The sequence below is a fragment of the Erinaceus europaeus genome, chromosome 7, assembly GCF_950295315.1.
Source record: "Erinaceus europaeus chromosome 7, mEriEur2.1, whole genome shotgun sequence".
NCBI classification, from domain to species: Eukaryota; Metazoa; Chordata; class Mammalia; order Eulipotyphla; family Erinaceidae; genus Erinaceus; species Erinaceus europaeus.
The window spans coordinates 8,883,296-8,955,384 of NC_080168.1; the positions used below are offsets into that span (position 1 = coordinate 8,883,296).

General features: G+C 40.4%; 1 long non-coding RNA gene across 1 annotated transcript; it reads right to left on the reverse strand.

Annotated features, from left to right (window-relative positions):
* Positions 1-40,734: 40,734 nt before the first annotated feature.
* On the reverse strand, positions 40,735-50,270 carry LOC132539248 (uncharacterized). Its single transcript, XR_009550514.1, has 3 exons — positions 50,026-50,270; positions 43,254-43,291; positions 40,735-40,999 (listed from the first exon to the last, which is right to left on the reverse strand). It is a non-coding gene; the product is annotated as an uncharacterized LOC132539248 (long non-coding RNA).
* Between the last annotated feature and the right edge of the window lie 21,819 nt (positions 50,271-72,089).

The following is a 72,089-nucleotide window of genomic DNA, read 5'->3' on the forward strand; positions in this document are numbered from 1 at the left end:
ATTAAATCAGAAACTGTTAATTTCATAAACTAAAACTCATAATGAATTTTACTGAGGACAGTAAGCTTTGAATGAAATGTCAGGTGGCATGGTGAGTTCAAACCAGGAATCTTTCAAACATAAAATGAAGTCACCAAATCCCTGAAACTGAAATTAACCTGTTTCACATCTCATATGTTTTAAGATTACATGTCATTTTGCTCTCTTCATAAGTAATCAAAATCAATTTGAAAGGAAATATTACTTACATCAGGCTCAACCTGACGCTGTTGACTGGCTACGGAAGAAGGGCAAACACTAGAAGAAGAACTTAATAAAGATGGTTATGATGATAAACATTATAATAGTACTGTTTTTCATATGACTGTACTAAGTCCTGTTGTGATATTTTGCAAAAGATGTCATTATTCATTGAGACGAGTAGTTTTATATCTGGAGATTTACTTTTTGACTGCTAATTCAGAGCAAATCAGACAACTATGCAAATTTATAGATCTTTAACCTCCGGTGGGTAAAAGTCATGACTAATAAATATTTATGGAAACCTGTAGCAAAATTTTCGCTTATTAGAAAAATCTCCAAGAATGGCATGACCTTAGAATTTCCTAGAATCATGTTCCTCTTGTGATCTATAGAGTGCAAAGGTCCTTGCCTCATTTTAATGTAAAACCCTGAGGAGGACCTTGAAAAATCAAGTTTTTTTTTTTAATTTGCTGTTTACTTCTTTTTTCTATTTTTATTTTTTCTATTTTTTTAAATTACAGAATTACATGTCGACAGCGATTTGAATCCACACTATTCCCACCACCAGAGTTCTGAATCTTCACTCTCCCCACTGAAATCCACCCCAGTTCCCCTAAAGTTGTAGACATGAGCTAACCATCTTCTCTATAACTACCTGTGCATAGTTATACAAAGTTACCCCTTCTTTTCCTGACTCAATAATCTCTTTCCCTGTAAACCAGTCATGACGTCAAAGCTACCTCCATATGTCCCTCTCCGTTCCTTCTCTCTCTCTGGGTGCTGATGGAGCTGGAGTGCAGAGTCCTCTTATCTTCATCCTATCACTTCTCCCCCGCTGGGAGTCTGGATCAAGGTTGTTTATGGAGAGCAGAAGGTAGGAGTTCTGGCTTCTGATTGGCTTGGCAGAAGCTAAAACTTTAAGTGTCAGATAATACACTGGGGAACATGAATATGAAGCAAGAATGATGATTCCAGTAGCATCAGAAGTGTTACTTATCTATGAAACTATTTTAATCATTTATTTTCCCCCTCAGCTCTTCCCAAGCTCCCTTCCTCTTCTCTCCACATCCATGCATAGCTTAACTCTTCCCACCTAGCTTTGTTTATGTTATTATTGATTTGACCTTGGTTTAGGAGATGAAAAAGTTGAGTGGGGAAGGATAGACCTACCACTTAGTTTTGAAGGTGAAAGAATTAGCTACCACACATTTAAAGCTAATTCAAAACCTAGCAATCAATGAACCTCAAGCTTTTCCTGTCTTTTCTAATAACTTGGTCCAGAGTTCAACTCTGTGTGTGTGTGTGTGTGCGTGTGTGTGTGTATGCATGTGTGTGCGTGTTTGCATGTGTGTGTGTGTAGCCAGAGCATTCTACATACATAATTTCACCACTCCCTGGGACCTGTCAATATATAGAAAACTGAGTAATTCAGACAATAGTCATCTCTAAAAGTGCTCTTATATTTACATTTGTTGTCTTGGCCAACTTTAACTCCATCCTTTTATTTTATTAAGCCCAAATCAGGAAAGAAAATCTCTGAGTCTTTCCTCCAATCATCAAGTTCAGCTGATCCTATCTGAATTTTGAATTTTAAATTCCTTGAATCTGAAGCAATGTTTTTCATTTCCATTATTGACATAGGAACTTGATGTCATCCAGTGAGCTAAACTGAATATTTCCAGCCAGTCTCCATTTATTGCCTTCATTCCCCACAACTACCCCCAAGATTCATTATAAAAGGTGAGTAAGGTAGATCACTTTATGTTAACAGTATTTAAATGGTTCCCACACAGGTCTAGATACCTTATTCTTTAAGCATTGTGCGCGCGCGCGTGCGTGTGCGTGTGCGTGTGCGTGTGCGTGTGCGTGTGTGTGTGTGTGTGTGTGTGCATCTGTATGCATTCATGTGCACGGCGGGTTTACGGACCTGTCAGTCTTTCTGACCCCGCTCCATCCTCTTCAGCCTTTTTGCTACTGCTCTTTCACTGCTTCCAGTTTGCTCCAGCAATACTGTCAGATGGTTTCCAGTTCCCCAAACTGTTTCAATGCTCTGGAATGTCAACATGCTGGAATGTATCTATCTGATGGGTCTTTCATTATCCTCACAATTCAATCTACATGTTCCACATCTCAAGGATCTTTCCCGATTCTCTTTCGCCATAGTTAATGGTTTCCTCCTATATTTCATTCTACTTCTTAGTATTTGTTTACCTTGCTGCCTTATTGACTCCACACTCTATTCAGTATTTCACCATCCTTAGGGCATATCACCAATAACTTTATAAAAATAGATTAATTTATTAGAGCAGGCTTAGGTTCCCAGCAAAACTGAGCAGAAAGTTCCCATAATCCCAGTATGCCCACATAAACATATCTCACTCCACTAGAACACCCCACACCATAAATGGTAGATTGTTACAAATGATGATGATGCTAAACTGGCCCACTAGGATCACCCAAAGTCCATAGTTTACATAAGGCATCATTCTGGGCATGGTATCATCTATAGTTTTTGACAAATGTATAATGACATGTATGTACTATTATTATAGTATCAAACAAAGCCTCCCCACTGCCCTAAATATCCCCTGTGCTCTGACTGTCTGTTCTCCCCAGGAGTCCCCAGTAGTTTCTCTTACAGTCCCCATTGTCTTTTGCAATGTCATGTAGTTGGTGTCTAGAGTGCAGCATTATCAGACTAGCTTCTTTCATGATCCGGTATGCACTTAGATTGCTCATGTGGAATCAGTGAGTTTTTCTCTTTGATCTCCTTATAGAGAAGGCGGTTCTGGTTACAGAACAGATGCTAAATGAGTTTTAGTTGTATTTGGCCTATAATTTTCAATCTGTACTTGCTATTCTGCAAAAATAAGTTAGTCTGTAACTCCTTGATATGTATTATTTATTTTTAAAAAGTTCTAAGGGCTAGCAAAATAGCTCAATTGAACCGTGCACCTTCTTTGCCAACTCAGAGTTGAGCACCACCACCCCCCAACCTGGAATGCATTAAGGAAGTGCACTGGTATGTATATCTAGCTAGCTATCATCTATCTATCTATCTATCTATCTATCTATCTATCTATCTACCTACCTACCTATCTATATCTATTTATTTACCTATCATCTATCATAATGTATTATCTATTTATCAAGCACATATCTTCCTGTAGGTCTGTCTGTCATTTGGACTAGTGTGCCCAGTGATAAGAAAGAAAACAAAAACATTCCAAAAAAGAACTGGAAAAAAATTTCTCTTTTAGGCTTTTATGCATAATTTTAAAAGGCCATGAGTTCTTATTTCCACATAGGACCCCGCGATTCACAAATACACATTTATATTTCCCTTTGAATTAGAAAGACTATGACACCCATTAACAAGTGAGTTTTGGTGTTCTTAAAACTGCAATCCATTACATTTGCTTCTTGCCATTTCGACTGTTTTCTATTTAGGACCAAAGGTGCCCTTAATGCTGACTTGACATTCTCTATTCAAACAGGACTTTGATCTACAGCATTCATCTTGTCATCCCTGATTGAAATTCCTGAATTCGTTTCACTGGTAACCAATTGAGGGACTATCCAGTCTACTTCTGGCAGAATTAAGAGCATTCTGACCTTCTCTAAACAGAAATGCTCAGCTTCTGCTGCCTGATTATCAACATGATGATTTGCCTGGCACACATGAGTTCATTGTCAATATACTCGCTAGCCCATTATTTCTTCACTGTTGCTGTCCCTCTGAATGCTAAGCATCCCAGGTGATTCTAATGCAGATGGTGTGGGTATCTGCATTCAGAAAGGAAAAACATGGCACTTCATATAAAAATGCTTGCAAGCAGGTGGTTACCAGCTACAAGAAGCCTCTCAGTGAAAGTAATGAGATCGATCATCTGTTAAATTTAATGCTCTATTCTAAATGAAAGTTACAAGAGGAAACCTAATTGATTTCAATGTGTTAATTAACAGGAGGAAAATAACCAAAATGCCTCTAGTGCTACAATCTGCATGGTGGTCTGTGCTCAAAGAGAAAATGGCTGTTTTCTGAGTATAGTGTGGAAAAAACTGTAAGAGTCTAAACTTTGGAATTGCTTCCAAAAAAAGTACACTGGAAATCTTGGTCATCTGTTCAGATCTACAGACTTCTAATGTATCATTATCCTCCTCAAAACAGTTACATTTAGATCTTTTTGTGAGTACCTGAAAATTTCACATACCTGGAACTGATTAACTATAAGTCAAATAGCAAAGTTTTTTTTGTCCATTTCCAATCCTATTTCAGTTCCCATCACAAACTCTCATCACCACCCCTTCCACCAACTTGTCATCTTTCTTCACTGTAAGAAACGGGGAGCCTGCTAATTGTGGGTGATTTCCTTCCAATAAGGTAACATCATCATCATCAAGCACTAATAAGTGTTACAGGGTAACATGGAGAATAGAAAAAAAAGTAGAAATAAAAATAATTGTTACACTCAGAGGTTCAGGTCCCAATCACACGCAAAGACGTCCAGAGTCACATGCAAGTACAAGAGCCTTTATTCGCAAACTTAAGCTTGGGTCCCAAGAGCCTCCATGCAGGGGAAGTCTTGCGACCACAGACATTTTCCATCTCAGCTTTTTTAGAGTTAGCATAGGGTGTGTACAGGTGGGGGTGTTTACACGGAACAAGCAACAGTTGGTTTTGGGTCAGCGGCTATTCTTATTTACCTCCTCATTCCCACCTTGTCTTTTGCAACTTCTAGGGCCCAATCATGGGCCAATCTCTGTTTCTGCCAGGGGCTGGTCATCAGGAGAGAAAGAGTCTGCAGACTCATGAGTGGAGCAACTGGAGCTTGAGCAGGTGTTTGGAGACAGACTTGAGTCGCCATCTGGTCTTGAACTCTCCCGCCTACTCCCATGTACGGACACGAGAGTAGGTATCTTAAGTACAGTCTCTTTCTGTAGGCTCCTTATCGGGAGCTGCCAACAGTCCCTTAGTGAGGTTGCAAGTCTGTCGCTCGCTAGCTGCTGTCATTGTCCGTACTGCAGGGGTTTCTCGATTGTTAAAGACTTTCTCTACTACTGCCAGCAGTTCCTGTAAAGACTTATCTGCTAATCTATCTATTTTCGGGAGTTTTTTCCAGATATCAGGGGCAGCCTGGTTTACAAAGGCCATAATTACTGCTGACTTATTCTCTGGAGCTTCTGGATCTAAGGGAGTGAACATTCAATACGCCTCCATGATTCTTTCTAAGAAGGCAGCTGGGGTTTCTGTCTTTTCTTGTTGCACACTACTTACTAATCTTGGCCAAATTGATTGGTCGGCATGCCACCTCCCAGAGACCTCCCATTAGAGTCTGGCAATAGACCCGGAGCCTCTCCTTACCTTCAGGTGAGTTAAAATCCCAGGTGGTCTTATCAGAGGGAAACTGGCATCTATCAGGGCTGAGTTTAAGGTGGGGTTCCCATCAGCCCCGGGCATGAGTTTTTGGGCTTCCGAGAGGATCCTTTCTCTTTCTTCCATGGTAAATAGAATCTGTAAAAGCTGCTGGCAGTCATCCCAGGTTAGCTGATGAGTAAAAATGACAGAATCTAACAGGTCAATGAGTGCTGCTGGTTTTTCTGAAAACTTAAGGTTCTGCATTTTCCAATTATAATGATCACTAGTAGAAAATGGCCAATATTGCATCAATTGTTCACCATTCTTGTTCTTGTTAATTATTATTATTTATAAAATAAATAATAATAATTAAATATACCCTGAGGGGTAGGGCCACCGAATCAGGGGTCCTCTGGGCTGTATGGGGTCTCATATGGGGAGGGCTCCGTAAGTCCTGGCCTGCTGCCGGGGGATCCTGTGGGACTGGGGGAGGTTGAGGTTGGTAAGGAGGTGGGTACCCTAGGAGGTCTTCATCGGGACCACCTTGGAGAATAGTGTAGGAGGGGGAAGTGAGAAGGGACACGGAGGAGGCAGTAGGTTGATGATGAGAATCCTTTAAAGCAAGAACAGTGGGTCGCAAACCCTGTGGATGAAGAAAAGGTATTAGCCAAGAGTGGGGGTTCTGTACCAGATCCTGCCAAGTGAGGATATAAGAGATCTGGTCCTGGTGTCCTGGGTGTCCGAAGATGACATCTTTGGTTCCTTCTGGGGGCCAACCAATAGAGAAGGTTGTCCACTCATTTTGACAATAAGTGATCATCCAGTCCTGTTTTACCCCTAGACTCAAATTATGAGCCCTATATTTGAATTCTTTGAAATGATCCAGGACCATAGTCAGAGGAGTCGAAGTAGCCTGACCCATGATTTTGGACTCAAGAAAGACAAGACTGATAATGAATACAGAGAGAACACACACAAAGGAAACCCCAGCAGTCTGGCCAATGACACTCTGAAAGAAAACCAACAGGTGGGAGGACAGCCTTTCGCCATTTCGTGGGCGCGACCCACTCCCCCCTTCAAAATTTGCAAGGGGGAGCCAATTCCCTACATCATGGCCTGGGACATCTCCCAGGACCCTGGACCCAGATACTCCCAGCGCGTCCACCTTCGACTCCAAGGGGTCTCTCACAACAGATAAGGATATGATACCTGAAGTTTGACCAGTCCTGAAGGCTCAGTGAGGCTGGCGTTCCTTCAGTGAGACGGGGATCCTGGACGAGCCCCCAAATGTTGTGCTCAGAGGTTTGGGTCCTGATCACATGCAAGGAAGTCCAGAGTCACATGCAAGTATAAGAGCCTTTATTAGCAAGCTTAAGCTTGGGTCCCAAGAGCCTCCACTCAGGGAAGTCTTTCAACCAAGAACATTTTCCATCTCAGCTTTTTTATAGTTAGCATAGGGTGGGGATGTTTACACAGAACAAGGAACAGTTGGTTTCGGGTCAACGGTTGTTCTTATTTACCTCCTCCTCATAATAATTATTATTTATTTTATAATAATAATAATAATAAAATAAAGGGAAAAAAGAAAAAGAGGTAAGTGTATGCTACCAAGGAATTAGAGTGAACATCTCTCTCCAACACCAGGTTTGGGGTTTTGAATATAAGGAAAGATGTGGAAATGAGAAAGGATAAGGCAATTTCTGAGCATTTCCAAAGTGCTTAGTATTGAACTAGGAAAAGAGTCTGAAGGGGAAGGAGCGTCATTTTATATAACACAGAATGAGACTATCTTTGAAAATGTTAACATGGCAAATCTTGTTTGAGAGCTATGAAATTGACTGCAGGGACACTGAACAAAATACCATCTTGGCAAATAAAGGAAGATATTAACCCAAGTAATGGCAGTAACAGAGGAAAGTATAGGAATATTTTTTCAACCTGCTTCAACCATATCATTTTGATCCAATAGTTATTTCACACTGATAGATTCTCCATAGAGATACTCTAAGTAGGAGAATAATCAGAATATATGGACCAGAGGATTTTTGAAAGGAAATAATTCTCCCAAGCATAACTTCTTAAGATATCGTAATTCCTTTAACAATTTTATAAAAAAAGAATAAACCATTCCTAATTTTTCTGCTTTTATTCTTATTTCATTGTCACTAGCTTAACTAAGGTAAATTATTTTTCACAGAGATAATCCTAAACAAATAACTTATTTGTCAATCTTTTCCATGTTGTGAGTTCATTTTGTTCAGTTTTAGATTAATTTTTTTTTCACTTTCAAACTCCATTCCATGGGCTGTAGACAGTCATTTTATCAAATCCAAACTATCAGATCATATTTTGTATTGGCAGTTGAATTCTTATCAACTTGGAGGAGTATCAAAGTTTACCACTGTCTTTTTAGCATGACTTAGCTTAGTTTTGTTAATTAATGGAGATAGTCTAGTGGGAATATTATTATGATTTCCAGAGACTAGAAACTCTATTGGAAATACTAATTGTGATTTCTAGGAATAAACTGCTTTATTTCTCAAAAAAAGAAATTTCTCAGATGGGCTAGGTGGTGGTGCACCTCGTTGAGTGCACATATTACAATACACACAAGGACCCAGGTTCAAGCCCCTGGTCCCAGCCTGCAGGAGGGAAACTTAGCTAGTGGTAAAGCAGTGCTGCAGGTGACTCTTTTTCTCCCTATTTCCCCTTATCCTGTCCATTTCTCTCTGCCAAATAAGATAAATACATATTTTAAAAATAAAAAAGGGAGTGTGTGTGTGTGTGTGTGTGTGTGTGTGTGTGTGTGTGTTCCTTAAAGGTGATCTGGGAAAAGAGCTTCAAGAATATGCTTTGTGGAGGGGGTTGGGGGACTTAAGTGAGGTCTGAGGGTGGCAGAGAAAGCTCGTTCCTAAGCAGTGTCAAAGATCAATCTGTTCAAAAGTCTATGACAACTAGCAATTAACAGCTGTGCTTTAGCTTCTATGATAAAAAGACCAGAAATATACCTCCTCTCCATCAAATGCCCATTCCTTTATCATGCTAAACCAAAATGAATCACAAATACATTTCTTTTTTTTTTAAACACCTACAGTTCAAGAACAATTAAAAGATAGTATAAAAGAAGGTCTACATTAGGAAGTTACCTAGAGGCACTTTTCCTTAGAAATTAGCCTTTATTCTAAACATGCTTGCCTGGCTGCCTGCATTCTGAATGCCAAATTCTGTGTCTTTGATCCACTTAAAAAGGAAAGCATTCTACTTTGAATTAAAACAAGTTACCAGCAGAGCAAAGCATCATAGAGTCAGTCCCCCAGAAGAAGGCTGAAGATTCAAAGCATTCTCATAGTTCTGAAACTGATGATGTCAAGAGTCAATTTTTTGCTTTATTACTCAGCAAGTTGCAATTATACAGATAAGCCAATTATTGCATCCTTATTTGGCCCAACCACAATGTCTGTCGTGTTTTGCTTCGGCTTTCTGTTCTACAAGGGCACTAAGCACTCATAAACCAAATACAGGGCTTTCACATTGTTAGATAATGTCATTTACCTGTTCAAAGAGCTCTTTTTTAAAGACTCCTAAAATGCCACACTTATCAAAGATATTCAAGTTGAGTCATATCTAATGCCTTACTGCTTCTGAAGAGCTGCATCTACTCGAGGAAATAAGGTAACACATTTAAAAGATTAAAGGAGAAAGATCACCATGACAGCTTACACTTGTCCCTGCGCTCTCCTTTCCTCCCTTAAATCCGATCATCTGCCTTTGTAAAAAGAACCATAAAATAGCATCCATGTCTAAGTATCAGTGAGAAGATTTAGCCATTCCTTGGGCATAATCCACTCTCCTCCAATTGAGTTAGCATCTGGCAAACTGGCTGAGGGATTTGGTAGGAGTACAAAGCCCCAAGGGAAGTTTCTTGATTTTCAAGCACTTTGACCTCCAAATGCCTCCGGGTCACCACCACGACCACGCCCACACACACCCTCCCCCAAGCAAAGCCTTGCTCTTCTGCACAGAGCTTCATTTCCAAAGGGGAGCACATATTTATTCTTTATAATTCTTGCATTTCATTTATTCCCACCAAATGAATAACATAATTCATAAAGACTCTTTGTTCTGTGCAGAATTAGAACAACCTTTTCCAAATTACACAGAGAATTTTCCCCCATGCTCTCTAAGAAATAGAACATTTCAGAGGAAAGTTGAATGTTTGTGCATTTGTATTTCTGTCTGGTTTGATCTCCATTGAGTTAACTGGTACAACATGTTAGAACTTCTGTTAGAGTGAGCTCTAATCTACACAGAGATATTTAAACAAACAGCTTCCTGGCATATGGACAGAGGGGCAAGAGCAGGTCTGTCATAGTACAGAAAGTGGAAAAGCTTCCACCACCACCACCATCACCAGATCGCCACCATCATCCAGACCTCTGGGTCCAAATCCATCAGCATTTCTCTCCCACCTTTTGTTGCCAGTGAATAAAGACTTGAATTAGTTCTGTTCCCCCAGTGTCCAATCACCTGTCTAGAATTTTCAAAGCAAAACCATCTGTGATGTAAACATTTCTTAGACAAGCCACGGCTGCTTTTTTTTTTTTTTAAGTTAGAAGAAGACATAGAAAGGCTTCTTGTTGTGCTTAATGTTTTATAACGTGTGCCATATAGTGCAGGACTTGTTTCTTTATAGACAATGAGATGTAGACGAGATACACAGCTTCTGATCACAAGCCAACCACAGCTGAAATGTTTAGCCTTTCCTTTTCCATGACAACACATCAAACTGAAACAAAAGGTAAAAATTCCAGCAATTATTCCTTGGGGAAAGCTCTGAGGTGCCTACACCCCAGGAACTCTATAACCTTTTTCAAGATTTTTATGTAATAAAAATTCATATAATTGTGTTTCCATCCCCTGGTTAACATATTACTAACACTGGTCAGAACATAACTTCCTGGAACCTCCTGATATTGGATGATTCTAGGAAATATTTTTTGTTCTGATTTTTATCACTGTTCTTGGAAACTGCAAAGAGAAAACAGCCTTGTAACACTTGAGAGAAGCTCCCCTAGGTCTCTTAGGTATAGAATTAGCCCACTGCAACAAAGCAAAAATACGCAGGTGTTCATTTGGTAGCCACACCAGGCAGAAGTGGAGAGAATGGACTTTGAGAATAATAGAACCTAGGATCCTTGCCATTTCCATACTACTTAACCTTTCTAAACCATAGTCAGCCATCTGTAAGATGCTGGTTTAGATAATACTTAGTTCATGTTGTTTGGTTGTTTGTTTTCTTGCTAGTTTTTTTTTTAAGAATAAGAAAGAGGAAGACACAGAAGAGAGCTATCACAGCACTGCACCACTATGCACTGAGCTCCCTAGTCCATGCACAGGTGCCAGAGTTTGAACCCAAACTCTTAAACACAAAAGCACAAGCTCTACTGGGCCTGCTAGATCATTACTTGGAGGGATTTGTGAAGTCAGTCCACACAAAGAAAGCATTTTTCCCAGTGCTTGTGACAGAGTGAGCTTTCTGTATTATTTTTCTTTCTTTCTTTCTTTATTGAGGTGTAAGCCTCATGGGTTGTTTTCATAGTTATTGTGCATCTACAATATTCCCATTTTAATTTAAAATATTGATCTTAAAAGGCTGCTAGTGGCAATGAACTTCTAATCCTATACTAATTTAGAACCCTAAAGTTAAGAGCTTGGAGAAGTTCACATTAATAACAATGACAAAAAGAAAATTTTAGAAAAATTGAAAACAACTGGAAAACTGATTTCTAAGTAATCAGTAAACGGATGGTGACTTTGGACAAAAAAAAATATAATATTCAGAAGAGATGAGCTAATGTTAAAAAATGTTTGGTAAGAAACACATCTTAAATATGCTCAGGGAGATACTTAAAGCCATGGTTACATGTCTGGTTTTCTCCAAAAGTAAAATGTTCAATTATTGACATGGAACCGTGGTTTCCAGCTTGGCCACTGAAACCATAGAGGTTTTGTTTGAATGAAATGTGGTATTGTAGAACAGAATGGTGATGTAAAAGAACTGAATCACATTGTACCTTGTACAAGATGGCACCGAAGAGCAAAGGGTGGGGTTAAGGGTGAAAACTACAAGTCAAGAAATTGAAATCGCGTTATTCCCTAGAGAAAGGCAGAAATTAATGGTTAGATACCACATTCAAGTTCTGGTATGTGCACCAGAAGCATAGAACATGACTTGGATAGGAAAGGGGCTTGAACACATGGGTCCCTCAACTGCAGCAGCCGGGGACAGATGAGTGGAGAAGTTTGTTCTAGTCTTCCTTGTTCTTCTTTCTTCCTATTCATTTTTTTTTTTTTTTTGCTAGGACAAAACACTTTTTTAAATAAAACCCAAGACATCCGGCAGAACTTACATGTTGCCTTGCAATAGGCCCAGATTTGAGTCCACAGAACCACATGGGAGTATCTATCATGATCCATTAAACAGTGGAGTGAAGCTGAGATGTCTTTCCTCTCTGTGTGTCTCTTTCTAGCTGAAATTAAAAGGAACAAAAATAAAAGACCACTGGGAGGGGGTGAGGCAGTGGGGTATACATTTAAGCCACATGGTGTCAAACACAAGGACCCAGGTTCCAGACCCCACTCCCCACCTACAGCGGGGACACTTCATAGCAGTGAAGTAAATCTGCAAGTGTCTTTCTTTCAACTATCTATCTATCTATCTATCTATCTATCTATCTATCTATCTCCTCACCCCTCTCAATTTCTCTCTGTCTTATCAAATAAAATGGAAAAAAAAAAAGGAAACAATGTCTGCTAAGAGCAGTGGATTTATGGTACCATTATGGAGCCCCTGAGATAACCATGGAGGCAAGAGTAAATCCAACAGGAGCAGTGAGATTGACCTGGCAAGAGATTCCAATGGGCAAAAAAGGGAAGACAAAGTACCGCAAGGCTTGGGAGATAGTTCAGTGTTAGGGCACATGATTTACATGTATGAGCAACTAGTTCCAACCCCCACCTCCACGTGTGCGAAAGCTGAGCAGTGCTCAGGTCTATCTTGCATGGTAAGTTTAAAAAATAAATGAAAATTGCCAATGTAACCAGGAGTCCAGTCAAAGAAACAACTATACCCACCAACTCCTAATCGGAAATCAACATCACCATCCTGGGAACTAACAAAAAAGTTAAGTGCAGGTAAATGAAAAGTGGTAGTGGGGAGGCAAGTAGTCATACTCCTGGTAGAATATAAATGTAAACAGTAACAATTACAAGGACTCTGGTTCAAGCCTCTGGCCCCCACTTGCAGGGGGTGAGCTTTGTGGGTGGTGAAGCAGTCCTATAGGTATGTCTCTCTCCTCTATCGCCCCTTCCCTCTCAACTTCTGTCTCTACCCAATAAAGAAAATACAAAAGAAATAAATATGATAGGATCTCAACAAATTCAACCAGGTAATCCCCATTATCACTATAATCAATACGGACTTTATCATAAATATTAATTTTACATGTAAATGACTACTTTTCTTTACACTTTTACTAATAAGTAATACAAACAGTCCTAGTCATATATTCTACAGAAAGGACCAGACTGTGTCTTCAGTAGAGAGCAAGGACCCAGGTTCCTGCCACTTTTGTTGTTGTTAATAGTATGTTACAAGATTGTAAGTTTACAATGTATAATTCCACACTCACCACTAGACTTTGTATCCCTGGATTCCTTTTTATTCTTACAGCTTTATTAACATGACCAAATTAAACAGACTTTCAAGGATGATAGTTTGTCTCAAAACTTGGGAAGTGAAATTGGCTTCTTGTCCAACTTTTGTCCCAGAGGGTAATGCAGCAGTCAAGTTGCAGCTTGGCTAAGCTGTTCTTGGATTTTCTCTATTAAAATCTGTTTCTTTGGGTTAATTTTTTTTCATAGCAATTATATGACTGGTTATTTTTAGTCTATCTATAAATGTCTTGCTTTCACCTTAAGAGATTATTTTTTAAAACTTGGGCAAACATAAAATGGTGACATAAAAGATTTTTTTTTCTTGAGAGTTCTGTATCCTTGGAATTTTGTGTCCAGGACACAGGTCAGTGGAAGGCCAGTTGAGCTTTGCACTTTTGTTTTTCACCTTTTTTTTTTTTGCATGAATGCTTATAGTCTCTTTTTTCTATCCTGTAATTCCAATGTTACAAAGTTCTCTTTTTGTTTAATTTACTTTAAACACAGTGAGCCCTTTTGATCTGCTCATTCCTCCTTTTTAAGCTCAGGAATCTTTTATTTAATTGTATCTTTGAAGAGTTGCCTCTGTTGTACTTGAGTTTCCTCCTGGAACACTTATAATTCTCAGGTGGGGTTTTTCCTGTATACCTCCACACATAACATTCTCTCTCTCTGTTTTCAGTGTTTTGTTCTATTCTAGGGGATCTTTTTGAGTTCTTCCTTTTAATTATGCATACCATCTATCTGATTCTTTAGAATGCCACTTCTGTTCTTCATTATTTTAATTCTGTTAGTTCAACCATTATTTTCTAAAACATAATTCTAATTTGTTCAAAAAAATTTATCTAATATGTATTCCTGTTCTATTTTAGAGTAACTCTGCTTTTTGTTGTTGTTGTTAATTCCATAGATGACGCCCTTTTTCTCCTTCCTACAATAAATCTTTTTCAGATGTCTGTTCTTCCTCTGTCTCCTGAATCATGAGCCACTTCTCTTGTTCTGATAGATGCATGTGTGGTTTTGTTTCCATATAAATAAGAAGTCCTTTCAAACCTAGCATCTGAAAGACAGGATGTATGCATTAACTTTGTCTCTCTTCTTTGTCCAGTTGGGTCCTGGTCAAATTTCTCCTTCAGATCACCATGTGGACAACAGATGAAGCGTAGAACTCCTAGGCTAGTCTTCACAAATACACATCTCTCTTGTAAGAACTGGAGCTTTTTCAACCACTGTTTAGCTCCCTGACTCTGAAAGAAGGAAAAAAATCGCATAACAAAATGCAATACAAGGATAAAATGGTATCTCACTGGGTAGGGAACCTAACTTGCATTACACATAGGCAGCTCTGGCACTACATGAGAGGTGCCATGGCACCATACTACCTTCCTCCTTCCCATTCCACCACTCTACCTGAATGAAAAAGTAGTCTGGAGTGGTGGCATGGTGCATTCCCGAGGCCCTGATTCTGCATATGTTTGTATGTATCTATGTTCACATAAGCACAATCATACTACATATACATACACATAGTATATACATATATGTATATAATGTGTTCTAATGTGTATATATTATACACATTATATATATTTCCCTTTATTTACCTCTATTTCATCAAGCATCATACTTTCTTCCCTTCTATTCCATGTTATTTTTTAGAAGTTTCTACTTAACAGCAGAAAGATGAATAGTGACTGATTGATAAAGGCTTCAGATCCATGTTGGAGTCAGGTAATAGAAAATGGTTAAAAGAGTATGGAGCTAGACATCAGAACCACAGAAGGTATCACTCAGGCTCATGCCACCAGTCAACAAGCCTTAGTTGACCTTGTCATAGTTCTTGGCAATAAGGACATGGTTTCTATTCAGGCCTAATAACAACCTACATCTTTACTTTTTCCTATAGATGAGGTGTGTATTTTGTGGGGGGGGCAGTGTTGGGGGGGCAGGGGCCCACAAAGTAGATGCTGTTTTTATACTGGAAGTTGTGGAGAATGAATATGGAAGTGTCCTTGACCCTCACTGCATTGGTACTGAGGTCAAAGTGTGCATGGCAGTGCATTAGTCTTGGCAATACAATCACCACATTCTGACAGTGTTGAAGAGAATGATAATGTCTCAGACATCCCAACCAGTCTAGAAGCATGTGGAGCTGACAGGGACTGTTCTGTGACTTTCACAACATCATGAAGCAGCTCAGACTCACTGTGAGGAGTGTTGTAGGGAGGGGTTCTCTGAACTGGGCCAGGAGATCCCAACTCCTTTTTATCTGAAAACTCAGGAGAAAACTATTTTTTGTCCATCTCCAAGGTTATTTTGAAAACACGGGAATTCAGATGAAATTCTCAACCCAAAATTATAAAAATGAAATATGAATTGAAGAGGCAAGACCAAGGATTTAGGAATATGATTAAAAGATAGGCATCAACAGACATTGAGCATTCAGTTACAGGACTATGATAGTTTCCCTTACCCTAAAGGGAGAAAAAGAAGAGAGATTACAATGCATCAATTATATATGTGTGTGTGTGTGTGTGTGTGTGTGTGTGTGTGTGTGTGTTATAACTAATTCAGTTTAGGAAAATAGTTGCTATAATTTGCAGCTTATATTTTAGAAATTTTTTAAATTTTTTATTATTTTTGTTTATTTATTTTCCCTTTTTGTTGCCCCTTTTTTATTGTTGTTGTAGTTGTTGTTATTGATGTTGTCATTGTTAGGGCAGAGAAAGAAATAGAGAGAGGAGGGGAAGACAGAGAGGGGGAGAGAAAGATAGACACCTGCAGCCCTGCTTCACCACTTGTGAAGCGACTCCCCTGCAGGTGGGGAGCAGGGGGCTCTAACCAAGATTCTTACACCAGTCCTTGCACTTAGCGCTATGTGCACTTAACCCGCTGCACTACAGCCCGACTCCTGATATTTTAGTAAATTTATACTTTCTCTAAGCACTAACATCTATGATTCTGGGAATTTCAGTAAGACAGATATAGATAAAACATAAAAATGAAAGAAACAAACAGAAGTACTGGGGCCCGGGAGGTAGCTAGGTAAGGCATACACATTGCCGTATTCAGTTCAAGAATTAAGGTTCAAGTCTCTGGTACCCTATGAAAGCATCAGGAGAAGCTTCATAAAAGGTGGATTGTACTAGGGGTATCTCCCATTCTTTCTATCTCAGTTTTTTATTAGTTACTTCATAGTGATTTATAAGATAATAGGGGTATAATTCCACATCGCTCCCACTACCAAATTTCTGTGTGCCCCACTCCTCATCTGCCAATGGTAACCACCATCGTTCTCCCAAATTTATAGTTATGGATAGTTTCTCTCTCTCTCTCTATATATATATATATATATATATATATAATGTATATATTGAAGTTCAGTGTGTCAGTTCTCTAAATTCCATTTATGAGTAAAATTATCCCACAGTTGTCCTTCCCTTTTCCTCTTCCTTCTCAGATAAGAGAAATAGCATCTGACTTCCTCAGATGATTTTAAAATCTCTTCCCCCTCAATGATGGTGGAAAAACAAAGGTTCCTTGTCACAAAAGTCTCGAGTTCCTGTGGAACTGAGATTCAATGCCCTCTGGCCATCTTCCCCTGACATTTCCCTCTTTGGGGCTACATACCAAAATTCTTTTTTGAGGGGTGCAGAAAAAGGAAGTTCTGGCTTCTGTAAGTGCTTCTCTACTCCACAAAGACATTGACCAGTCCATTCACATACCCAGCATGTTTCTCTATTTCTCTAGTAGCATAGAGCACTTCTTCCCTTCTCTCTGTTTCTCTCACTATCTGGAATTGTAAAGATAAATAGTCTACCTACTGGGAGTGGAGGAGGCACTAATAAAAAGCTAAATATTTCCCCACATTTATGGACATCTAATCTTTGACAAAGATGCCCACACTATTAAATGGGGAAACCAGAGTCTCTTCAACAAATGGTGTTGGACAAAATGGGTTGAAACATGAAGAAGAATGAAGCTGAACCACTATATTTCACCAAATTAAAAAGTAAATTCCAAGTGGATCAAGGATTTGGATGTTAGACCAGAAACTATCAGATACTGAGAGGAAAATATTGGCAGAACTTTCTTCTGCATAAATTTTAAAGACATCGTCAATGAAACATCCAATTACAAAGAAGACTAAGGCAAACATAAACCTATGGGGCTCCATCAAATTAAAAAGCTTCTGCACAGCAAAAAAAAGCACTAACCAAACCAAGAGACCTCTCAAAGAATGGAAGAAGATCTTTACATGCCATACATCAGAAAAGAGGCTAATAACCAGAATATATAAAGAACTTGCCAAAATCAACAACAAGAAAACAAATAACCTCATCTAAAAATGGGGAGAGGACATGGACAGAAGAAATACAAAAGGCTGAGAAACACATGAAAAAATACTCCAAGTCTTTGATTGTCAGAGAAATGAAAATAAAGACAACAATGAGATACCACTTCACTCCTATGAGAATGTCATATATCAGAAAAGTTAACAGCAGCAAACGCTGGAGAGGTTATGGGGTCAAAGGAACCCTCCTGCACTGCTGGTGGGAATGTAAATTGGTCCAGCCTCTGTGGAGAACAGTCTGGAGAACTCTAAGAAAGCTAGAAATAGACCTACCCTATGATCCTGCAATCCCTCTCCTGGGAATAGATCCTAAGGAACCCAACACACCCATCCAAAAAGATCTGTGTACACATATGTTCTTAGCAGCACAATTTGTAATAGCCAAAACCTGGAAGGAACCCAGGTGTCCAACAACAGATGAGTGGCTGAGCAAGTTGTGGTCTATATACACAATGGAATACTACTCAGATATAAAAAATGGTGACTTCGGGGGTTGGATGGTAGCGCAGTGGGTTAACCGCACGTGATGCAAAGAGCAAGGACTGATGTAAGGATACTGGTTTGAGCCCCCAGCTCCTCACCTGCACAGGAGTCACTTCATAGGCAGTGAGGCAGGTCTGCAGGTGTCTGTCTTTCTCTCCCCCTCTCTGTCTTCCCCTCCTCTCTCCATTTCTCTCTGTCCTATCCAACAACGAATGACATCAACAAAAACAATAATAAACACAACAACGCTACAACAACAAGGGCAACAAAAGGGGGGGAAATGGCCTCCAGGAGCAGTGGATTCATGGTGCAGGCATCGAGCCCCAGCAATAACCCTGGAGGCAAAAAAAAAAAAAAAAGGTGACTTCACCCTTTTCGGCCGATCTTGGATGGACCTTGAAAAATTCATGTTAAGTGAATAAGTCAGAAACATAAGGATGAATATGGGATGATCTCACTTTCAGCCAGAAGTCGAAAAATAAGATCAGAAGAAAAAACACAAGTAGAACCTGAACTGGAATTGGTGTATTGCACCAAAGTAAAAGAATCTGGGGTAGTGGTAAGGGAGAATACAGGTCCAAGAAGGATGACAGAGGACCTAGTGGGGGCTGTATTGTTATATGGAAAACTGGGAAATGTTATGCATGTGCAAACTATTGTATTTGCTGTCAAATTTAAAACATTAATTCCTCAATGAAGAAATTTTTAAAAAAACTAAATATTTAAATGCCCTAGCCATTTCAGCCATTTCAGACACAAATCAGTACATTTAAAAAGAGGAGATAACTTCTATGGAAACTAAAACTTAAGGTAAACTAACTCTCTCTCTCTCTCTCTCTCTCACACACACACACACACACACACACACACACACACACACACAATCTCCAGACTCAATTAGCAGTTTGGTCACATAAACCTTGCTACCTAAGCAGATTTACATTGTTCCCTTTGCCATCTTGTAGTCTGCTCTCTATTATCAGGGACTCAAGGCAGGCACTTTCACAAAGACAATAATGCAGGAATAGGGGAGGCAAAACAGAAACTGAAAATGAATTAAGATTATGTGAAAATAGTGTCTTATAATGAAGACACAGTCTTAGGACAGTAAGCTCATTAGTTTCATTGGTAAGAGTTTACATTCATCAGACCTTAAATTAAGTTTTTTTTCATATTTAACATTATAATGGCCCCAGATATTTTAGGGACCTGAATAAGAAGAGATTCCTAGCCCTATTCCAAACTCAGAGGCCAACTTCCTAGACAATAGTTGTAGTCCACCTGCCTGTTAGCTATTGGACTCAGGCAAAAATTACTAAAGTCACTGCCCCCTTACAACAAACATAAAATAGATTTCCTCGCTTCTTCCCACCTGAAGACCCTTAATTTCATCTGCTCTGTTCCTAACATTGGGTTCCTGTTTATTAAACAATTTGTTCTGCTTTATATCTTTTATTCAGCCATCCCATCCTGATTTCCTGGGCAGATGACCTTACCAATGTGTCCTGGAACTTTACCTCTCCAGAGCCCTACCTCACTAGGAAAAAACAGAAACGGGCTGGGGGTATGGATCAACCTGCCAATGTTCATGTAGAGAAGCAATTACAGAAGCCAGACCTTCCACTTTCTGTACCCCATAAAGAATTTTGCCTATACTCTCAGAGGGATAAATAATAGGGAAGCTTCCAATCAATAGAGGGGATGGAACACCTAACTTTGGTGGTGGAAACTGTGTGGAATTGTACATATACATATGTACAATTCCACATATACAATTGTACATATACATATCATATACATACATAGATACACGCAATTGCATAATCATATACTTACATAGATGCATGCAGTTGCACAATCAACATGGCATCATCTTCCACTCTCAGTGGCATCTCCATCCATGATAATTCCTACGCGGCCAAAGTAGAGGGCACTTGTGCAATTTTCAAACTTTAGTGACTCAGGTTTTAGGTATGAGAAGAACAAGATACGGCCATTCTCATTATGAGCAATTTTCTGCTCTGGGCTGACATAAATGCCTAGTCTTTAGGGCATTCGAGTAAGAGATTTCTCTTAAATAAGCACATGATATCTGGAATTAAAAAAAAGAAGAAGAATCTACATGTGTATCTGAGTAATGTAATCATCCTATAGCCCAACAAATTGGTTTTTAAATGTTTATTCAATATTCATGTTTTAAAATGTGTGAAATTTCTGTAAGAGTTCGTTTTCGTTGGCACATTTGCATGTAAGAATCTTTTTCTGGAAATAAAGAAACAACTTTTCTTTTTCTTAAAGCAATATTCTTTCTTTATCAATCAGCTCCTGGAGCAATGGAAACGGGTTTGTTAGTTAGCATATATTTTTAACTGTAATTTTGTTGTAGTGATTTAAGCTACAAATCGCTTTTTTTTATGTAGTGACAGGTTAAACTACAAATCACTTTTCTTTATGTAGTAGCAGGTTCTAGTAAACAAGCTGATGAGAGACATTATTTTCAGAGCACCCACTGATTTTGAGAGGTTTGGGGAAATAGTTACACAGAGTTTCTCAATACCAGCACACACATTGTGTCCAACAAAATCGTTTTCTGATATTGCCACTGTCTCTTACGGTGCCTGGGTTGGGGCAGGGGGTAGTAACTGAGATTCATTATCCTTGCTATGACCCTTGCTAAAATGTGCTTGCTCCAGAAAGAAATGGAACTCGCTCTTCTTGTCAAGAGAAAAATAAACATATTTGGATGCCAGAAGACATAGTTCCCCCTCACCCAAATGCACTGAATTTGTGAATGGTACATTTCAATGGCTATGTTATTTGCTGTCCTGTTTTGATTGTTGTTGTCGCCAGGACTTCACTACTCTGGACTAACTTTCCCAGGGAAAAAGAGAGAAACAGAAACAGAGAGACAGAGAGAGTGAAATCACAGCATCAAAGCTTCCTCTAATGCAGTTCAGGCCAAGCTTGAACTTGGACCACACAAATGGCAAAGTAGGTCTGCTACCCCGGTGTGCTGTCTTGCCACTCCTAGACTTTCTTTCGCATCACTACTTTCAGGAAATGTTGATTTTACCAGACCAGTGACCAGTGTACAGAGATATAATTTCTCATCTCCCCACAACAAGTGTTAACACACTTCCACCAGAGACCGCTGGGTCCTCAGCCCACTTGAACCTCCCTCTCCCCTCTCTCCTTTGGAGAACTACTCAGATCTTATTGAAATAGAGTATGATTTATTCATGGCTCACACCATCTTTTCCCTTGTTTCGTTTCTTACATACCAAATATGAATGAGACCATCTGCCATTTATCTACCTTCTTGCTTTTTCCACCTAGCATCATTCTCTCCAATTCCAACCATGCTGTAGCAAAGGAGATCTCATCGTTTCTCACATGAGCAGGATTCCCTTGCATAGGTCTCTATGGCTTATAATACCAGCCTGGTAGTGTGGGAGTGGAGGGCACTCACTATCACTGATAAGTTTTGTTCAGACTCAGACAAACATGTTAGAAAGGAAAGTAAGCCCAACAGCAATGAAGCTTAAAGTACACCTTTCAATTTTCCTTCTTTCCCAAAGCCTCTTTGTATTTCTTTTCCCATCCCAATAATTATTGGGGAATACATTCTTTTTCCCATTGACAATGTGGGGTAGGCAGTTGCTAATCTACTAATTCTACCTTTAGTATTCACCAATACTCAAAACCTCACCTCTCTCCAGTTACTGAGTGTCTCCTGTTTGAGTCATTAATTTGTTTTGTGGCTCCCTTTGGTCATGCATAATCCAGCCTTGCTCCCAAAGACAAAGACGTGAGAGCAGGTAGCACATGGCAGATTGTAGGTTCTACTCTATCCAAGACTGTGTCAAACAACTCTGAAGATCAATGAATGGCAAAGTAATTTTTTTTAAATCTTTATTATACTACCCAGAGCCATATATAAATGTAATGTTATCCCCATCAAGATCCCACCCAGTTTTTTTTTTTAGGAGACTAGAAAAAAAGCTATAAAAATTTATGTGGAATCAGAAAAGACCTAGAATTGCCAAAACTCTCTTGAGAAGAAATAACAGAACTGGAGGCATCACATTCCCAAATCTCAAATTGTATTATAGGGTCATTGTAATCAAAACTACATGGTACTGGAACATAAATAGATACACTGACCAAAATAGAATTCAGAGCCTGGTAACCCCCCACACCTATGGACATGCAGTTTTTGACAAAGATGCCCAGACTATCAAATGGGGAAAGCAGAGTCTCTTCAACAAGTGGTATTGGAAAAAAATGGGTTGAAACATGCAGAAGAATGAAACTGAACCACTATATTTCACCAGACACAAAAGTAAGTCCCAACTGGATCAAGGACTTGGGTGTTAGACCAGAAAGTATCAAATACTTAGAAGAAAATATTGACAGAACTCTATTCTTCCTAAATATTAAAGGCATCTTCAGTGATACAAATCCAAGTATAAAATTACTAAATCAAAAATAAACCAGTGGACTACATCAAATTAAAAAAAAACTTCTGCACAGCAAAAGAAACCACCAGGGGGCCGGACAGTAGTGCCGGACAGTAGCGCACATGGTGCAAAGCGCAAGGACTTGCATAAGGATCCAGGTTCGAGCCCTGGGTTCGAGCCCCCAGATCCTCACCTGCAGGGGAGTCGCTTCACAGGCGGTGAAGCAGGTCTGCAGGTGTTTGTCTTTCTCTCCCCCTCTCTATCTCCCCCTCTCTCGATTTCTCTCTGTCCTATCCAACAACAACAACATCAATAACAACAACAATAGCTACAACAACAATAAAAATAAATTAATTTAATTTAATTTAAAAAAAAGGAAACCACCATCCAAAAAAAAGCACTCTGACAGAGTGGGAGAAGATTTTTACATGCCATACATCAGACAAGAGTTTAATAACCAAAATATATAAAGAACTCATCAAACTCAGCAACAGGAAAACAAATGATCCCATTCAAAAATAGGGAGAGCTTATGAACAGAATACTCACCATAGAAGAGATCCAAAAGGGGCAGAGGGTAGCTAGCATAATAGTTATGCAAACAGACACTCATACCTGAGGCTCCAAAGTCCCAGGTTCAATCCCCCAAACTACCATAAACCAGAGATGAACAGTGCTCTGGTTAAAAGAGAGAGAGAGAAAGAGAGAGAGAGAGAGAGAGAGAGGGAGAGGGAGAGGGAGAGGGAGAGGGAGAGGGAGAGGGAGAGATCCAAAAGACCAACAAACACATGAAAAAATGTTCCAAGTCATTGCTTGTCAGAGAAATGCAAATAAAGACAACAATGAGATAACCACTTCATTCCTGTGAGAACGTCATACATCAGAAAAGGTAACAGCAACAAATGCTGGACAAGTTATGGGGACAAAGAACCCTCCTACATTGCTAGCAACCTCTGTGGAGAGCAGTCTGGAGAACCCTCAGAAGGCTAGACATGGACCTACCCTATGGCCCTGCAATTCCTCTCCTGAGGATATATACTAAGGAACCAGACATAGCCTTCCAAGAAGATTCATGTATACCTATGTTCATAGCAGCACAATTTGTAATAGGCAAAACCTGGAAGCAACCCATGTGTCCAACAGCAGATGAGTGGCTGAGCAAATTGTGGTCTATACACACAATGGAATACTACTCAGCTATTAAAAACGGTGAATTCACATTCTTCATTCCGTCTTGGACGAAGCTTATCTCATGTTAAGTGAGATAAATTGGAAACAAAAGGATGAATATAGGATAATCGCATTCATAAGCAGAAGTTGAAAAACAAGTTCAGATGGGAAAACACTGAGCACAACTTGAACTGCAGTTAGTATATTGACGAAAGTAAAACACTCTGTGTGAGGTTGGGGAGAGTTCAGGTCCTGGAACAAGATGACAGAGGAGGATGTACTGGGGACTATATTGTTATGTGGAAAACTGGGAAATGCTATGTATGTACAAACTATTGCATTTTACTGCAGACTGTAAATCATTAATAAGGAACGAAAAGGAAATCTTTGTTATTTATAGTCGGTACCTTTATAGTGCCTTAAAAGAACAACTGAAGAAAATATCTTAGTTGGCAGAGTACAAGACTTGCACACAGTACACACTTGACTCAATCTCCAATGTCATTTGTATTGAAGAATTACTATGACTTTCTGTCTATATCTCATAGGTAAATTGTTGTGACCCCAACAGGAGTTTGGGACTATTAGCATATAAATGACATCAAGACACACAGAGAAGGGAATGCAAAAAAAGCAAGGGACTTGGAGCAGGTCACTCTTTTTGGCTGCTGCTGCTTCTCCTGGTCAGAAGCATCTCAGGGGTGGTGCTCCAGGCCTCCAGGTATCCGTCATGGCTACTTCTCCTGGGAACTGAACACGTGTGACTCTGCTAGCCGGTAAACTTTTAGATGCCTCTACAGCCAAGAGCAACCTTTACCTCAGCTGATAATTGTTTATCTTATGCGACTAAACTTTTTATAACTATACTCAGATTTTATGGACCTAGTGTACTCTTAACCCCTGATGATAATTGCTTATTTTGCCTTTTACCCTTTTCATTGTAATAAAACCTTCTATTGTTTAAACCTGTTCTCAGTTCTCCACTGTGAATCCTTTCTCACGCCACAGCTCCCCAGCCCCGTTTTAAGTTAAAGTTACAACAGTAAGTGCCTCTCTCTCTCTCTCTCTCTCTCTCTTTCTCTCCTCTCTTCTCCTCTCCTCTCCTCTCACTCTCTCTCTCTTTCCTTCTCTCTCTCTCTCCCTCTCTCTTTTTCACACACACACACAAATTACAACTAAATAAAGTACGTAAAGGAGCGCCCAGAGAACCCAGCCTCAGTCCACAGCACTAGCACGCCAATGCTCACCAGTGCCTTGGTGTTTCTCATTTTGTACAGCTCATTAAAATAAACAAACAAATAAAAATCTCCCCCAAATAATAAAAGTACTTAAAGTAGATATTGCAGTTCACATCCCCAGGAGAGGATATTTGCAAGTATTCAGGGGGTCTTCAATAAAAAAAAGCTATTCGGAAACTGTGAGCCAGGGAAGGGTAGTTTTTTAGGTAGATAGGAAATGAATAGAAGCAGATTCACTCTTTAGTCATAAAGAATGTGACTTGAGACAGAGTCTGGCCTGAGGCCTAGAACAGAATCTGGCACAAAACCATATAGGTAAATGATATTTGTTTAGGAACACTGAGGAGCATGGCCTCTGGGCTTAATAGAATGGAGTGTTGAGCCACTTGAAGACCATTTTGGTTGGAACTGGAACTGAGCAGATGAGCACACACTGGAGAAACACAAGCCCTGGGTTGTTCTGCTGTTGGGACCCTCTGTCCTTGGCGTCCATCCCTGATTAGTTCCTCCCAGATTCACCATGTTCTCAGAAAACCGGATTGGCTCCAAGGGCAGGGCATAGTGGCACACTGGTGCCTTGGGTCACTTGGAACAAACAAAACTTCATATAATGTATGTACATCTCTAAAGTTGAAGATTAGATTATGAATGGCTTCTTCAGGGAATCTGACACAAGACCAAAAACAAAGGACTCAGCCAAAAATTTCACCCAGGAAGTCTTCATAAATCAATCCATCTTAAGAGCAGAAGTTCCTAGTGTTTAAAAATAACGATTATCAAGACAGACAAAACCTCCTGGAACAACCAGTTAACTATTCCCTCCCCTTTCTACACGTGCCTACCAAATGCAGAACACATCCTTTCTGCCTAGTGCGAACTGTGAGCAGCCTGTTAAGATCAACTTTTCATTGTTCTAGCAGTCATGACCTGCAGGCCCAAAGTCAAATGCATAGGGGGAAAAATGGTGTCCATATTTCACAATAAGCTCAAATGTTTGCATTTGGAGTGCCTGTTTCATTTGGGTGAAGATAGGAAAAGAAAAACATAATTTTACACAGTTCAGGGAGTCACCTCAAGAGGTGACCCTTGAATTCAATGGGAAATACCCTCGATTGCACCCTGTCATTTCACGAACATCTCATAAAAACTGCAGCAAAGGTGGGCGCGAGGAATCACATCATTGCAAGACTGGCCAGCTCCTCATGGGGCGCGAGCGCTTCCACACTACTATCATCCTCTCTGGCATTATGCTATTCCACTGCAGAATACTGTGCCCCAGTATGGTTCCGTAGCCCCCATGTCCACTTGGTCAATTCCAAATTATATTCCTCCATGAGGATAATTTCTGGAACCATCTGTTCCACCCCGGTCCCATGGCTGCCAGTTCTTAGCAACATCGCCCCGCCAGATATTCGTCAGGATGCGGCATCATCTAAGTTCATTTCCCACGTCTACGCTCCACCGGACCTGCCAATATACGCGGATATCTTCGCCCACCCTGTCCAACGCTTGATGTCTCGTCATCCAGTCTGGTCCCCTATGCCTACACTGAACTTCTCTGTTCCAGACTCTTGGAAACAGAGTTGGCAGTCAGCTGAGGTAAAGAACAAACACCTCATCACAGCCCCCTGCAAGCGTCAACCCGGCTTTGACCTAGCACGTTATGATTGGGCCCTCCTCAATCGCTATCGAACAGGCCATGGCTGGTGCGCCACTATGTTCCATCGCTGGGGAGCCAGAGACGACCCGAACTGCCCCTGCGGCTCCAGACAGACTATGACCCACATAGCCAATGACTGCCACCTCTCCAGATTCAAAGGAGGTCTCGAAACTTGACATCAGGCTCAACCTGACGCTGTTGACTGGCTACGGAAGAAGGGCAAACGCTAGAAGAAGAAGGAGAACCTAGACCAGTCCTACCCATGCAAGACTGTCATTGACCATGCACCAACAAAGACACCTTCAGGGTTTCTGTGGCTGAACAACAGATACACTAGCCGTGAGGTCTTTCTAACTCTCAATAGAGGACTTACTTAATGTTCATAGAGAAACTCTAAGACTAGCAATGAAGAATTTCTGATTCATTCTGAAATTCCATTCAGAGCTTCTACCCCTGCCATGGAGAGTACTGTGTAAACTAGGAAAACTCATGACCAAAGGATATACTCCAAGTGAAAGGACTATTTCCCCTCAATTCTAAGATGGCATAAACTATACAGGGCTCAGGGATGTTAACCCACTATATGCCCAGTCTAGCTTTGAGATGCTGACCAAGAGTCTGCCTGAAGCTGAACTTTCTTCATCAAATAGTTCCCTCATATTCTGTAAGTCAATGCAGTCTTTCTATAGAAAGGGAAAGAGACATTGAAAACTGAACTCCCCTCCCTAATTAAACCTTTACTTATTTCTTTAAGATTTATTTGATTTATTCCATATATCATATGCTTTATTATCATGTCAAACATATATTTATTTGTTATATTGTATATTATTTATATAAATATATTTATCTTATATAACAGTATTTTATGTTATAAAATTATATATTTATTATAAATTTATATATATAAATGTATATAAAATTATATATTATACATTTTATTTATTCCATATAATATTCCATTATACGTAGATATTGATAGTTTCATAAGAGAGAGAGAAATCAGAACACTACTTTGGTACATGAGGCACTGGGGATTGAACCGGGAGACTCAGACATGCTAGTCCTGCACTCTATCTGCTAAGCCATTTTTCCCAGTCATACCTTCACTTTGAAAAGCTAAAAAAAATTAAAAATTGATAATTTGATTGATTGGTTTCCAGGGAGGTGGCTTAGTGGGTAGAGTGCAAAGCTTGCATGCATGAGCAATGGACTTGATCCTTGGTGGCACATATACCAAAATGCCATGCCAGAGCTGTGTTCTGGAGTACTGGTCTCTCTCTCTCTCTCTGTGTGTGTGTGTGTGTCTCATCTCTCTCTCTCTCTGTGTGTGTCTCATCTCTCTGTCTGTGTGTGTGTGTCTCATCTCTCTCTCTCTCTCTCTGTGTGTGTGTGTGTGTGTTTCTTCTATAGAAACAAATATTTTAAGACAGAATTTAGGAGCTGCGATATAATTCCCTTATACAATATATGCCTTACCATACACATGACCCAAATTTGAACCCCTAGCACCACGTGAGAATACTATGGCACTGGGCAAAGTTCTGGTACTGTGGTATCTCTACCTTTTTCTCTAGTTTTATCTCCTAAAAGAGTTGACCTGGAAAAGTGAAGTCCTACATCATGAAGATCAAGCAATACCAAAACAAAAAGAGTTTGGTTCTTTTGTTTTACTTTAATAATCCCTGTGAAAGTTCTCTTAGTATGTATTACCCTAGCTCATAGCCATAACTATTTTCCTGTTGGAGAATGAAATAGCAAGAGTGCCTGCTTTAAGGGTAGGTAAATTCAAGCATTGTGTGTGGTCAGCTTCCCTGGTTCCACATTTCCCACTCAGGGTTGATGACTCTTCCTGAAATTCAGTTGAGTAGAATCCAAGTATTCCATTCAGTCTCTCTATAAGACCACATGCTGATTGCCTGCTAATTAAGTTGACTGTTTCTTAATTGCCTGGATCTCCCATCGGTTGGGATACCATGCTTTCAGAGAAAAACTTTAGGTTTCTGCAGTCTCTGAAATTGCAGGGCAATAAAGCCATTAAAATTTGGGTTCTATTATTTTTAATAAAAAGACAACAGCTTGCTAACAGTGCTCCACCATATGCACAGCTGGTAGAAATAAAGGCAATGAACTAGTGTATGAATACACAATGTCTGAGGAATTCCTAATCAATAGTTTGCTAGTCTGCTAGGGCTGCCATAACAAAATACTACATGCAGACTGAGTGTCTGAAATGACAAGCTTTTTTTTTTTTCTGAAAGTTATGAGTCTGGAAGTCCCAGAGCAAGGTCTGAACATGTCCGGTTTTATCCTGGGAACTCTCCCACTGGTTGGTAGACACAACTTTCTCCCTGTGTCCTCACATGAGCTCTCCTCTGTGCACAGGTATCCCCATGTGGTTCTTCCCTTTATAATATTATTTTTAATTTTTATTAGTGATTTAATATTGACTTGTAAAATTAAGAGATAACAGGGGTGTTATTCAGCATTGTTCCCACCATCAGAGTTCTGTGTCCCCATTCCCTCCATTAGAAACTGTGGTAATTCTCCCAAGATCATAGATATGGGTTTACTATTTTTATAACTGTCTATATTTATTCCCTCCCCCCCCTTTTTTTTCCCATGGTCTTGCCTTCTCTTCCTTTCTAAGTCACACCTACATCTCTTAGTACTTCCAAATGTCCTTCCTGTTTTTCCTCTTCTTTCCCCAGGTCCTGATGGAATTAGGATTCAGAGCTCTCTGGTTGTCTACCCTTAATATTTCTCACCTCCTCTGTGAATATCAACCAAAATTAGTTTTAGGGTGCAGAAGGTGGGAGTGTTGTCTTCTGAAATTGCTTCTCTGCTGAATATGAGCATTGGCAGATTGAACTATACCTTTAGCTTGTCTCTGTCTTTATCTAGTTGGGTAGCTCTCTGGAGAGGTGAGGTTCTGGGACACAATGGTGAGGCCTTCTGCCCTGGGAGATAAGGATGGAATCATAGTAGCATCTGTAACTTGGTGGCTGTGGTTTAGTGAGTTTCTGAAGAAATCCTGGTTGTATTTTTGTTGAGTTTTCAGGTGAGTTTTTATTATTTTGTATGGCTTCACAGAAGAGCAGTCTGAAATAGCTTCTACTCCATAGTCACACCTTCAGAAGTCCCCTCATGAGAATCTTTTTGAAATAGGAGGGAACCAGGAAAACTAATTGTCTTCCTTTTCTTAGGAGGGGACAAACCATAATGGATTAGGGTCTCATCCTTATGGCCTCACTTATGCTAAACTGCCTCACCCTTAACTACATCCTTATGACCTCACTTAACCCCTAATTACCATTTCAAGGCTACTTGCAAATACAAGCACAGTGGGAGCCAGGGCTTCAACTGAAACCAGTAAGGAATTAGGTGGAATAGGGTGGAAGAGGGGAGAAACTGTAAGGAGCAAAACCCAAATAACAAAAAGTTCCTTCTTTTTTTTTTTTTTCAGGGTTATTGCTGGGGCTTGGTACCTCCACCATGAATCCACTGCTCCTGGAGGCCATTTTTCCCCTTTTAATTACTCTAGTTTTTTTTTTAATTTTTTTTTTATCATTGTTGTGGTTATTACTGTTGTTGTTGTGTGTTCAACCAGGTGCACCACCACCTGGCCCCCAGAGAATAAATCTTGATGCAACCCCCAGCCTCAGACTCCCAGGTCCAGTTAGTCTCCCTCTCTTTACTCCAAATATTGAAACAGCAAACTAGGAAAGGGAGACCATGACAAAGGTGTGTGTTAAGGAAAAAAAAAAAAAAAAGGAAGAAAAGAAAAAAATAACTGTCCCTTCTAAAATAATTAAGCCTCACCCCCATATATTGAAATAAAAAGTGTATACTTTGCGTAAAGAGAAATGTGTGATGGGAGCCAGATGGTGGCTCACTGTATTAAGTACATAGTACTAAGCACAAGGCCCCATGTTCGAGCCCCCACTCCCCACCTACAGCAGATCCAGTTTATGAGCAGTCAGGCAGGTCTGCAGGTGTCTTATCTTTCTCTCCCTCTCTACCTCCCCCATCTCTCTCAATTTCTCTCTGTCCTGTCCAATAAAATGGAAAAAAGGGCTGCCAGGAGCAATGACTTAATAGTACAGGCACCGAGCCCCAGGGATAACCCTGGAGACAAAAAAAAAGAAAAAAGAAAGAAAGAAAGAAAGAAAGAAAGAAAGAAAGAAAGGAAGAAAGGAAGGAAGAAAGAAGAAGAAGAAAAAAGAGAAAAATGTATGACTTATTCTGAAACTTGCACCACTGAGGAAATGCATTTAAAATTCAACAAGCAAATCAGCAAAGAAACTGTCCTAAAATTTATTGAGTGGTTACTATTTAACAAGCACTCATGACTCACTTTCTATGCTTTCTCTTTTTTATTCCCCTCCACAGCACTGTCCATATTGAAGCAGCAGGGATACTGAGACTGAGGAAGTCTGTGGAGTTTGTGTAAGAGGAAGATTGGAGAGAGCAGACTGGCATTGGGACCTGAGCTCTCATTGAGAGTATTGATAGTTCCTCATGCCACTCCTCATCTTCATGCAAACCCCGTGTTAGTCCTTTTTGTTTTCTGTCTGAAATAGCTTGTTCTGTGGTATTCTGAATACATTTCTGTGTGAGAAAGGGAGAGAGACCAGAGTACTACTCTGCCATTTATGAAGTCTATTTGTCCTTTCTTTGTTTTTGTGATAAGTTGCTAGGGTCTCATGCATGCAAGGTATGCACATTATCACTGAGTCTCCTTCCTGGACCATGAAGAATTTTATTTTTATCTTATTTTCTTGAGGTGGGGGGGGGGTGTTTTAAACTCAAACCTTCAATTCCTTGAAGTCAGTGACTGTAACTTTAATTTCTCTGCATACCAAACTACACTTATATCACTATAGTTTAGTTTACATTGGATTGAACTAGGGTGGGTTGGGTTGAGTTGGATTGGGCTGGCTCATTTAGCTTGGACTGGATAGGATGCAGTGACATCGGACTGGAGTGGAGTTGAATCCATAATACAGCATGGGCTCTGAGATGACTTAAGTCTTTCCATTGGTCCTTTGGTAATACAGTGGTAAACTTGAAAACAAATCTAGTAGTTGGTGTTCAAACCAGAAGTAGAGCCCTTACGAGACCAAGAATACTGTATGTTCCCACATACAAAAATACTGAAAAAAGAAGATAACAATGAATAATAATTTTTAAAGCAGCAATTTCAAGTCATAAAGGATGTGAGACTTGGATTATTTGTTTATAAAAACTAGTTTCTAGCACCCAGGTGAGCTCACATAGCACTATAAGCAAGGATCCAGGTTCGAGCCTCCCATACCCCCCCATGCAGGGGGAAACTTCACAAGTAGTGAAGCAGATCTGCAGGTGTCTCTCTTTTTCTCTCCCCCTCTGTCTCCCTTTTCCCTCTCAAGTTTTCTCTGTCCTGTTGAATAAAATGAAGATAATTAAAAAATAATAATAAAATAGAGGCCAGGGCAGGGGAGGAGTGGCCACCAGGAGCAGTGGATTTGGATTTGTAGTGCTGGCACTGAGCCTCAGTGATAATCAGAGGCTAAATAAGTAAATAAATAAATAACCAATCAAAATAAATAAATAAATAAAAACTAGTTTTTCAAATAAAAATGAAATTACCTATGATTCAGCTATCCCACTATTAAAACATTTATCCAACGGACACTCAAGCATTAATTTGAAGGAACATATGCACCCCTATGTTCATAACTGCATTATTCACAATAGCCAAGAGTGGAAGCAGCATAAACATCCCTCAGCAGATGACTGGCTAAAGAAATTATGGGATATATATTCTGTGGCATATTATTCTGCAATAAAAAAAGATGACATTGTGTCCTTTGGGACAAAATGAATGAAACTTGAGGTGATTATGCTTAGTGAAATAAGTAGAGATAAAAGACAACTATCAGATTGTTTCATTTATATGTGGAATATAAATATCAGTTACACATGAACTTAAAAATTAAAAACAGAAGCAAACACAGTGCTTCTATGACTTGTGAGAACAGTCTTTGTTATCTTTGGGAAGTAGGAGGATGGGGATCCAGAACTTTCGTGGTGGGTGTGGTGTGGAGCTCTGCACTTTCATATTACAATCCTGGGACATACTTTTAATAACAAATACAATTTTTAAAAATACAAGTTTTCAAAGTCTTAGGTGGAGTTCCAGGTCTTAGTGTATTCTGAAGTCCCTTGGACATGAAGATGCTTGAATTTCCATATAGTTCCACAGCAGGACTCACGCTTCGCTTTCCTTTTAGTGTTATGAAGACTTCTTCAGATGGCTTGTGAACTAAAGCAACAGAGGATGGTCCCAGACACACTGAGCAGTAGAGAGAGGAAGCAGATGGCTGAACAGGCGCTCCAGAGAGGAAGTGGTCATTCTGGTGTTGGGTAACACATGGGAGGGTCTGACAGGACAGCAAGTCTTCTTGGTTAAATGGAAGTTTCATTATTTCTTCATTTTAATTTTATTTCTTCCTGTAGCTTGAAGCTGTTTTCCTTTGCCTTTTTATAAAAATAAATATAAACCACTAAGGCGCTTTTGTTGGGGTTTATAAAAGTGGCAGGTTTATTAGATATATTAAAATCACAATGTGGGAATCAGGCTCTAGCACACTGGTTTAAGCAGGTATAACATAGTATGAAGCACAAGGACCTGTGCAAGGTTCCCAGTTCAAAGCCCCAGCTCCCCACCTGCAGGGAGGTTGCTTCAAATATGGTGTAGCTGGTCTGTAGGTATCTATCTTTCTCTCTTTTTATCTCTCCTCTCATCTTATTTCTCTCTGTCCTACCTAATAAAAAATGGGGGAAATGGCTATTAGGAACAGTGGATTCATAGTGCAGGCACTGAGCCTCAGTGATATCCATGGAGGCCAAAACAAAAACAAACAAACAACAACAAAACAATGGGAAAATAATCAAGAGAGAAAAGGCTAGCATGTGGCAGAAGCCAAGAGTCCTTCAACTTTGTTTACCTGTGCTCTGTTACACTAAGCATGAGTCCCAGGAGAAGATGAGACAGGAAGAGCAGAAAGAGGCAAACTTCCACCAGACACTAGATTAAGGCATCTCTCATACCCACAATCCTTCATGAGAGCACATCTGTTGCATGCTCATGACATATATTCCTTTCTCTCTTCTCCATAATGTATGCTTTTCTCCTTACTGATACTAAATTCTTTATCAACACACACACAGACATACAGATACACATTCACCACTCACACACACATGCCAAACACTCTCATTCTGGCTTTCCTCTTTTCTTATCTTTTATCTCTCTCTCTCTCTCTATATATATATATATAGATAGATAGATAGATATAGATATAGATCCTATATTTCTATGACCCTGCAATCACTTCCTCTCTAAATCACACCTAAATCTATTGACCTCGAGTATTTTTACGTTTGCTTGTTTGATGATTCTAATTAAGGTTGTCATAGGGACATCAATCGACCTTTTCTCGATTTGCTTGACATACAGGTTTTGCCAGTAAATCTCTTGTCCAGATGACCTGCCTCTTGGTGTGAGTGGTATGTTAAGATCTCCTACTATTTTGTGTTTCATGTTTTTCTTCTCTCTTTGTAATCAGAAGCACCAGAAACACCATTAACTAAATTCCCTGTATTTCACATTGTTCTGCTGATTGACCACCTTATTTTGGAGGAGGGTAGATAACTGATTTAATCCACTACCTCTAATTCCTTTCTTTCAATTAGATGTGGTATGATTAGATCACACCTAAAAACTGGTCAGACTGCATTTTATAGCTAGATTCCGAAGTAATACGACCATAGTATTCATTGAAAGAATTTAAATAGTCAATGTTGGATTACAGTGAGAAAATGATTTCAGGGATAATGATGAATGCATTGTGTTCAGGCTTTTGAAAGCATACAAGTCAAACTTCCAGTATTTCACAGATTTTCCACAAAACACCATCTAGTTTTAGTACTTGAGAAATCTGACTCTTCTAGATTCTCAAAATAATAGATATTCTTTCTCATTCTCCTTTATTATGAAAGTAGTATCAGCAGGTTTAAAATGTACCCATTGCATTAAGTAAAGAGCATTCAAAAAAAGAACATTTTCTTGTGGGTAGCAGTACCAACATAGATTGTTAACATGAATGATTATTATATCCATATGAAAACCTGATCATTTGCAATCAAATAAACATAATTTTTGTTACTTTGAGACAAAATCCCTCTCTCCAGTGTTACCTGTAATCTCTATCAGGAACAACACAATAGACCCCTTTGTGGGCCCCCATAGGACCTTGCTCTCAACTTGGATCAACAACAATAGAGAATGTTCCATCCTCCGAAGGAAGGCTGGACAAGATACTCTATGCTACACAAAGGAAGATGGGTCCTGATATTGGGGCAGCCTGGAACGTTCCTACTCATGACCACACAATGTGAGCTCAGATCTACAGGGATGCAGATGTCACATAGGCTCCTAAGCTGAATATGGACCCCAGATCACATCAAATCATTGGGGTCTACAGTCAACAATATTTATATACCTTTCCCATATTTGGGAGCTACTCTCTTCCCTGATCCAGTTTTTTGATCCTTTTTCCAGCCATGACATCATCTTCCCAAACAAGAACTTGGATCCACCTGCATATCAGATTTCAGGCTCAGGGAGAAGCAAAAACAACAACAACACTAGTATAGCCACAGGCCCTTTGGAATAGAACTAAAATGTGCCTACTAGCTATCTACAATACAGAGACATCCCCCCAACTCTTCATCTGCACTATTCCAGCCTTTAGGTTCATGACTAGTCAACAATTTGTTTGGTTCTATATGTTAACTCTCTTTCCATCCACCAGGTTCCAGATGCTATTATGATGTCAACCAGACTTGCCTGGACAGACAACCCCACCAATGTGTCCTGGAGCTCCACTTCCCCAGAGCCCCACCCCACCAGGGAAAGAGAGAGATAGGCTGGGAGTATGGATCTACCTGCCAACACCCATCTTCAGTGTTAAGCAATTGCAGAAAACAGACCTTCCACCATCTGCATCCCACAATGACCTTGGGTCCATACTCCCAGAGGGATAAAGAATAGGAAAGCTATCAAGAGAGGGGATGGGATACAGAGTTCTGGTGGTGGGAATTATGTGGAGTTGTACCCCTCTTATCCTATGGTGTTGTCAGTGTTACCTTTCTATAAATAAAATAAATTTTTAAAAGAAAGTAAAAATCCACTGCATTAGACCACTACCAGTCTATGTGACACCTTGTGTTTTCCCTTTCTGTGTTCCTTAAGTTCTTCCTTTGAGGGAGGTCGTTGAGTATTTGCCCTTCTCCCTCTAGCTTATCTCATTAACATTCTTCCAGTTCCATACAGAATACAGGAAAAACAAAAAAGACTCCATCAATTTCTTAGAGCTGTAGTATACTGCAGTAGAACCAGCAATTCTCAAGGAGTGGAGACAGGAGGCATATGAGAGGATCTGAGGGATGCAGTGCATTTCGGTGGAGAAAGACAGCTAGTGTTGGAGCTAGGAAGACATGATACTCTTGGGACAACAACCAATAAAATCATTTGAAGAATAAAATAAATGCTTATTGTTTTTTGAAAGGAAAAGGAGAAAAGCAAAACCAAACAAGTCTGAGACTTTCCCTTTGAAGGATGTGACATCCCCTCCTTGTGAGCTGTCACAATGTTACATTCTTTTGAGTTTAATTGGTTAAGTCAGAAGCTTTAAGAGAATCCCAGAACCTGGGCTGCTGAAATAATTCACCTGGATCATACTCTACTTTGACATGTAGGCCAGCCAGATTCAAGTGTAATTCCACCTCATTTAATAAAGTTTTTCCATTGTGTTTTCTCTCTCTCTCTCTCTCTCTCTCTCTCTCTCTCTCTCCCTCCCTCTCTCTCCCTCTCTCTCTCCTCCCTCCCTCCCTCCCTCTCCCCCTCTCTCTCTCTTTTCCTTGCATTTTTCCTCTGGGGAAAAAGAAAATAAAAATAATAATAAGAGGAGAGATGAGGAGGGAGAGGAGAGGAGAGGAGAGGAAGGGAGGGAGAGGAGGGGAGGGGAGGGAGAAGGGAAGGGAAAGGAAGGGAAGAGAGGAGAGGAGAGAAGTGATGAGAGGGGAGGAGAGGAGAGGGAGAGGAGGAGAGAGAAGGAGAGGGAGGGGAGGGAGAAGAAAAGAGAAGAAGAGAGAGAGGAGAGGGGAGGGGAGGGGAAGGGTGAAGGGGAGGGGAGGAGAGGGGAGAGGAGAGGAGGAGAGAGAAGGAGAGGGGAGTGGAGGGAGAAGAAGAGAGGAGAGGGGAGGGGAGGGGTGAAGGGGAGGGGAGGAGAGAGGAGAGGAGGAGAGAGAAGGAGAGGGAGGGAGAAGAAAAGAGAAGAAGAGAGGAGAGGGGAGGGAAGGGGTGAAGGGAGGGGAGGGGAGGAGAGGGGAAGGGGTAAAGGGGAGGGGAGAGGAGGAGAGAGAAGAGGAGAGGAGAGGGGGAGGGGAAGAGAAGGGAGGAGAGGGGAGGGGAGGAGAGGGGAGGGGAGGGGAGGAGAGGACAGGGGAGGGGAGGGGAAGGGGTGAAGAGGAAGGGAGGAGAGGAGAAGAGAGGAGAGGGGAGGGGAGGGGCGGAGAAGGGAGGGGAGGGGAGGAGAAGGGAGGGGAGGGGAGGAGAAAGGAGGGGAGGGGAGGAGAAGGGAGGGGAGGGGGAGGAGAGGGGAAGGGGAGGGGAAGGGGAGGGGAAGGGGAGGGGAAAGGGAGGGGAGGGGAGGGGAGGGGGAGGGGAAGGGGAGGGGAAAGGGAGGGGAGGGGAGGGGAGGGGGGAGGGAAGGGAAGGGAAGAAGAGAACCCAGGAACATGGGATCAGCAGAATTGGTCAATGAGCTTGCTCAATGAAGCCCTCTATTACATGACCTTAACGAGATTTCTTCACCATTTTCTGTAATGCTCTGTATGATCACTGTGTATTTCCCGAGTGTGCCCAACATTCGTCCGCACAAATATATATATATCCAGAAACCTCCTCAGTATAGGTGAGTATACTCTGCTCAGTATGAAACTGAACCCTCACCTCTCCTTTCTTTGAAGTTTGCTTTACAGTCTAAGATAGCTACAAGTTTCCCAATTTATAAGGGGTTTTTTATTGTTTTTTTTTTTTTTATCAAGAAACTCAATTATTTCTAAATCAGCTGTTCTGTGACTGCTGTGACTCAATCTACTTCCCTCATGATCTGTTATCCAAAATAAACTGTGGTGGGTGGAGTTTAAAGCTACAGTTCTGGACTGCACACCAGTTTCACAAAATTCAATCAGTATCTATTCTTGCACTGGCTAATGAGTGATTGCCTTTGCAGCAAAGAGGAACAGTTCAGTATTTACTTTTGCCAAATCAGTGAGGGGGTCAAGAACTGTAATTCAGACATGGGTGTAGTAATTTCGTAGAGGTGAGAACAAAGGTCACCTTGAAATACAAAGAAAAAGAGGAACCTTTAAATAGCCTACATTGCAGACACTTAAAAAAATGACTAGTCACCATTTGATGGGATAACATGTTCATTCAAAATCATCTTTTAATTCCTATGGCACTAAAATATTAAGATACAGTGTTGCAAGAAAGAGGCAAAATTAAATCTATAGCTATGATCAAACTTTTAAAGTAAAAATGTGTATGTGTGTGTGTAAAACTGAAAAGAGAAATATCAACGTCCTCAAAGATATCTCTTTTGGAATTAGGGAAATATTTCTTTCTTCATATCTTTTTCAAGTATTCTCCACTGAATACACATATCTATAGATTAAAAATATGAAGGAAGGGTGAAAGAGGAGAGAGAGAGAGAAATATCTTTTTAAAAGAATTCATTTTGGTGATCAGAGAAATAGCTTAATTCACAGAGCATAAGACTTGAATACTGGGAGTTAAGCAGGTTAAGCACATGTGATTCGAAGCACAAGGACCTTTGTAAGGATCCCAGTTCGAGCCCCCGGCTCCCCACCTGCAGGGGAGTTGCTTCACAGGTGGTGAAGCAGGTATGTAGGTGTCTATCTCTCCCCCTCTCTGTCTTCCTCTCTTTTCTCCATTTCTCTCTGTCCTATCCAACAACAATGCCATCAATAACAACAATAATAACTACAACAATAAAAAAGGGGGTAACAAAAGGAAAAATAAATAAATAAATAAACAAACAAATAAAAGACTTGAATGCCTGAGGTTCCCAGTTCAACCCTCATATTGTATGTTTCAGGGTGGTGCTTTGACCTATGTATCACCTATCATCTATCTATCATCTGTCTATCATCTATCTATCATTTGTCATCTATCTATCATCTCTCATATGAAACTATTTCTTTTTTTCAGTTTATTTTTATTTATTTATTTTTCTTTTTTCCCTTTATTGGGGGATTAATACTTTACTGTCAACAATAAATGCGATAGTTTATACATGTATAACATTTCTCAGTTTTCCACACAACAATTCAACCCCCACTAGGTCCTCTGCCATCATGTTCCCGGACCTGAATTCTACCCCCACCCCCAACCCCAGAGTCTTTTATTTTAGTGCAAAAATCATATGAAACTTTTTACACCATACAGAATAATTAATTAAATTCCAGAAAGCAAGTAACCACGATGGAACGGACATTCTTCCTTTCATGTCTGTCCTTCTAGTTCCTTAGCAGAGATTTTTCAGACAGTCCTTAGTCCACTTTATTCTTCACAGAGCCAACAGACTTTCTCTTTCCAAAATACATATCCAATTTTACTGTTGTCTTCTTTTTTAATTTTTTAATATCTTTATTTATTTAATGGATAGAGACAGCCAGAAATTGAGAAGGGAAATGGGGTGGTAGATATGGGAGAGAGACAGAGAGATACCTGCAACACTGCTTCACCACTTGCAAAGCTTTCCCCTTGCAAGTGGGGACTGGGGGCTTGAACCCAGGTCCTTGCACATTGCTACATGTGCGCTCAACCAGGTGCGCTACCACACAGGCCCTACTATTGTCTTCCTTACACCTCACAGTGCATTGCATGTCTTAATGTCTAGGCTTCTTTGCCTGATTGAGAAAGCAAGCCCAACTTCCAGATAGACGGTTCTTGAATGAGATATTTAAACCAGCTGGTTTACAACTAGAGAAATAGCTCACTTGGATAGTGTGCTGCCTTGCCATGTGACCACCCAGGGTCAACTCTAGCCCCCAACACACTGACAGGAGTTTTCATGCTGTGTATTCTCTCTAACTCTTTCTCTCTCTCTCTTTGCCTTTCTGCTCCATGTCTCTGTGTATGGAAGAATTAAAAATATGACTAAGTTTTGGCAGGCAGATAATTGAGGATACTAAGACAAAGAAGGGCCATGAGATATCCAAGATGTTTTTATGTGTGTCTGTACGGAAGGAAAGTGTGGAGTGGAGGGAGATACCTGCAGAGATGTGGGGTGAGGGGGCTGAGGTGATACATTCTAAATGAGAACATCATTCAGTAATTCTATTTGTCTTTTTTAATTTTTTTCATTTCTTGCCATGTAGGCTTCTTAAAAAATTATCTTTATTTATTTATTGAATAGAGACAACCAGAAACTGAGAGGGAAGAGGAGAGAGAGAAAAGACCAGCAATACATTTCACCAGGGCTTCTTCAGTCTTGGCCAATCAAAGTCAAAAGAATGTAACATTGTGACAGCTTACCAGGAGGGGATGTCACATCCTTCAGAGGGAAAATCTTCAGACCTGTTTGATTTTGCTTTTCTCTTTTTCCTTTCAAAAACAGTAATCATTTATTTTATTCTTCAAATCATTTTATCGGTTGTTGTCCCAAGAGAACTGTGTCTTACTAGCTCCAACACTAACTGAGGTCTCACGAAGCTTTTACCTTGCAAGTAGGGACCAGGGGCTTGAACCTGGGTTCTTGTGCATTGTAATATGTGCACTCAACCAGTTGTACCACCACCTGGCCCCCCAACTCCATTTTTCTGTGTGAAAAAAAGGTATAATAACGCTGTGGGACACTTAAGGCACTAAATGCATTAACACACATCTGAAAAACTTCCTGGTACATAGCAACCACTCCATAAATGAGAACTAGTGGAATCTGACGGGTCCTGTTGTCATCCCTATTATTTCTCAAGCCCTAATCCTTATATTTCTACAGTAGAGAATGTACCACTGGGCTTGAGCCTTGCATACACTGTGCATAGATATTCCAGTGGTTTCACTCTGCGATTTGTTTTCTCTGTAAGACGACACAATCTCATCCATGTCATAGACTGGCCTTCAGTGCTGCTGCTTCTCCTCAGAATCTGCTCAGTAGCAATGCTTCACACTTTGAAGGGACTGAAATCAAAAAGCAATCAATGCTGGATTCTAATGGAAGACCTAAATCAAGTTAGACATGCTCTAATCACAGACTGAGTACATACATATTTGAGCAAAGAACTATATATACCCTTTGTCCAGACTTTTGGCAACTTTGTGCGCTGTCTTTTCCTGTATAAAACTTGAGACAGACATTCTGAGCAAACAGCAAAACCTACTTAAGGCTTATAGTTTGATAGGTGGAAAACTCCTTCCCAGGGGGGCAGCCATACTGTTACATTTTTTTAGCTTTTGACTGGATCAGGGCAGTGCCCTGTAGGTACCTGGCCCAAACCCAGGACCAGGGTCAGTGAACCTGCACATTGGAGCCCTCTTAGACCTCTGGTGGTGCGTGGCCCTGTCAAGCTTTCCTACCATTTCCTGTGGGTGCACTGACAATCAGTGTGAGTCCCCTCATGAATATGCATAATAGACACCTCCAAAACTCCTAAACAAGTATATAATTACATCACTCTAGTTTCACTCATATAAAACCAGTTTTATGGGCAGGCTGTGGTGTCACTGGTCAGCACCCATATTATCATGCCCAAGGAAGTGGGTTCGAGCCCTCACTCCCCACCTGCAGAGGAATATTTCACTAGCAATGAAACAGGTCTGCATGTGCCTCTCTGTCTCTCTCCCTATCTATCTCCACTCTCAGTTTCCCTGTGTTCTATCAAATAAATGGGGGGGGGTGAGGGGAAAAGGCAGCTGTGATAACCCTGTTGGCAATGAAAAATAAATAAATAATAAAATAAAACCAGATTCCCACATCCTTTTTGAAGCTTGCTTCACCATTTATGCTGTCAAATTCCCTAGTTTGAAGAAAATAAATCCTTATTTTATTTTATTTTATTACCAGAACACTGCTCAGCTCTGGCTTCTGGTGGTGCTGGGGATTGAACCTGGAAGCTCAGAGCCTCAGAAAGTAAAGCCTTTTTGCATAGACATTAGGCTGTCTCCCCAGACATAAACCCCTTTTATTCTAGAAAGATGCTTCTAGGAATCCTTTGATAACACCCTAAAATTTTATGATATTGTGAAACCTGGTAAAAATCAATAAAAAAAATTTCTGTAAAAAAACAAAGAGTGAAATAATTAGATAAGTGACCTGCGATGAGACAGCATCAAACAGTGGTGCTAACTTCATTAGGTATGATGATGGTGCTGTGATTCTGTGATTCTGCGTGGGTCTTTCTTTTAAGCCCTTGCCATTGTCTGGAGCATTCATGGATGAAAGTCAATGGTCCCTAGGATTTTCCTTCCAATATTTCAGCAAACAAAAATAAAAAATAAGTCAAGAAAGAAGGTACAGTTAAGGGAGTCGGGCGGTAGCACAGCAGGTTAATCACAGGTGGTGCAAGGACTGGTGTAAGGATCCCAGTTTGAGCCCCCGGCTCCCCACCTACAGGGGAGTTACTTCACAGGTGGCGAAGCAGGTCTGCAGGTGTCTATCTTTCTCTCCCCCTCTCTGCCTTTCCCTCCTCTTTCCATTTCTCTCTGTCCTATCCAACACCGACAACAACAATAATAACTACAACAATAAAACAACAAGGGCAACAAAAGGAAATACATAAATAAACAAATAATAAAAAGAAGGTGCAGTTAAATGAAATAAAATTGTCAGAATGTTAACCATGTGTAAGGTGAGGTTCTTTCGATTGCTTCTGCTGCTGTGTGAACTCCAGACAATGTTCTTAGCTTTAAGATCACCTAAAATGTTTGTTACAAGGAAACCAAAGGGTTTCCCTGTCACAACACAAAGTGAAAACTCTAAATGCTGGTGAGTACTTCCCCAAAGAAAGTCTATGTAAAAAGTATTTTAATAAGCACAAAAAAGTCCCAACCCTTGTGAGGAAGCCCTACTCTCTTAGCTTTCTTAGATAGGTTACCAAGTCCTACCTGGCTTGCCACTGATGAAGCAAGGTCTTCAGAAACCTGCTTCAGGATAGCTCAGAGTAATAAATAATTAAAGACAGTAAGCACCCTGCTAATATAAATGCAAATGGCCTGAGTGGCTGATCAATTTACATGCAAATAGTCTTTTTTTTTTAACTAAATCTATCAATAGTGGAAGATCAATACTGGTGGAGAAAAAAAGTAACTTCCAAACTGTTTCTTTAATGTTAATATATATTATATTATTGCTCATTGTTAATAGTTTTCCATTTCATGCCCCTCACCCCCATCCTAGACTTGAACCCAAGCAAAGAAATCAGATTTTCAGACTCACCCCATGGCCCAGGGCAGCATACCTGTATCCTGATTTCCCTAGAAAAGAAACAAGAAACCTCCTTTAGACTTGAGCAGATAGGGATTCACCCAGGGGCTAGTGGCTTCTGGGATACATAAGCCATTCAGGACCTAAAATCTCCATTTAGGTCCTGGGGCAAGAACTCACATCCGGAAGCACTTGTGCTCCCCCTGTCTCCTCTGCCTCTTTGTCCCAGGGTAACAGACCCACAGAGGAGAACCATCCACCCACAGGCCTCTCTGTGTGGATTCATCAATTGATGTTTCTTTATGTAAACAAAAGGGGTCAGGTCAGGATACTTTCTGGCTGGTGGCCCTTAGATACTGAAACTTGACTGATTACACATTAACTGCTTGATTGGTGTGTTCAGAGATAAGCCCTGTCTTTATGCCTTTATTACAAAGCAGCTGTTACAAATTTGCTTGTGTTGAGTGTTGCAAAGTGCTAGGCACCCCATCACACCAAGAAAAGCCAGAGCCCTCTTCAAAACTACTCTTCATTTGAAAGACACTTTGGAACTCTGATAATAAGAATATCCCTTGATGAAAGAGCTAACTTCATTGTTGTTAAGAAATAATATTGAATTTGAATTTGAGAGAAAATTTATATATGTATACACATATGTAAACTGACTCATAATTAAACTCTCAGACTCATTATTGGAAATGAAGACAATTTTTTTAATTGAAAAAAGTTATATACCCAAGAAGATCAATAAAAGGTTTCTGTGTGGGGTTCAGGCAGTGGTACACCTGGTTAAGAACCAACATAAAAATATGCAAAGACCCAGGTTCAAACCCCTGGCTCCCACTTGCAGGGGGATAGTTTCATGAGTGGTAAAGCAGAGCTGCAAAGTGTCTCTCTCTCTCCCTCTCTATCTCTCCCTCCTTCTCTCTCTCCCACTCCACTATCAATTTCTCTGTCTTTATTCAATAGTAAATAAATAAAAATATTAAAAAAAAAAAAGTTTCTGTGTGGAACCACACCTTATGAAGCATATTTGAGTTTTACCAGACATAAAGAGTAGACATACAAACGGCTGAACTTTAGTCAGCCACCTCAAAGGAACGTTCTCCCATAAAGGCTGAAAAAAGAATGCCAGACAGTGGCATACCAGGTTAAGTGCACATAGTACTAAGCTCAAGGATCTGTGCAAGGATGCAGGTCCGAGCCCCTGGCTCCCCACCTGCAATGGGAATGCTGCTCAAGTGGCAAAGCAGGTCTTCAGGTGTCTAAACTTTCTTTCTTTTCTTCCTCTTTATCTCCCTCTCACTTCTCAATTTCTCTCTGTCCTGTCTAGTAAAATGAAAAAATAAATAAATAAATAAATAAATAAATAAATAAATAAATAAATAAAGACTGCCAGAAGCAGGGAATTCATAGTGCAAGGACCGAGCCCCAAGTGAAAATCCAGGAGGTAAAAAAAAAAAATAGGGGGACAGGCAGTAGCACAGCGGGTTAAGTGCACCACACGTGGCGCAAAGCACAAGGAGGAGCATAAGGATCCCGGTTGGAGCCCTGAGCTCTCCATCTGCAGGGGAGTCGCTTCACAGGCAGTGAAGCAAGTCTGCAGGTGTCTATCTTTCTCTCCCCCTCTCTGCCTTCCTCTCCTCTCTCCATTTCTCTCTGTCCTATCTAACAATGACGATATCAATAACAACAACAATAATAACTACACCAACAATTAAAAAAAAGAGAAAAAAAAAAAGAAAGGCCCAGTGTATTTTCCAATTTGAAAATGCAGGGAAGCAAAAATATAACCTGTAAATATGTCTTTGGTTAAAACGTTGACTTCATGGAGAGGGCTTTGCAGGAGATTGCCTTTGACAAAGTCATTTATTTTTTTTTAATTCTTATTTATAAAAAGGAAACACTGAAAAAAAACAGAGGATAAGAGGGGTACAACTCCACACAATTCCTACCACCAGAACTCTGTATCTCATCCCCTCCCTTGATAGCTTTCCTATTCTTTATCCCTCTGGGAGTATGAACCCAGGATCATTGTGGGATGCAGAAGGTAGAAGGTCTGGCTTCTGTAATTGCCTTCCCACTGAACATGGGCATTGACAGACCAACCCCTACTCCCAGCCTGTCTCTCTCTTTCCCTAGTAGGGCAGGGATCTGAGGAAATGAGGCTCCAGAACACATTGGTGGGGTCCTCTGCCCAGGGAAGTCCAGTAGACATCATGGTAGCATCTGGAACCTGGTGGCTGAAAAAAGAGGTGACATACAGAGCCAAACAAATTGTTGACTATGTATGTGAGTTGCCGGTTAAATGAACCATTCTAGAAAGCTCCTGAGTTGGAGGACAGGTCAAGTATAAAGTGGAGAGAGAGAGAGAGAGAAAGATAGAGAGAAAGGGAGAGAGAGAGGAGAGAGGATGCGGACAAATATATATATATATATATATATATATATATATATATATATATTAACTTTTTTTAAAAATACTTTATTACTCTCTTTTAATTTTAATTTGATGGAACAGAAAAAATTAGAGGGAAGGGGGATAAAGGAAGAGACAGAGAGAGAGAGAGAGAAAAGGAGAGACCTGCAGTACTGTTTAACTGTTTGTGAAGTTTCCATCCTGCAGGTGGGGAATGGGGGCTTGAGCCTGGGTCCTTAAGCATGGTAATGTAAGTACTTAACCAGGTGTACCACACCCTGTCCCCAAGTGTTATTTTCTTTTCTTTTTTTCTTTCTTTCTTTCTTTCTTTCTTTCTCTCTCTCTCTCTCTCTCTCTCTCTCTCTATCATAACACTGTTAAGCTCTGGCTTATGTAGGTGTGGGGGACTGAACCCAGGACTCCAAAGCCTCAGGCATGAGAGTCCCTTTGCATAAAAGCCATTATACTATCCCCCCCATGCCAAATTATCTTAAAGAGGTATGTATTCTCACCAGAGCTTCCACCTCCTAAAATTGTAGACGGGACTCCTACTTCTCTTGCCTGACACTGGTCCTGACCCAGTGCTGTGGGTGGTGGGTATTTGCTTAGCAGTATCCCCAGTGTTCCCAAATGCACCCTGGAGTGCCAGCTGATGTTACAATCTCCAGATCTCCAGCTCCAGAGGGGACGGACTAGGAGGATCTGAGATATTCTGTCTTCTTGTTCCTCCCATGGCAAGATATTTACACAGGGCCCTGTCCCAACTGACGAACATGAACTCAGACACTGAGCTTTCTTTTCAATTCACATCCCCAGCTATAAAAGGAAACATGTCTTTACTCTTAGAAACTAGACCCCCACTGAAGGTCATCCTAATTCTCCACTTCAGTTGCACACTGGAATAAAGTCTCAACCACAATAAAATTGGGTTGTCAGGGAGAAGAGCTCTGGTGATAGCTCTCTGGTGATTTCAGAGTGTAGTCCCAAGCTGAGGCCAAGTCTCAGTATGACTAAGATTAGATCAATCACCCCTTTGTCCTAGAATATTTAAGAATACTAGGGCTGGGAGACATCATAATATTTCTGCAAAGAGATTTTCACCCCTGAGGCTTCAAGATCCCAGGTTCAATCCCCAGCACTATGATCCATGAACCAGAGCTGAGCAGTGCTCTAGTAAATAACTTTTAAAGTAAATATCTTTATTTATTTATTGGATAGAAACATCAGAAATCAAGAGGGATAAAGATAGACACCTGCAGCCCTGCTTTACCACTCATGAAGCTTTCCTCCTATAGGTAGGGACCAGGGGGCTCTAACCTGGGTTCTTGAGCATTGTAATGTGTGCATTCAAGCAGGTGTGCCAACATACAGTATGTATATATATATATATATATATATAATTATATAATATTATATATAATATATAACATATATATTATATATATTACTGAGCTATAAGATGCAGCTGGAAGGAATCCTATTATGTGAGATAAGCTAGAAAGAGAAGGATGAATATTGGCTGGCTCATCTCACTCACAGGTAAAGATTTAAGAAGCAGAATTAGAGAAACTTGAATAAACTGTGGTCTATTGCGACAAATCCAAGGAGTCTGAAGGAGGGAGGCAAGAAGGGGTAGGAAAGGGCTTGGAGGCCCTGTGTCCTGTGGTAGAAGGAGGTGCTAATTTTGTGGTAGGTGAGGTATGTTGATATCTTGAGGAGTTTAAAATTGTGCCCCCAAAACAACCACAAGCATGTATGTCAACATTTTCCTATTAAAATGATCTAATCAATTATGCCAGGCAGCACATGTCCCTAGTGGGCCAGTCCCTGTGTGGGATGCACAGTGATTCTACTAGGACTTTTGAGTGTCTCACAATTAGTCAACTTCATTGGAATCAGTGACTCGCAAGCCTAATGTGGACACACACACACTCACACATACACTTCATTGGCTGATGAACACACGAAGTGGACACACTGCTAAGGTTAAGAAAATGAAAGGTCAGTATGGTCACTATACCATCCTCTCTGCCAACCACGTAAACTACAGTGACTGATCATTCTGTCATCCATTCTCCACCTACGTCTGCTCTTTGCTCCAGAGACTAGCCTGTTTAGAAAGGTTCAAGACTCTCCTGTTTGTGGCTTCCACAGACTTAGCCAATGGGAGATACTTCCATGAGATTCGAGGCTTGAAGCAAAGCAGGGTCATGGTATTTGCTTCCCTGAACCACCACACTTCCAAATGCATCATCTTCTGCAGTCAGTCCTATGCACCAGCTGGATCCCCTGCCCAAGCTGAGAATGTCTTCCACTGTCTTTCCAAAGGGGAGGTGGTTCTAGTTTTCCACTTCTCCTCACTCCAAAGTCAGCATAATTGCATGTTCCTTTCTTGAAGTCCTGCCCCCTAGATATGGAAACAGTATTGTTATTAAATTTTCCTCTTGGGAGTCGGGCGATAGCACAGCGGGTTAAGCGCATATGGCGCAAATTGGAAGGACCGGCATAAGGATCCCGGTTCGAGCCTCCGGCTCCCCACCTGCAGGGGAGTCACTCCACAGCCAGTGAAGCAGGTCTATCTTTCTCTCCCCCTCTCTGTCTTCCCCTCCTCTCTCCATTTCTCTCTGTCCTGTCCAACAATGACAACATCAATAACTACAACAACAAAGGAAAACAAGGGCAACAAAAGGTAAAATAAATAAATAAATACTTTTAAAAAAATTTTCCTCTTATCACATAACATTAGGGGACCATTTGTTTCCAACCAGGATAGTGATGGATCCACTTTGTACCTAGGGAAAGCTGGGCTTTGGAACCCCACTGGGGCATAGGGAATGGAGAGGGGGCAGTTCCTAGTTCAAGAGTGATAATGAACAACAGACTGGCTCAAGATACAGTGAAAGGCTGAGGGTGAGTCAATGTTGTTGCCATTCAGTGTCATCTGGACTGGTGCTGCAGGTCAGTGATGGAACAAGAAGCAAAAGTGAGGAGAAGGATTTTAAAACTCCTCAATTATCTGGGGAGGTGGCTCAGTGGTTGAGCAAAGAACTTGCAACCATAAAGTCCATTTGGTCCCTAGCATCACACATGCCAGAATGACGCTCTGGTTCTCACTCACACTAATGAATAGATATATTGTCACAAGGTAGAGTTTAAGAAACTCTCAAAGTGGGAGTTGGGTGGTAGCACAGCGGGTTAGGTGCAGGTGGCACAAAGTGCAAGGACCCGGAATAAGGATCCCAGTACGAGCCCCCGGCTCCCCATGGTTCAAGGCCCTGGCTCCCTATGGTTCGAGATCCTGGCTCCCCACATGCAGGGTAGTCGCTTCACAAGTGGTGAAGCAGGTCTGCAGATGTCTATCTTTCTCTCCCCCTCTCTGTCTTCTCCTCCTCTCTCAATTTCTCTCTGTCCTATCCAACAACAATGACATCATTCATAACTACAACAAGGGCAACAAAAGGGAATAAATAATAAATAAAAATATTTTTAAAACTCTCAAAGCAATTTAACATGGATGCAAAATTTAAGTATTTTTACAAAAAAGATTAGCCCAGATAAAGATATTAAAACTGGAAATCTTTGCAAGCTGTTCCTTTACAATCAACTGTTTGAAAAGCTGTGATTGAAACCACGAGGCTCTATATGACACTGTGGGTAAATTTCAACAACCTCTTCTACCGAAAAGCTGACTAGGCAGCACATGTGTTTAGATAAAACAAATACAAATCAATATGAACAGTTAGTTTGCTAGGTGCCGGCTACTGTCTCAAGGCCTTTAGCTGGATTTTCCTCACTGAATTCCATAAGGTAAATATTATTATGTTCTCCATCTTGAGGATGAAGAAGATGAACTACAAAGAATAAGGAAGTAGTCAGGGCCACAGTTACTGTGTCCTGATGTCAAGATTCAAATCAGGATTTGAACCCAGATCCTCTGTTTCCAGAGAATATCCCCCTGCCCCAGACTCTCAGTACAAGAATACTAGTGGCTATTTGCCATATCACCATAGTCAAAATAGGGATGAGTATTGTGTATTTCTTCCTGTTTTCCAACTAACTGTCCTTTGTCCTAATTAGGAATGAGATTTGAAAGCATGTTTAAATCTTTTACTTTTAACTGAATCCCTTGTCATTTTTTCTTCCAACCTTTCTAGAGCAGTTCATTATACAATCGAAAAATTCTGCCATAATCTATATAAAGGGAAATGTATCTTTTTCTGAGGAAAATTACTCAGGGTTTAATAGTACATTCACCAGACCTTTGCCTCGGTTTCTCATCCGTTCTGCAGGAATTTCACTTGTCATAGCAAAATAAAGTGTCTTTTTATGCAACTTCCAGTCCTGTGCCATAAATCCCACACTTACCAGCGAGCTGTAAACATCTGTTCCATCCCGGATTGTGATGAAAAATAAGCCGATGTTGCTTCAGAAATGCAGACAAGACCTGAATGTTAACCAGTGTTTCCAGTTCCGTTGACGTCGGTTTAGACCAATCCTTTACCTACTTAAAGTGCAGCATATCACAGAAGGATGTTTTCTGACATCATTTCAGATTAGACAGATGCCCACAAGAACAAACTGTGACTTCTCAAACCAAGATGCAAACGCAGACAAGCAACCAGGCATCACACCAGTCCAACGCCATTCCCATGACCTTCTGGTAACACCACCCACACACAGCACCTGCCACTCACACAGGGCATGAGGCAGGTGTTTTCACTACCCACCTTTAAGGAGGAGGTGAAAGTTCATTAAGTGATTGGTCCCTGATGTGTCCCTGGAACTGTAATCCAAGTCTTATGAAAAGACTTATGGTGCTCCGCATGCAGATAAATGTTCTGGTTTTGTTATACTTCAATTCAATTTAATTTGTCAGAAATCACTATAAACCTAGTTGCAGCAGAGCAATTTGGAAGGTTTTCTTCTCACTGCTCTAAATGATGAACCACCTCTGGCTCTCTTAGCATATTTGTAGAAGCATATGGAGAAAGAGATGGATGAGAAGTGGGTAAGTACAGCCTCTGGAGCCACTGTGCCCAGCCTGAACTATAGCTGCATAATCCCCAGGCAGAGAAAAAGAGAAAGCCATGTTTCTTAGCCTCTCTGTGTCCTAGTTGCCTGGTCTGTAAAAGGAAAGTGAGGAAATACAACCTGTCTTAAAGGTTGTCATGGGGGAGTCGGGCAGTGACTCAGCGGGTTAAGCACACAGGGCACAAAGCAAAAACCAGCGGAAGCAGGTCTGCAGGTGTCTGTCTTTCTCTCCCCCTCTCTGTCTTCCCCTCCTCTTTCCATTTCTCTCTGTCCTATCCAACAACAACAACAACATTAATAACCACAACAATGTTAAACAACAAAGGCAACAAAACGGAAAATAAATAAATATTTTTTAAAAAGGTTGTCATGAGAACTATTATCTACACAGTTCTCAGAGCAGTGCTTGGCACACAGTAAGCACTAGATAAATGCTAGCTAAGCGAATACATCTGTAAATTACTTTCAGCAAGAAATTTCTGTACTTTTTTGAAACTAAAGAGCTACTTCAGTTAGAGAAAGAAAATTACATGGAAATCATTGGCCTAGGGGGAGAGCATGGAAGAAAATTGTGTGTGGGAAAGTGTGTGTGTGTGTGTGTGGGGGGGCGCTCCTGCATACTATGATTGAGTTCAGTGACCATGTTCTGGAGTGGAGAAGCAAGAACCCTTTACCAGGGAGCATGGCACTGCTAACAGTTTTGATGGAACAGTGTGGGTGATCTGAGGTAGTCCAAAAATTAAATAAATAAACAAGTAGGCTGGTGTGCAATGTTTGTCCTCTGTAGCAGATGTTTCTGGATTCCCACCAACCTGCACTGCAAATATCTCACTTACTTGGGAACTGAACTTGTTATAGTTCCTCTTACAGAGTTCAAATTGCCCAGCACCCAAGGTGCCCACTGACACATACCAGACTTTCCCAGCACCCGAGTTAGCACAGTCATCACCAAAATAAGAAATAAGACCCAGGGGGCAATGAAATAGCTCACTTGGATAGTGCACTGGTTTGCCATATGTGCCACCCAGATTTGAGCCCAGCTATCAATGCATTGAAGGAAGCTTCAGTGCAGTAATTATTCTCTCTCTCTCTCTCCTTCTCTCTCTCCCTTTCTCTTTTACCATACCTCTAAATAAATAAATCTTAGATGTTTTCTAAAATGTAGCCTTACTCATCTCTTTGCTGTCAAAAGAAAAAAAAAATTCCATATGTAAAAGAAACTTGATGTAAACCTCACATCTTATGCAAAATATGATCTCAAAATGGATCACAGATGAGATGGTTCAACACAAAAATTACAGAAGTTGGGGCAGGGGGGTTGGATCTCCCAGAGCTAAGATTAGGTGAGGAATACTGAAGCACGATAGCAAAAGTATGACCTATCAAAGAGAAAGAGATCAATTCAGTACCATCAAAATTGAAAAAGGTCTGCTGTGTGAAAGATGAGGTTAAAAACTCAAGAACAAATATGGAATCTATTTACATATTCACTGATGGGTAAAGTATATGTATAAAATATGTACACTAGTATATTCTTCAGTTATGAGAAAGGAAGACAACCTGTCATTGATGACAGCGTAGAGGAATCTTTATTTTTTTTTTTTTTTTGCCTCCAGGGTTATTGCTAGGGCTTGATACCTGCACTATGAATTCACTGCTCCTGGAGGCTATTTTTTTCCCTTTTGTTACCATTGTTTATCACTGTTGTTGTTATTACTGTCATTGTTGTTGGATAGGACAGAAAGAAATGGAGAGAGGATGAGAAGACAGAGAGGGAGGAGAGAAAGATAGACACCTGCAGACCTGCTTCACCGCCTGTGAAGTGACTCCCCTGCAGGTGGGGAGCCAGGGGCTGGAACAAGGATCCTTATGCTGATTCTTGCTCTTTGTGCCATGTGTGCTTAGCCCACTTACTTTTGAAAGGTAAAGTAATAAGATGATGGTTACCCAAGGGTGAAAGTGTAGGGGGTGAGGTTGATGTTTAAAACACAAACATGTAGGAGTAGAAAATAAACACAGAGAGCTGAAGCATTGTAGAATAAGTAGACAGTAATGGTGTCCTGTAACTTTGTAACATGTTGTCACTAAAATGGCAACCTTATTACAACATTCAAATGTTATCAGTGTAACACGTTGCACACCTTAAATTTGTACAACCTTATCTGCCAGATGAACTCAATGAAATGAAAAGAAGAAATTACAGAGTGGGAGAAGTTTAGCAAATCACATACCCAACAAACAAAGTAAATCTAGACTAAAAAGAACTCTCTAAGCTCAATATTAACCATCTCTGAATAAGTGTATGGCCAAAGGAACAACATAACATACATTGGAATATTACTCTGTTACTTATCCTTCACCACTTTCTCCTTCTTCCTCTTTCTCCACTCCTTCCTTCCCTTTCTCTTCATCTTTTATTTCTCCTTCTCTCTTTTTTCCTTCTATTTTTTTTTTGCATAACTTCACGGCTCCCAAGCAACATTTTCTTTCATTCAGATAAAGAGACAGAGAGAAGAGCCACCACTGTAGCTCATCGCCCGCTGGCTTCATGGCTCTCTCTCTCTCCCTTGTGGTATGCAGGAACTCAAATCTCAGCTCAACTTTTCACAGGTGAACTATCTCTTTGACCTTGATTCTAACTTCTGAAAAATGGAAATTATAACACACACAACACATGGAGGAAACTGTAGGACATTATACTGAGTGAAATATGCCAATCACAAGAAGCTATGAATATCACATGTTCTGCTCAACGTAAGGCACCCACACTGGTCACATTCACAGTGACAGACAGTAGAATGCTGGCAGCCAGAAGGTAGGAACAGAGAGGAATGTGGCTTTGTTTAGTAGTAGGTATAGAATTTCAGGGGTTTTTAATATTTATTTATTTATTTTCTCTTTTGTTGCCCTTACTGTTTTTTATTGTTGTAGTTACTATTGTTGTTGTTATTGATGTCGTTGTTGTTGGATAGGACAGAGAGAAATGGAGAGAGGAGGGGAAGACAGAGAGGGGGAGAGAAAGACAGACACCTGCAGACCTGCTTCACCACCTGTGAAGTGACTCCCCTGCAGGTGGGGAGCCAGGGGCTCGAACCGGGATCCTAACACAGGTTCTTGTGCTTCACGCCATGTGTGCTTAACCCACTGAGCTACTGCCCGACTCCCAAATTTCAGGTTTTTGTTTTTTTTTTTAATTTGGAGGTAGGCAACTTGGTTTCCCAACAGCGTGAATGTACTTAACACTTCTGAGCTTAAAAATGGCTAAGGTGTTAATTTTTGTTATGTGTGTTTTACCATGTAAGATAAATTCAATTTTGAAAAGTAGTCCAATTCTCTAAAGGATATTAAGAGACAGCTCACTGAAGAGTATCCATAGTGAAACAGAAGAAGAAGAAGAAGAAGAGGAGGAGGAGGAGGAGGAGGAGGAGGAGGAGGAGGGGGAAGAAGAAGAAGAAGAAGAAGAAGAAGAAGAAGAAGAAGAAGAAGAAGAAGAAGAAGAAGAAGAAGAAGAAGAAGAAGAAGAAGAAGAAGAAGAAGGAGAAAAGAAGGAGAAGAAGAATGAGAAGGGGAAGGAGGGGAAAGGGGAGGAGGAGGAGGAGGAGGAGGAGGAGAAGGTTCATTAAAAGATGTGCCCTATTGCTAGACAAAAGAGAAATGTAAATTGGAACCAACAAAGAGAGATGCAAAAGCATGAGGATAGGCAAAGTAAGTGATGACTTTTATAAAGAGAAATAATGGGGGGTGGTATGCTTTAGTGAAGAAACTGTTACCCCAATTAATTATTTGAAATTATTAAATAGTTCAGTTGGAAAACTGAATTAATTTGAGACCATCGCAGAAAGGTCTAACATTAAAACTAAAAGTGAATAAAATAAAAATAAGAATCACCGTAGAAAAAAAAGAAAAAAAAAGGCCAGATGTTGAAGAGGGCGGAGAGAAGTGATTCCGTTCTTGTTGCTTATGGAAATGCCTAGTGGGTGGCCCAGTCTAGAACCCTGACTTTCTTCTTTTCTCCCTTCTTTCTTCTTCAATTCTTCCTTCTTTTTTTTTTTCCTTTTTGAACAACTCCATGTGTTTACCACTCTGGGTCAACTTTTTCAGATTGGGAGACAGAAGTAAAAGGAGAGAGCAAAAGAGAGACACCAGAACACTGCTACAGTGCCCCCCAGTATCTTGAGGGCCCAGGCTGAAGCTGGCTTATGTGCAGGACAAAGAAGATAAGCTGTCTTGTTGGCCCCTTGACATTTTCTCTTAACGCTAAAAATACATGTATCAGACAGCCCGGCGATCACTTTCGTCAAGAGAATTGTTAATATGGTAGAACACAAATATTCCACCAGTACAATAAACTGTTGATCAGTCCCCAAAAGGGGCAGTTATAACAACTTTGTAGAAATGGAGTTAGTCTTTAAAAAAATATGGAAATCAAGACTCCATGTCAGAAGAAAGACTTGCAGGAAGGCCAGGGAGAAAGCTCAAACTTCTACAGCACCAACTTTCATGCCTGTGGCTCCACAGGGCACAGGTTCAATGCTTCTCACCACCCTCTGCCAGAACTGAGTAGTACACTTGCCCTCTCTCTTTTTTTCCTCCTCTCTCTCTTATTTTATTTATTTAAAAAATATTAAATAAAATATTTCTCTTAAAGCAGCTAGTGTATCATAACAGTGGAATAGATCAGGGTGGTCACTTAGATTTCTATTTTTCCAGGAGGTTCTTTGCTATTATTTTTTGTACCTTTCATTTGACAAACTGGAAAACCATTAACAGAATACAACCATTCAAAGAGAGACTCTTCCTGGGAGGAAGGAGCTTGCCCAGAGGGCCTCCCACTGCCCTGGTCTTTCCCACTGAGAACATTCACCAGAATGATCTTTATCAGATTAGCTGGGGCTGGAGCCAAGAGCCTGGGGGTTAGGACACAAAAGAGAGAGGTATCAGGGGGAGGCAGCAGAAAGCCAGAAACAACATAACTGCCTGAGCTGCATGATTAATTGAGTAGATATAGAAAACAACCTTGAAGGAAAATGGGGGCGGGGCAAAAGAATGAATAGAAAGAGGACAAAGTTCCAACTAAGGAGGGCAAAATGCATCACTCAGAGCCCAGTGACGGTAGCAGTTCCGAGGAAGGATATACAAAACCCTGAAGACAGGTAGGAGACCCAGTAGAGGCCAATGGGGAGGGAGAAAGGCAGGGAAAGGGGGGCAGGATGAGCACAACAGCCTCTATTTCCAATATTACAGGATAATCATAGCAAATCCTACATTCGAGTTTCATACAACATAAATAATTAGAAGAGATAATAATATCCTTTGTTAACAGGACTTATCATTCGTTTAGTGATTTTGATTTCCATGCACAGCCTATAAGCCCACAGGGGACCTTTCTAAAACCAAACTATTAATTACTCCTTCCAAATGGAAGAAGGAACAAAAGCACAAATTCAGAAACACAGAGCACTGGTTCTATGAAACTGTCTGTCCAAACACACCATAGGCCACTGTTTCAACTCTGCCCCACCCCTCCACCAATGCCCCAGGGTTTTCTTGCAGAATGGAAGTGGGGGGTTGGGTTTGTATTTAGACTTATCTCAGGAAGATTTGAATTTCTTGCCTATTGAAAAGTTACTTCTTCTCTGAATTTTAGACTTTTCTGTTGAAATTCAAGAGGATGAAATGAGACTGGAAGACACATGAAGACACACAGTATCTGCACTCAATAAAGGCAAATTCCTTACTCCTATTCTGTCCTCAAGCTCCAATTCACCCAACCCAGCCCTAATTGTGGCAAATTGTCTCACCAACTCTAGCAACCTGACTCATCACACAGGAGAGTTGGTCTTCTATTGTAAGCACTGGTGATTCAATCTGAAATTTGTTTCTCCTGGTTGTTCTTGATGCTTTGTTTCTGATATGCCTCCTTCGGGCAAGTGATCAAAGATTCTGGGCGGTAGCTACTTTGAGAACAACCTCTGTCCACACAGATAAGAGTCGGAGGGCAAAGGCTTGAGCTTCCTTAGAAAACACGTCCAAGATAGATGCTATATTGTCTCCCAAGTGGCCCCAGCAGCTATGGGCCCCAGATAAACAGTAGTAACTTGGTCATAACACCTCATACTGGTTGTTGACCCTTCTGTGCCTCAAGGCCCAGTCCCTAATTGCTGTCTTGGGCATCATCTCCTAAAGAAGCTACTTCTACTCACCTTGTTAAAGTAAAACCCACCCTAAGTTCACTCACTTGACTCAAAGTTGAAATGAAACACAGGAGCACCAGTGCTGAGAGTGTATAGAGAATCAGCCAAGCGAGAAGAGCAAAGCAATGTCTCTCAACTCCATTCTACTGTGAAAAACAAAGACAAGGTGATTTATAAACCAGGAAATGAACAGGAGGAGCTTCAGGCAGGCATCATCTTGAATAATTACATCTTCTGACTTCAAGGGTAGTCAGCCTGGGATAGAAGCAATGAGTATGAGCATTAACCAACAAGTCTAATGACTTCAGTTACATCTAGCTAGAAAAGAAAAAGGGCTGTTAAAATCAAAGGGACTTGCAACCAGGGAGGTGATGCAGTACATTAAGTGGTGGACTCTAAGTGTGAAGTCCCAAGTTCAAGTCCTGGGATTGCAAGTTCCAGAGTGATGCTCTGTTTCTCTTTTTCCTCCTCTCTCTAGTAAATAATTCCCTAGATATGATAATAAAACCACAGGGAGTTTATCATTTAGTATAAAATCCTACAAACTTCTTGCTTCACTTCTTTTTTTTAGATTTTTTCTTTGCTTTTATTTAAAATATTTTTTTATTTATGTATTCCCTTTTGTTGCCCTTGTTGTTGTAGTTATTATTGTTATTGTTGTTGATGTCGTCATTGTTGGATAGGAATAAGAGAAATGGAGAGAGGAGGGGAAGACAGAGGGGGAGAGAAAGATAAACACCTGCAGACCTTCTTCACCGCTTGTGAAGTGACTCCTCTGCAGGCAGGGGCTTGAACCGGGATCCTTACACCGGTCCTTGTGCTTTGTACCACCTGTGCTTAACCTGCTGCGCTACCGCCTGACTCCCGCTGCACTTATTTCTGATAAACTCAATGAAAGGCTAACTCACTTAGCCAACTATTCTGAACCCACTCGTTCCTTAATGAATACAAACTGCTCGAGATGGATTTCAAGTTGGTCTGAGGCATGTTCATTCACTGGCCTCAGCATCTCCCCACTAACATGGCCTTGGTTTCCATCACTCTACAGAAATCATGTTCCCCAAAGTTCCCCACAGTTCATAAATTGCCAAGTCACAGCCTCAAGATCCTTGTCAACTCCTGCAGAACTTAGCCATAATACCAACCTTTATCTGAATACTTTTGCCTCCTTGCATGTTAGGAGATTCATTCTCTAAAGTTTTTCTTTGTTATCACCCTTTTTTTTTTTTCAGAATGTTCCCTGGGTATACCTGAACTGTCTATTCTTTAAGTATAGATGTTCACAACTTTCTGCATCCAGAATGTTCTTCTAAATTCCATACACCCCTCCTAGACAACCCATCCATATTGATACCTCAAAATTTCTCCATTCTAAAAATGATTCAATTTTTTCTTTTTCATCAAATATGCAGGGTTTTATTTTTACTTTTTCTTTGGAGGGGGTTAATGGTTTATATTCAACAGTAAAATACAGTAGTTTGTACATGTTCAACATTTCTCAGTTTTCCACATAACAGACTAACCTCCCCTCCTCCCCAGGTCCTTCTCTGCCATCTGCTCCAGGATCTGAACACTCTCCTCCACCCCGGAGTCTTTTACTTTGGTGTAATACACTGAGCCCAGTCCAAATTCTGCTTTGTGTTTTCCCTTCTGTTCTGATTTTTCAACTTCTGTCTCTGAGTAGGATCATATCATATTCATCTTTCTCTTCCTGGCTGATCTCACTTAACATGATTCCTTCAAACTCCATCCCAGATGAGTTGAAGAAGGTAAATTCACCATTTAACATTTTTAGCATTAGTTGAATAGTGTATATATACCACAACTTACTCAGCCACTTAACTACAGTCAAGTGTGAAATGTTTTCTAAGATTTGATTTATTTATGAGAAAGATAGGAGGAGAGAGAAAGAACCAGACATCACTTTGGCACATGTGCTGCTGGGGATCGAACTCAGGACCTCATGCTTGAGAGTCCAAAGCTTTATCACTGTGCCACCTCACGGATCACTGAAATGTTTTCTTTAACACTGTTCCCTCTCCTCTTTGAACATCAGATGTAAAATGCTGCTAGATTTCTCTAAGTAGATATTCCCCAAAAAAACCTCAAACCCAGCATGCTCCAAACTGAATTCATTATGTGTCCTCATATGTCCACTCTCCATTCAGTGATCCTACCCTCAGTTAAGTCACCTCTGCCTCACAGTTCTCCTTTATTATGAATTTTCTCCTTCCCTCAAGAGTCATGAGGTTACTTCCTGAGTTGACATAGCAATTCACCACTCATTACACATCTCATGTACATAGCCAAAACACAAAGATTCCAAGTGGCAGCTTGGATCATCTTTCACTGTACAGATGAAGATAGTGGAACTCAAAGGATTTAGAGGCCCACCCAATGTTACTTATGCCAATATTCACCCAGTGCAATCCTAATGGACTCCTCCATGCTAGCTGATGTTTGGATGCATTACTAAATTCTTTGAGCCTTCTTTATATCACACTAGAATCAACTTTCCCTGACTACAATAAATGCAATACTAAGACCTAGAATCTGGACAGGCTCTCACCTGGGTTTCAGTCCTTGCTTCGCCATTTACAAGCCTTATGACCTTGGGTAAATTAATAACCTTTCTGAACCTCCACTTTGCTATCTATAAAATGGGGATAGTAAAATCTAATTTAGAGAACTGTAATGAAGACTAAGTAAAGTGCAGAGAGAAAATGATCAAGGTTGTGCCTGATATATTGCAATTACTCTATAAATATTAATTATCATAATAATTATTCTGTCAAGATACTCTAAACCAAAAGGGTAGTGTATAAATGTAATGATATAATATGAAGATCAGAAAAAATACTGATTTTTTTTAAACACAAAATGATAACAAATAAAACACAAGCAGGATCTCAAAAGTGATCATCTTCTTAGTGATCCAAACTTAAGGAATCACTTTCATAAAGTCAGAATAGGCTAAATTGGGGCTGGGTGGTAGCACACCTGGCTGAGTGCACATGTTACAATACTCAAGGACCTGGGTTCAAGCCTCCAGGCCCCACCTGCAGGGGGGAAAGCTTAATGAGTGTTGAAGCAGGGCTGCAGGTGCCTCTCTGACTTTCTCCTTCTCTATCTCCCCTTTCCTCTCAATTTCTGGCTGTCTTTACCAATAATAAATAAATATAATTTTAAAATACATATATATATATATATATATATATATATATATATATATATATATATATATATAATAGACTATAGACTCTCATGCCTGAGGCTCAGTGCTCTGGTTGAAAAAAAAAGAATAGACTAAATCAGCACTTTGACTACCCACAGACTAATAACTTATGACCATTACCTGTAAAATTAATACAGCACTGATTTTGATTCTACATGTCTTTGTAGTTTTTACTCACTCACCAGTTTTCTCTCACTCAAAATGTACAATGATAAGTCATCAAAGGTTTTAAGTCTTGTTGTAACGCTGACAGGTATTAGTGGGAAGATACAGCTCCTGGGTACTATCAGTAGAAGGTCCATTGTCACAGACCGGTCCAGAGAGAAATGCATGGATTGAACATATAGAGAAAAACTATATTGTTTGAGCCCCTGATCCACACTTGCAGGGAGAAAGCTTTGCAAGAGATGAAGCAGTGCTGTCAGTCTCTCTCTCCCCTTCCTTATCAATTTCTGGCTGTCTCTATACAATAACTAAATAAAGATAATAAAGAAATTTTAATAAACCACACTCAAAGCCCATGAACAATCAATCCCATTTATGGATTTCTGGGCAGCATATTTGCCCAAGAAGAAGCATTTAAACTGGAGATATATATATATATGTGGTATAAGGAAGAAGTCAACAGAGACACTAGGTATAATATATGTGTGATAGCTAAGTGAGGCTAGAACCAGAGAGGAATATGAATCTCAGGGAACTTGTGAAATTGTGGTGAGGGAGAGATACTACAGAAGATGACTATTCAGTCATTGTTTCATGGTAGAGTTTTTGAGTTGTAAAGAGTTTTGAACTACAAATCCATTACATAGACATGGTGATTCCATATTTAATATTTAATCAAAGCAATATTTAAACTAAAGAGTTTGGCTTAAAATGGATTGTTATGGTTTGACAGAGACTAAAGAGTGTGTCCATTGGGTGCATTTCATGGTCTACTATAAAACCTACGATCTCCTTCTTTGAAAGTCTAATAAACTCTCCCTACAAGTTCAGACAGCCTCTACCTTATGCTGAGTGGCAGGCAGGGTTGGGAGTGGGGGGACTTCTACATAGTAAAATCCAGAGACTCGGGAGCCAAGAGAAGACTGTGACAGAGCTAACAAGCACTTTCATCTTCAAAGTTCTTTATAAGCAGTGATTAATTAATCCTACCCACACCCATATAAGGCAGTGAGAAGAGATCAAAGAGACTCCAGACAGAACTTGGCAGGATGAACTTGGAGCTGCCTATGGCCCACATATTGAAAATAAGGGAACTGGGTTTTCCCATAATACAGTATGAGATCTTGCCCTGCTTCTTACCATCACCATCACATTCACACTGAGGCGACACTCTGAATGGGAAAGATAACATAATTATAGGGAATAAACAGTTATTGACGCCCTTGTCACCTTCTAACAACATAGAGAAGAAAATAGACAAGTTGTATTCCAAACCACACTTGCTGAGACTAGAAGACAGTTCAAACAGTAGAGTGCATGCCCTGTATTACACTGGGTTTGGATTCAAACCCTGGAACCACATGGGAGGATACAATAGAAAGGAAAACTGTGTGCTGTTAGCTCTGTTTCCATCTTTCTCTCTCTATGTATATCTGAAATTAAAAAGAACAAGAAGTGACCCAAGTGCGATGGAAAGATGCATGTGCAAGGCCCTGGCAATGAAAATAATAATACATCATAATCTTTACTGTTCCTGAGCTTATTAATACCAAATTTCTAGCAAAAAAATTCAATGAGAAAAAAAGAATCTATTACTACTAGATCTATTACAGAAATCATTAGGAGGTCAAAAAGAAAATAAGAAAGGCAGGAAAGGAAAAACAAGCAAAAAAAAAAAAAAAAACAGGAAAGGGCAGTCGGACAGTAGCGCAGCAGGTTAAGCGCAGGTGGTGCAAAGCGCAAGGACTGGCATAAGGATCCCGGTTCAAGCCCCTGGCTCCCCACCTGCAGGGGTGTCGCTTCACAAGCGGTGAAGCAGGTCTGCAGGTGTCAGTCTTTCTCTCCCCCTCTCTGTCTTCCCCTCCTCCCTCCATTTCTCTCTGTCCTATCCAACACTGATGACAACAATAATAACTACAATGATTAAAAAAAGGGCAACAAAAGGGAATAAATAAATAAATATTCTACAGAAAAAAACAGAATCCAGATCGTCAGGACCAAACCTACATATGCTAATGAGAATGGATGATACATTGGAATCATGATTTTTCTTGTATACTTGCTTACAAATATATGAAGAATATATAAAATAACTGAGCATTTAAATATATTTTTAAATACTCTCTGTTATTTGCAACTAATCAGAGAGAAAAATAAACCATTCTGACACATAAAATGCTGAGGTCCAGTATTTTATCCACTGTATTACTTTGTAGGCTATAACCATCCAACTATTTTAAGATATTCTTTAATTTTCTAAAATTTAACAGCTAGATACTATGGAAAAAATATATGAAACAACTACATTTACCAATTATCTTTTCTAAAAATATCAACTCTTGTCATGTTTTTTCTCTCCATCTATATGATCTATCTATCTATCTTTCTATCTATCTATACATGAAAGAGGAAACCAGAGCATCACTGGTAAGTGTGGTGCCAAGAATGAAATATTGAAACTCTGAGAACCCAGCTCCTTAACTACCACACCACTTCCTGGGGCTTTTTGCCATTTTTATGCAAATGAGATGTAAGAGCATAGTCTATTATAAATAAGACAAGCTGCCATAGTGGTTTGGAAAAGAGTGGAAGAAAATCAAATCAGTTAATAATAGGCAAGATTAACTATCTTCTTCCTCTTGAAGAAGATAGTTTAAATTTAAACTAAAATAGTTTAAGATAGCTTTTTTTTTTCCATTTTGTTGTCCTTGTTATTATTACTATTGTTGCCATTGATGTTGTTAGATAAGACAGAGAGAAATGGAGAGAGGAGGGGAAGACAAAGATGGGGAGAGAAAGATAGACACCTGCAGACCTGCTTCACCACCTGTGAAGTGACTCCCCTGCAGGTGGGGAGCCAGGGACTCAAACTGGGATCCTTACTATGTTCCTTGTGCTTTGTGCCACTTGTGCTTAACCCGCTGCGCTACGCCCCGCCACCCTTAAGTTTCTTTTTAACATATTTTGATTCGGGGATCGGGCGGTAGCTCAGCGGGTTATGCGCACATGGCAGGAAACTTGAAGACTGGTGTAAGGATCCCCGTTAGAGCCCCCGGGTCCCCACCTGCAGGGGAGTCATTTTCACAAGCTGTGAAGCAGATCTGCAGGTGTCTGTCTTTCTCTCCTCCTCTTTACCTCCCCTTCTTCTCTCAATTTCTCTCTATCCTACCCCCCCAAAAAAAGGGAAAATTGAAAATGGCCACAGGAGCAGTGCAGTCGTAGTGCAGGCACCGTGCCCCAGCAATAACACTGGAGGCAAAAAAAAAAAAAAAGTAAAAGACCTACATGCCTGAGGCTCTGAAGTCCCAGGTTCAATCCCTACTGGGCCATAAATCAAAGCTGAGCAATGTTCTGGTATCTATCTATCTATCTATCTATCTCATTAAAATAAAATCAATGGGATGGGGGCAGCAGGCAGTAGCACAGCGGGTTAAGCACACATGGCGTGTTGGGTAGTTGCCATCTCCCCCTGGCTTCTTCTTATCCATATGCCTATATAGGGATTTACTGATCCAAAGGTTTGGTCTATTTACATAAATCACTTTTACATAAAGCACTCCAGGGCATTGGTGGTTCAGTTATAGGATTCTCGCCTGTTCCGCCCCCTCCTTGTCACACTCTGATTTTCACCAGTCACTTTTCTCTCCACCCTCTCTATATCACATCCTGTTTCCACCCTACTTGGAGAGTATAAAAACAGCTGCTCTTCTGATTAAAGACACTTGGAAATTGCTTTCCGGCTCCGAGAGTTCCAGAGTGTATCTCCTGCGGAAGTTGGTGCAGCACGTGTTCCTGATCCCTCTCCCACACAGCAGCCTAGATCAGCTCCAGTTGAGTTCTCTCCAACCCAGAGAGCACCGGCTCGGGAAGAAGTACCCTCAGGCTATCCCGGCAATGGCGCAAAGTACAAGGACCTGCATAAGGATCCCAGTTCCAACTCCCCCTACCTCCACCTGAAGGGGTGTCACAACACAAGCGGTGAAGCAGGTCTGCAGGTGTCTGTCTTTCTCTCCCCCTCTCTGTTTTCCCCTCCTCTCTCCATTTCTCTCTGTCCTATCCAACAACAACAACAGTAATGAGAACAATAATAATAACACCAATGATAAACAACAAGGGCAACAAAAAGGGGGAACAAAATGGCCTCCAGGAGCAGTGGATTTGTAGTGGCAGCACTAAGCCCCAGTAATAATCTTGGAGGCAAAAATAAAATATCCAAAAAAGAAATCTTCATATTTCATTTTCAAAACTTACCTTACCAGTGAGGAACTATACCCTGTAATCTAATAATCTTGTTCAAGAAAGAAAGAAATAGAGACAGAGAGAAAGAAAGTAAGAAAAGGAAAGAAAACACTTTTAATCACATTTTTTTAAAAAAGGATTGGGATTAAAAAAAATGACCCTGCCTTAGCAATCAACACCTCCCACCACCTACAACATACCCACTAACCTCTGGTCCTACATTTCTATTTCTGAGAATCAAAGATATCCCTTAAAGCACCACTGAATTCCTACATTTTGTCTATAGTGCTTCAATAGAGCAAACTACCTCCTACACACATCCCACCCCTCTCCACCCATGGAGGAACACACTACACAAATCTAACCAATCACTGTGTCACATTGTCTGGACCTTAGTGACAAAACTTGAGAAATAAAGTGCCAACCACAATGACCAAGCTTCACAGGCAACAGTTTCTAGTCAGTTCAGTAAGTGTCCATTCTGGGACTTGAGACTAAAGCATTCTCTTTTTTTTTCTTGTTCAGACTTTTTTTTAATTTATTTTTTTTTCACCAATTCCATTACCAAAGGTGTGTGTCCACATCCCCACTCCCATAGATAACCACTAGAGTTCTCCCATAGTCTTGAAAATAGTTTGACATTTTGTGTTTTTTTCACATTTGTATATTCAATTATCTATATTCTGCATGAGTGAAACCATTTGATAGAGACTACTGCAGAGACTAAAGCATTCTCTTCTAGCAGATCTGTATTTTTCCTGATGGAGAACTTGTAAGACATAAACAAGTATTTTCATTTTAAAACAATTATCGGAAGTTTTGCTAAATTCACCTGTATTATTCAGATTTGTTTGCTTGTCTGTGAAACATAAGTTTCATGATCTTATTATTCCCAGGATATTTGTTTTAATTCTGACAGGTAAATAGAGAGAACCAAAGAGGGAAAAAAATAAAAACACCCATCATAAGAACACCCTCAGGTGGCAAGGCCCTCCCATGTGATGCTGAGACTGCAACCAAACCACATGACAAAACACGTACCTTACTGGTGAGCAAATGCCCCAGCCCCCTTGACTCATATTTTTATGTGAAGTCCATATGTTATACTGTTGAAATATTTATTTATTGGACTGAGAAAATGTCTCAGGTTGTTAGAAAATGAACTTGCATACCTGAGGTCTCAGAGACCACAAATTCAGTCTCCAGCATTACCTTAATCCAGAGCTGAGTGGCAATCTGGTCTATTTCACACTCCTCTCTAGTTCTCTAATTAGTTACTTAATTAATCTTCTTTAAAAGTATTTATTTATTATGAAAGAGAGAATGATAGGATGAAAAGACCTGAGCATTGCTCAGCACTGACTTAAGTTAGTGCCAGGAATCAAACCTGGGACTTTCGAAGCCTCAGACATTTGAGCTCTGTGCTCGAACAGACTGAACAATCTCCCTGCCCCCCCCCCCCCATGTTTCATTTTAACGATGAATTCCTTGAGAAATTGGGTAGCATGGGAGATAAAGATACATGATGAAACAACACACCAACACACGTTAAAACTTCAGTAAGAAAGTAAACAGGGTCTCTGGTTAAGAAGCTACCTCTGCAGGTGAGCTCAGTCTCTTGGTAGTGGGATTTTGATCATTCTCTCAAATGGGAATGAGTATTTTATTTTTTTATTTGAATTAAAAAATAGCCTACTCCCCATTACTTGTGGCTAGGTGCAGCATACCACTTCAATTAAAAAATAAAAGTTATGAGAAGGACTTTATTTTTGCCAAACAGAAGGTCACATTAAGTACTTCAACTCTATGGGATTAAAACATATGAAAACTGGGAAGACAGTAGCCTATTTGGGACTGGAACTGTTTTCAAATGCTGGATGTTGTATTTTTGTGCTGAATATAAATGTTAATGTGATTTGTCCCCAAATTCTCTTTTTTTCAGTTATTTAAAACATCGCTGAGTGACAAGAAAAATATAGATTCCTTCTTAGAAGAGTTCATTGAAAATAGTTATGAAATGTTAAACCATGTCATCACAACATATTCTATTTTGAACCAGGAGTGAATTGTTGCCAAAGGTAAGTCAAAACGCAAGGCCAAAGTTACGGTCAAAATCAGTGACAGGCTTTTCAGTTACAATAGGATCCACTGTTGATAAAGCGTTCCTGGTGTGAGAGACATTGATGTGAGAGACATTGCACATCTTGGTCTGGGTCTTGGATACACAGTTTTGTTTACTGTAAACAATCGTCAATATTTAAGTACACTATTGAGACGTTTCAATACATCTCAGCTCAGAACTTGAACATGCGACTGCTTCTATGTAACAATTCTAACACAAACCTCCCCCCAAGCTCCGAAAAAGGTTAAGTATAAGCATTAATATAAAAAACAGAATTCGGGAGTAGGGCAGTAGTGCAGCGGGTTAAGTGCACGTGGCCACGCAAAGCGCAAGGACCCCCGTTCGATTCCCCAGCTCCCCACCTGCAGGGTTGTCACTTCACAGGCGGTGAAGCAGGTCTGCAGGTGTCTATCTTTTTCTCCCCCTCTCTGTCTTCTCTTCCTCTCTCCATTTCTCTCTGTCCTATCCAACAACAATGACAACAATAAAAACTAACAACAAGTAAAACAACAAGGTCAATAAAAGGGAAATAAATAAATAAATAAAATTTTAAAATAATAGAATTCATTGTTCTAGAATCTGGGAAACATTTCTGAAGATTCAAGAGAAGTGAAAGGGGTGACTCAATGTCTGTATACATCTCTCCCTTTGGATGAAGCTGCAAAGTCAGATAGGAAGTAGAGTCTCTCTCCCCATATTCCTCCCAACTCTTCTACCTCTGTGATCTCCCAGGCAAGTTCCCAACTTAGGGTTTTTTAGTACACTGTCTTTACATGTATAATGCTCTTTCCCCAGGAGTCGCTTGGTTTATTCCCTTACTCTACCAACCCTTTTTAGCGCTCAGTGAATGCATTCATAGCCATCACCACTAAAGCTCCACCATCCGACTTAATATTCCCCTCCCCTGCTTTGTGTCTCCTTAGAATTTAGCACTATTTATCTCCCTGTTGATCTCCCCACTAGTTCACCTAAAGAACAAATACACACATGTAGACCAGACTTCTAGCTAGAATATGCTAGAAGAGTGCTTGGCATATGTTGTGTGCATATAAATGTACTTATATACACATATAAGTGTACATCCATACTTTCGTTGTTGAATAATGAGCTTATTATCATTCACATCCATTCTCCTCAGCTTTTCTCTTAACCCTTTCCTTGATGTATAACCTTTTTTTCCTAAGATTTCTAGATCTTGGATGGAGAGAGAGTTTAGTCTATAGGTCTAAGAGGAAACAGGTTCAGTCGTAACCTGGCCTTAAGTCAGAGCTGAGCAGTTCTCGCTCTCTCTCTCTCTCTCTCCCTATCTATCTATCTTCTCCTCCAAATTTCTCTCTCCCACCCCTTGAAAAAAGAAAGGAAGGAAGGAAGAAAAGAAAAGAAAGGAAAGGAGAGGAAAAGGAGGGAGAAAAAAGAAAAGAAAGGAAATTTGAAAAATCAAGCCTATATCTTATCCATTGCTTCAAGGCTCATGTGAGCATTTGTGTGACTATTTGCGTCCAAGAGATTGCTCAAAATGACCATTTTAGCTATCGGAACCCCTAATATACACAGCAACTTCTCAGTAGATGACTGTAGATGATTTATGTTAGGTGACACATTCTGGAAGTTATTTCCCTGGGAAGTGAATAGTACCATTTGTAGGTAAATAACTGTGGCTCTAGTTTGGAGACAATTCTGGAAACTTGCATACTACTCATCGTCCTCTTACCAACTCTTATCTCAGAACATTTAAGTTGAAAATCCTTGCAATTCTCTAAACACTTTTTGCTTTTCCCTTATTCTCATTTTTTTTTTCTCCTTTCATCAAGTTTTCATTGAGATAAACAGCCCCACTCTTCCTGGAGGCCAGTTTCCATCATTTTTATTTTGACGGTGGGAGACAGAGATATAGTGGGAGAGACTGCAGCACTGCTACACCACTCATGAAGCCTCCCCTTTGCAGGTGGAGACCAGGGCTTTGAACCTGGGTCCTGGCATATGGTGGGCAAGCACTCCCACCCCACCCCCTTTCCTCTTATTCTTACATATTCCATCCCACTAGAGTATTTCTGATCACCTATAGAAAATTGTAGCATTTACAGAATCTAGGAAAATATAATCTTCAAAACAGATTTCTATATTTGAACTCTTTAGAGAACTTAAGGGTCTCAAATATTGTTCTCATTTTCAAAGACAGCAGTTCCTGGATTTCCAAGCCCATCTCTACCCATGCACATAACATTTACAACAAACAAGACAAACCAATATCTCTTTTTATAGCATCTTTATACAGAAACTTTCAACCATTTATTCAGATGACTGCTCTCAGCAAAGTGGGTGAAGGGCATTAATAGACATTTAGAAATCCCTGTAAATCCATCATCCTGAATGACAGTGTGATGCCCAGGGTGACACCAAAGGGAACAAAATGAAATATGCCACCAGCTCTCCAGAGGTTAATCGATCATATTTCTGGGGCTACCTGGTTTGACATAACCAAATTTGCACTGAAAATCAAGTCATCTATCTTTGCTCGGGTCAACTTAAAAAAAAAAAATTAATCCTGTTTGACCTTTCCAGAGGTGCAAAGAAAAACGATTTTTTTTTTTTTTAGCTTGATGAACACCCTTATAGAAATTCCATACACCTGCTCCGCTGTAATTCTGTCCTGATTGGGTAACACTGAAAGGTCCATGACAAATCTATCCACTGACTTTGGGGTACCCCAGAAGAGGAAATTAGAGCACTTTGCTGTTTTTACTCTGTGATGATAAAGAGAATTTTAAGAGAGGTCAAAGAAAGAAGCTATAGAACTACAGAGAATGAGTGGTTTGATACCCTGACTCACCATTTATCTGAGACACAAACACATCTAGAGAAATCATTAGGTTCCCACAATCAAGCAATTTTTCTCACGAAAAAGGCTGCCAGAATTTGACTCTTCAGTGGCCTCCAGAAAGCAGAGTTGGCCCTCTGCTTCCATTTGTTTTTATGAACTTAATTTAGAATTTACTGGAGGGATGCTACTTTTTTTTTTTCAAATATAGAGACATTTTTCCCAGAAATACAGAGTATTTGAAGTTTAATTTCAATGATAATAGACAAAGGGATGTTTTCTTTTTTTTTCCCTCTCCCACTCCTGTCTTCTCCCTTACTCTGTCTCTCTCTCCCCATCTTTCATGAACATAATCTTGCTTTCATTTTTCCTCTCTCACCAAATATTGCTGGAAATAACCTTTGTGGCTATTAAAAAGAAAAAGGGACAACTTCTAACTTCATCATTGTCCTGAGCTTTTTTGTGTTACAGAATTTCTTCCCATGGGGTGAGGCAGGGGGTGGGGGGAGCCAGTCTGCTTCTCAGAGAATAATGGATGAATTTGATATGTTTAAGGCACGGCTAAATTTTGGCATCAGCTATTCAAGAGGAAGGCCAGTCAAACTGATATCACTGAGTATGTGTAGCCATTCATTCTCAGCACCAAAATACCCAACAAGCAAACAGAATGAAAACCAAGATCGGGCTATGAAAAGTGTCATTTGAGTGTGAGACTCTAGGTAGTGGGCCAGCTGGTAAAGCACACATATTAATATTATCAAGCTGGAAGACTGGTGTTCAAGCCTAGGGTGGAGAAGCTTTGCGAGCTCTGAAGCAGTGCTACAGGTATTTCTTTCTCTCCCTCTCTCTCCTCCTTCCCTTTTTATTTCCCTCTTCTCTATCTAATAATAAAAGGAAGGGGGGAAATGACCACCGGAAGAAATGAATTCATTGTGCAGGCAGTGAGACACAGCAATAATCCTGGTAGCTAAAAAAAAAAAAAAAAAAAAAAAAGGTGTGTGTGAGACTCTAATATGTGTCTCCATTCTTATTTTTGGAGATTTCAGGCTCATCATAAGTATGATGCATGAGTAAATCATGGCAAGGAGAGAGAAGGGTTGCAATAATATTTGGTTCTCACACTTGCTTTTCCCTTTTGTTTGCTGTGCATGTAGAGGTTAAATCAAACTCTCAATAAACTCTCAATTCAATTAGCAGAGATATAAAAACTTGGAGGGGGATAGAATTGGAAAACTTCCTGGAAATCCTGACATGACCTGGAAGTAAAATATCTAAAATGCTCTAAGTGCTTGAAAAATCTTACGCCTATAGATACAACTCTTTCCTTTAATAAGTGATGGTGCAGGGAGAGGCTTCTCCTAAACTAAAAAAAAAGGGGGGGTATAAAAGTATATTTTTGTTTCACTAATAAAAGGCACTTTGTTAAGTTTCTAAGGAGATGAGAGAGAGAGAGAAAGAGGGAGAGGGAGAAAGAGAGGGAGAGGGAGGGGGAGGAGGAGAGGGAGAAAGGGAGAGAGAGGGAGAGAGAGAGAGAGAGGGAGACAGAGAGAGGGAGAGAGAGAGAGGGAGGGAGACAGAGAGAGGGGGAGAGAGAGAGGGAGAAAGAGAGGGAAAGAGAGGGAGAAAGAGAGGAAAAGAGAGGGAGGGAGAGAGGGAGAGAGAGGGAGAAAGAGAGGGAAAGAGAGGGAGGGAGAGAGAGGGAGAAAGAGAGGAAAAGAGAGGGAGAGGGAGAGGGAGGGAGAGAGAGGGAGAGGGAGGGGGAGAGAGGGAGAGAGAGGGAGGGAGAGGGAGAGAGGGAGGGAGAGAGAAGGAGAGAGAGAGGGAGAGAGGGAGGGAGAGAGAGAGGGAGAAAGAGGGAGGGAGAGGGAGAGAGAGAGAGGGAGAGAGAGAGGGAGGGAGAGAGAGGAAGAGGGAGAGAGAGGGGAAGAGAGAGAGAGAGAGAGAAGCTTCACAACACTGAAGCCTCTTCCCTTGTCACACAACTGCTGTGTGGTTCCTGTGATCTAACCTGGGTCACGTGAAAAGCAATACAGATAGTCTACCTGACAAGTTATCTCTCCAGTCTCCATTTACATATTTACATATTTTTGAAATGGATTTATTTATGAAAGAGAGAGATATCACTCCAGCACTTATAGAGCCAAGGATTAAACTCATGATGTCAGAAATATCAGTCTATGGTCTACCTTTGAGCCTTCTTCCAAGTAATAAATTTCATCTTCCAAATAAGTGCTTGTGTATGGATCCACCTACCAGCGGAGAAGCTATTACAGAAACCAGAACTCCTACCTTCTGTACCCCCCCCAAAAAAAAACAACTTTGATCCATATTCCCAGTGGGGGTGAAGTGATAGGAGGAAGAGAATTAGAGGGCTCTGAACTCTAGCTCCATCAGGATCCAGAGAGAAGAGACTAAAAAGAAAAAAAATATTTGGATGTAGTAATAGGGTGACATGTGGCCTAGAGGGGAAGAGAGGACTGGACCTGGAAGAAATAAGGGGCAAAGACATACAAATTAAACAGATAGTTGTAGGGATGACAGTGAACCCATGTCTGCAACCTTGGGAGAACCGTGGTGGTTTGCAATGGAGGGACTTGGGATTCAGAACTCTGGTGGTGGGTACAA